This window comes from Setaria italica, chromosome VIII (genome assembly GCF_000263155.2).
Source record: "Setaria italica strain Yugu1 chromosome VIII, Setaria_italica_v2.0, whole genome shotgun sequence".
Taxonomy (NCBI): Eukaryota; Viridiplantae; Streptophyta; class Magnoliopsida; order Poales; family Poaceae; genus Setaria; species Setaria italica.
Genome location: NC_028457.1, coordinates 23,700,994 through 23,754,906, shown reverse-complemented (window position 1 = coordinate 23,754,906; position 53,913 = coordinate 23,700,994). Strand labels below are relative to the sequence as shown.

Sequence of the window (53,913 nt, the reverse complement as noted above, 5' to 3'; positions counted from 1 at the left end):
ATATTCCAATTTCTATCTAGATATGCACAAGGTTTTTCTATGTGTTGCTATCTCTACCACAAAATAGTTTTGGATCCTAAGTTCGAATCCTATAAACTAGACATGGCAATTTTAGGAAAGCTAAACGCAAAAAGTAAAGTGCAATAAGAAATGCAGAAGGTAAGTGAGGTAGAGAAGGTTAACTCCCGGTATGGTGACACGACGATTTTTTATTGAGGTATCAGAAAGAAAAGCTTTCCGCAAGCCCTTGTTGGAGCCTCTCTCAAGGGAATGCCCAGGGCATAAGCTCCCCAGTCAAATAACTCTATAGGATAGCTGACGGGCCTTCCCCACGTGCAAGTGGGTATCCTCCTAGCCTCTTCCGAAAGCTCCTCACCGCTTTTCACTTGGTAGATCTTTGGCAAAATGGCAAGGGCCTCGACTCCCTTTCACATGTACCGGCACCCACTCCACAAACATTTTTGGAGGGTCTCGCCAGACTTACAAATCCCGAATTTATAACTCTTGGTGCGCGCAAGCACTGATAACAAAGAGGTGTGCAAACCTCGCCTAACTCTAGGCTAATCCCTAAAACAATGCGCTAATAGGCCTAAACTAGCACTAATCAATACCGATGCCTCATACTAATTGCCTTAATCTTCTCTTGAGCACTTTGGTGGATAGATCACTTATTTATATATGGAAATTAAGCCTATAGGTTCTCCAAGCTCTAACACACTTGAAATGGCCGGGAATGGGGTATTTATAACACCAACTCCAAAATCCAGCCATTGCGTAGCCGTTGCAACTCTCTGTGTATCACCGAATGATTCAGTGGTGGGTAAGGGGTAGCACCGGATGAATCAGTGCTGCCACCTCAGCTAGCTCTGGGGCAGTTGATGCCCGAGCCCTACATGCATCACCCACTGATTCGGTGGCATGTATGGGCATCAGTGAATTAGTCGGTGACCCCTGAGTTGTTGCCTTCCTCTATCTTCTATCACCATCACCCACTGATTCGGTGGCATGTATGGGCATCACCGAATGAGTCAGTGACCCCTGAGTTGTTGCCTTCCTCTATGTTCTATCACCGACTGATCTAACACACTGGTTTTTGGTCCCACTGTATGAATCGATGAGGCCTCAAATAACTTTGAAAAATTCCAGAGTAGACTTTGAGTTGATCGCGAGCGGAGCTGATCACACTGACTGATTCTGTGGTGGCCCACTATTCACAAAGTATGAGTTGGTGGTCACAATGCACACTGTCTTGGCCCTGCTACTGTTAACGGTCACTGACTAAATTGCTAACTTTGCAAATGGTCACCGTATGAATCGGTGGAATGCATGGGTGCACATTTACAACAGGATTCACTTCAAGTCTTCGCGTACCTTTGTCCTGGCTTTATTACCATCATTTAGATGCCATAGAATTCTTTTAATTTTTTCTTTGTCTTCTCATTTTGATGGCTTATCCTTAGAACCTATAAAACACCTCTAAAGGTATATCTTGCAAAAATATTAGTCCCAATGACTATGCTAGCATTAATCACCAAAATCATTATAGCCTAAGGTCATTTTCTTTACAGCCTTGTTACAATCTAATTTTCAATTAGCAGTTCCAGGTGTGTAATAAACATGGCCCCATTAGACTATAGTTTGTGATTTTAGTAATTGATCGACAACGTAGTCATTGGGACTAATGGTTTGTCAAGCATGTACCTTGTAGGTTTTATAGGTCTTAAGATTGCAAATCAAACAATGGTAAGATCCAAATCACTCTATTCAAGAGTCCAAGCCGTGGTATCTAGAATTATTGTATGGTATCCAAGTCACGGTGTCGATGTTTAGATCCGGCAACCTACCGAGGGGTACCTGATGTAGTGTTTTGTGCGTGGGGCTCGCCGAAGACTAGGAACTCGAAGGTGAACTCGAACACACGATTTAGATAGGTTCGGACCGCTAATGTCGCGTAATACCCTACGTCCTGTGTGTTGGTTGGTTTTTATTGATTGCTGAGATCTTTGGAGGGGATCCCTGCCTCGCCTTATATTGCCGGGGGTAGGGTTAGAGGTCGGTTCTTGTATAAGAGTACTAGTCAGATTCGACCAGAGAGTCCTACTCTAATTGCTTTGAGTAGCTTCCTAATCCTCAACTAGTCCTTGTCCTCCACAAAGACCACGCCGTCCTGTACCGTAGTCTCCACGTTTGACACGTCTTGGTGTATAGCCCCTGTATGTAGGACTTTCCAAGCCTCCCGGTGGGCCCATAGATGTATGGCCGACACACGACATTCAAGTCATGGTATTCGAGTAATGGGATCTAAATGATAGTCAATCTAGAGATAGAATAATTCTAAAGTATCCAAGTGGTAGTATTGAATTTTGGTATTCAAATTAGAAAAATACATAGCGTTGGATCATCCGACAACCCATTGAAGCAAGTGTCAGAGCATTTGGTATAACAACAAAAATCCCAAGTGCACCGGATGATCTCATGGGGTCATGTTTACAAGTGTCGGAGCAATGCACAGTGAAGATAGAGAAATCCTTGTACCATCGGATGATCCAACACCCTAGTGCATGTGACCGTTGGACTAAGCATATTTACTTTAAAATCAACTAGAGAATTTCGGACAAAATACTCTTCAACACCGAATGTTCCGATGCCCATCGGATCAAGGATTGAATGAATTTTGTGTTTTGGATAAAAGAGGAGTGGAACTGGATGATCCGACACACTGTCGGATAAAGCATCAAATGAATTTGCGGGAGGGGGTCCAACGGCTATATGCATGAGCAGGGGGAACCGTATGATCCGATGCCTACCCCATGTGACCATCGGATCATCTGATGCTCATCAATATGTTCAGCTAGCCATTGGAGCAACGGCTCCTTTGATGGTTTGGGCTGTTTATACCCCCTCTACTCGCCCATTTGGGGTTGCTGGAGTGTGCACAAGTCCATTGAAGATGAAGATTCACCAAGAACACATACATGCCACCAAAAGTGCAAAAGTGATCATCTAAGGCTTAGCACAAGCTTAGAAAGAGTAATTAGTGCAACAATAGGCCTAGAGAGAGTGAGTGCAAGGTGTTGCTACCTTATTATCGGTTCCTTATTATTGGTTCAAGGAGTGAACCATCATTGTAAGCTTGGTGCGCAAGCACCATGTGGACTTATAACTCGATGGCAAGTCTTCAACCCTTCGACTTGGCGTGGAGCGGTGACGGCGACCATGTGCGGGGGATAAGGAGACCCCTTTCTTTGTGGAGATCTCCATAGTGGATACATCATCAAAGTGATCGGAAGAGAGGCAATGGTGAGCCTTGTCTTTGCGGCAAGCATCTCATCCAGCTTGGCGAGAGCCTTAGTGGTGAGTCCAAGACCTTGGCTGGAAGAGACTTGGTGACCGGGAGCATATCCTTGGTGGAGCTCAATGTGGAATAGGTGTGGCATTTGCCTACCGATACCATGGGATAAATCATCGTTCTTAGTTTACACCTTTCCTAATCCACTCCGTTATGTTTCCTCATTTCTTATTTGCAACTTGTGTACCTTTACTTTACTTCCATAGAGTAGTTCTTGCTAGGATTAGTTCTTGGTTGCAAAACTCTTTGTGGTGGGTAGTTTCCTGAATCATATTTACATCTAGATAGTATGATATAATCTATGTTTTTATGCAAAATAGTTATAGCCATAGGTTAAAATTTTTAGTTTGCCTAATTCACCCTCCCCTCTTATGCTACAAGCATCAATTTTTTTCAAGGTGCTACATTAAGCTCTGTATTTTCCACAATCCAACCTCTCAGATCACAGTATGCGCAAAAAAATTGTGAGCATGGTGTGAAAATTTTCCTTCATTCCCTTCTTCATCACGCCGTTGAAGGCGAACCCAGTGTGGTGCAACCAATCCTGTTATTCTCCGAATAGTCGCACACGTGCTGCCGCTCCTAGGTCCTCCCACTTCTCATCGCACAGGCCGGCGGGCCATGGGCTAGTACCTCCCAAATGATCGAACCCATTCCTATCATTTGCCGCACATGAACAACCCCCTCATCTCATCAACTTCGTCAGTGAACGCTAGGGGTTCGCAGGTTAGAGAGGCATTGGAACGTGAGACTGCCGGAACCCGTGGCCTTAGAGGCATAGGCATTGAGAAAGAGGAAGATGAGATAGTAGACGTCGCCGGAGGATGGAGGGAAGTTGACGGCAACATAGTCAAGCAGCCTTGATCTACCATCAGCGTAAGTCGATCCGGCGCTTAAGGACCTCAAAACGCAACAACAAAAGGTCAGAGAACAAAAAATCAAAACGAAAAAGAAAAAATCTGAACAAAATTTTGATTAAAAATGGAATGACAAAAATTGGATCCAAAAGTTTTGAAACAAAATTTTGGAAGCAAAATTGAGAAACTCAAATTTGGTAGAATTTTTTTTAATAAACAACATGAAAACATTTTTTTAAAAATCTAAACAGAAATTTTTGAAAAAAATCTGTGCTCAGGCCATGAAAAGCTCACTGTGATGGCCTCCCTACACAACCACTAGATGAAACCAGCTTCCTCTACCCATGATGGAAGCCCGGGCCACCTTCCTTCAAGGAGGCCCTCATGGGCATGGCGCACCGGTCCATGGATAGGCTCGACTACTTCTTTGGCAAGGCTTAGTGGCGAGGTGGGACAGGATGCCTGCTTGAGGAGAGAAACGTAGAGATGGTGCCGCATCTTGGTGGTGAGGCACGCAAGGGTGGAGGCTGGGATGTGGGCCTTGGCCCAACGGCGAGGCACACACGGGGAGGGGATGGGGTCACGTCCGGGGCAGCGAGGTGCACGGGGGAAGGGACGGGGCTGCCTCCCGGTGGCAAGGTGCGCGAGGCTCGAGGACCGTCTCCGAGGGCGTCAGAGGGCTAAGAGAGAAGAGAGGGAGCGTGTGTTTGGTTTGGAGATAAAGTGGGATGGGACAATCACGTCCCAGTTTTGTGGGATGGGATGCCGTTCAACGTTTGGTTGAGATGTGATAGGTCCGACCCAGTTTTCTATTTGGTAGGAGGAATAGGTCGAATAGAATGGATGACGTTCTAACACCATTATCTGCCTATATTGCGGGACCCGTATGTCAGCCTCCTTTTTCCAATCTTCTTCCTCTGCTCTCTCCCATTTTCCCCTTCGTCCTTCAAAACTTGATACCAGTCTTGGATGAAATTCATCATCTATGTTCCGTTGATGTCTTGTGAACCCATTTTACTACTCATTCTCACAAATCAATGAAGGAACGAGCCAAATCAAGATCCGCTTGCCTCCATCGCCGGGGTCCTGCTCTTCCCAACTGCTGTGAGCTCAGCTGAGGCCCCGCTCACCCTCGTCGCCGTGAGCTTGGCCGAGCCTCGCTCGCTCTCACCGCCATGAGCTCTGCCAGGACCCTCACACGGAGGCTCAAGAATGAGCGATGGGAGGCCATGGATGCGCCGGCGCCGGCTCAGAGCTTGCCCTGCCCGGCCATGTCCGCGCCGCTTCAAGATCTTGTCCTCACCGGCCCTCAAGGTGCCGCTGCCACCGGCCTCATCCCGTCCCTCGACTCGTGCTGCATCAGCTTGTGATGGAGTAAAACGATTGTGATGGGGAAGAAGAGGGACGTCCACGTATGCCAATTTTGATGGGATGAAGTCATCCCGCATATAGAGGGAATATTCCTCTTTAGGGATGAACTCATCGTGGCGTGTCCTTGAACCAAATACTTTGATAAATGGGATCGACCCATTCTGCCCATCGTACCAATCATATGCAGAGAAACCCGGGGCAGCCGAGGTGAGACTGGAACAGAGATAGAGATGATAAGGGTGTGTGGGACCCTCGCCACATGAATCATTGACACGGAGTTTTGATGGGGATGGTCGACTGTTGTATTAGCTTTGCGGAATATTCTGTTTGATGCATGTGTGGTGCCTACTTGCCTTCTATTGTACACCTTCCCGTCGTATTTGCTTGGACCTACTTGTCGTACATGGCATTCTGAACCCAGGCCCACATGCATGACAGACACAAGAGACAATCTGTTGGAAGGGCAAAAAGGGGTCAATTACAAATATAACTCGTACCATCTAGCTAGGCATATAGTTTCATGGACGGATGAGGTTGGTCTTGTTTAAGAGCAGCGGCCGCTATCAGGTGGTCAGCACTATGTCCGGCCGGCCTCCCTAGTACCATCTTGGCCGATTGACCCGGGCATCATCACCGGAACCCTGGCAGCGCTGGCTAGCCTCTAGTAGCAACACCCTGAACGACACAATGCTGTAGAAACACGTCAGTACACACTCGACACGCCGCGATGCACCCCATACAACTGAGCTGACAAGGCTGAATCTCAACAGCTCGGCCTTGGTTTCTAAGGCTGATAGACTGAAGATTTCCTTGCTATCTACAAGATGGATCACAATCACAACTCACACCACCAGGACGCACAGTAACCACAGTGACCAGTGGCAGACCTAGGATTAAATTAAAAGGGTCTGAATAATAGATTATGGCTAAAATGTTACTAGTGTTGAGCTAAACAATACAGCTACCAGAAAAAGAAAAACCACAATGAAAGCACCGGTGCCTCTGTTGGCTGCACTTGCTTCTTGGGCTGCTGCTACGTTCACTAGCCTGGGCTGAGACTTCTTTTTCCATGACCTAAGCTGGGCCACTGATCCATAGGGATAATTGGTGTTTCATGGGCTGGACCAGGTAGCAGCTCCCCCATCCCTGGAAAACCCGGAAGCTAGATGGATTATGGTGTTTGAGTTTCGTGCTATCTCTTCCTCCTCTTACTCGCTCTTGCTCGCTCACGCGCCGCCGCTGCTCACAAGCACTGCCATCGCTCGCTAGAGGGGTGGGAAGGGAAGTGGGGGGTGAGGGGAGTGGCCGGCTAGGGTGGTGGAGGCAGCGATGTGGTTAAGGTTATGGTTCGAGGTTGCTGGGATTGGAGCTCCAATGGCCGGTGGGTATAGAAGAGGAGGACGTGGGCGGCGCGCATGCCCGACGGTGGTGGCGGGTTGGCCAGCTGGGGGGTGGGGGTGAAGGGTGGGGCGACGAGCCGCGGGATTAGGAAGGATAGGGTCAAGGGGGCGGCAGCGGTTGTTGGGCGGGCAGCGTGGCGGTGAACCTGCTGCTGGCCGGGGTGCTGGAGGAGGGGAAGAGGTGGTGCCGCACTGGTAAAGAAGGTGAGGTGGAGGATGGGCTCTAATGGACCTCTAAGCCATCCTCCCTATCTCGCACACAGAAGCTAGATAGGTGCCCCCATGGCAGTCACTAATCAGAACGCTCCTAAAACGTTCTGAGCAAAAGGCCACACAACTCTGCATCCTGAACTTTGCATTGGCCAAATTCCATTTGATTGTGATCCTACCAACAACAATTGAAAATAAAAAGTGAAGGTCAAAAATGAAGAAACTGGTTAATGGAACCGGGAAGTGTGATCTGATATGCCAGGTTTGTCATCCTGAAGTAAACAGTTTTTTGGTGCCACCACTACTAAGCGATCCACGACGAAGCGACGGCTCCGAGGTGAAAACGGCCCAGCCCAAAACAGGTTGGGCTCCGACCCTGTGAGCAGTCAAAATCAAAACCCTTGGAGCCTCTCTGGACCAAACGCGTCTCCTCCACTCTGTCCGGTTCATACACACACTCCAGCCGCGCGAGCCGCGAGGCGTCAGCGTCACCGCCTACGTTACAGCCCGAACGCAACCTCCGCCTATTGGCCGTCTAGCGCCACGCGTTCCCGGCGTACCAGAACCTTCCCGCACTCGCCCTCCCCGCCGCGGCCGTCTACTTCTACTCCTTTATACCCACACCACTACCTGGCCTCCTCTCCTCCCTCACACTCCCGTTATTCTCCCTCACCAAACACCTCACCACCTCCTGTAGTCACCTCCGAACTCTCACCATGGGCAGGAGTAAGCACCCATCATCTAGCTCGCGTGTTCTTTCATTTCTTCTTCGTCTCCATAGTTGATGTGTAACGATCAATCGACGACCAACACGCCAATCTTGCAGGGCCGTGGCGTTGCTACCGTCAGATCAAGAACAAGCCGTACCCAAAGTCCCGGTACAACCGTGGCGTCCCGGATCCGAAGATCCGCATCTTCGACGTGGGGCAGAAGCGGCGCGGCGTGGAGGAGTTCCCGCTGTGCGTGCACCTGGTGAGCTGGGAGAAGGAGAACGTCTCCAGCGAGTCGCTGGAGGCGGCCCGGATCGCGTGCAACAAGTACATGGCGAAGCACGCGGGGAAGGACGCGTTCCACCTCCGCGTCCGCGCCCACCCCTACCACGTCCTCCGCATCAACAAGATGCTCTCCTGCGCCGGCGCCGACCGCCTCCAGACCGGCATGCGCGGCGCCTTCGGCAAGCCCACGGGGACGTGCGCGCGCGTCGGCATCGGCCAGGTGCTCCTCTCGGTGAGGTGCCGCGACGCGCACGCGGCCCAGGCGCGCGAGGCGCTGCGCAGGGCCAAGTTCAAGTTCCCCGGACGGCAGAGGATCATCACCAGCGGCAAGTGGTACGTGTTGTCGTTCTTCTCCTTGCTGATGAGAGGAGGAGGAGCTAGGGTGGTTCGATCTCAGCCGTTTATTTTGATGAGGCAGGGGGTTCACCGACTTCTCGCGCGCCGAGTACCTCAAGCTCAAGGGAGAGGGACGCGTCGTCCCCGACGGATCCAACGCCAAGGTTGGAATAATTGATGTTCTCGATCGTTCATGCTTCTCATGTGCATATGCTTCATTCATCGATGTTGCTCGCTCTGTGTGTGCAGTTGCTGACTTGGCACGGGTCGCTTGCGGATCGCAAGCCCAGCAGAGTCGTGTACCCACCCTCCGTTGCAGAGCATGCCTGAACGAAGGCCGCTACACTTGAGTTCCGCTTCGATCTGCTTCATTCAGCCCTCTGAAAGGGCCCACGTACATTTGTGATGTATCAAGAGTTAATAATACACGTCTAGGCGTTGCGTATGTATACGGACCGCTGTCGACGGTCGTATGGTGATTACACGTACAATGGCATGTTGTTTATGCTTATCTGTACTACTAGCTAGTGCTGTGAGATGTAGCAACCTATGCTTTGCCATCAGTAAATAAGGAACGTGTATTCATTTAGGGTGCACGGCTAGATTCCATCCGTACCATTTCTAGCTACCGTTTTGCTTACCAATAGTCGTGGCGTGTCGCAGGCTTTGTAGTTGTTTCAGTGAGGGGATGAGAGAGTTCGATCGTGGGATCCAAATAATGAAATTTCTCGTAACAAGACACCTCAGAAATATGGGTGGAACCCGCAAAACCGGAACCTGTCGCACGCCCACGGTTGCAGAGAAATTCAGCGCACTTAATTTTTTGGTCTGTTGGATCAGTTTCGGTCCATTGATTATTTTTCTTCTTTTCTGCAGCTTTCAGCCCATTTCGACCTACTAGATTTGGACCGATCTTTTTTATTTTGCGGGGCGGGAGAAATTCAACAAAAATAATGGAGGCAAAAGGTTAGACAAAACATTTTACTCGTGAGCGAAAAGCACTACCATTGCACCATCATTACGTATAGCGGATCTATTTAAATAATTTCATCTATAACTATGGTGCACAAATATTTATTTCATGTAATATTAATGTCTATACATCTTTTTTATGTTTTCTTATTTTTATCCTTTCTTTTTTAATATATTAACTTTTGTATTAATGTTTATTTGTCTTTTCTTTTACTTTTTATTTTATTTTCTTAATTTTTCCTTTATTCCTTTATTTCTATTTCTTTCCCTTTACTTTTTTTCTATTTTTTATGTTTTCCTTTTATTCTTTATTTTCTTTATTTTTCTTATATTTATATTTCTTTTAGTTTTATTTTACCTTTTTATATAATTATTTCTAATTTATTTTTATCTTCATTTCTTTTTAATATTTTATTTTTTTATCTTATGTTTCATTTTCACCTCTTTTATATATTTTTTATTTTTTATTCATAATTTTTTGTTTGTATATTGTTCAATGCATAGAAATATTTTATTCAGGAACGTCTTATAATTTTTTTGGGTATACATCTATTTGTTCCGTGAGTTTCTATAATTCTTTCTATGTGTATAATTATTTCGTTAAAGGACTTCATATAATTAGTTTCATGTATATACATGTATTTGTTATATGAGTTTGTATAATTTGTTCGATGCATATCTTTATTTTGTTTGAGAACATCATATAGTTTATTCCAGGTAGATATGTATTTTGTTCTGTGAGTTTATATAATTTGATCAATGTATACAATTATTTTATTCAAGTATACTGTATAATTTGTTTCAGGGATACATATGTTTGCTATGTGAGTTTGTATAATTTACTGTAGGAGTACATGTCTTCGTTCTATGACCTCGAGTAATCTATTCGACATGTACATTCGCTATGTCTTTGTTTCAGGGATACATACCGTTGAATTTTTAGCACGTGTACATGTCTTGTGTAAAATATATCATCTTAATAACAAATGTTAATAAAAAATGGGAAATTTCCTTATTTGCCACCGAGAAAACTTGTAATCCCTTATATGGCATTGTTGTGTCTATGACACGTGGGACCCCCCACAATCACTGACAGTGGCATATAAGGGATTTCGAGTTTAACCAGTGGCACGTGAGAAATTCTTCCTAAAAAATTCATCGAAACATAGTTTAAGTGGATCTTATTTTCAAGGCCTTATTATAATAAAAATTTAATTTTGATGCTTAGTGTAAAATTTATGATTTTTTAAGTTTCAAACTATTTTGCATGTGGGTTGAGATCATCAATTTTGTCTCTCTTGCATGTATGCATTATCTCTTTTAACTTTTCAGTGATAACAACAGAAGAAATAGTCCTATTAGAATGAATTCTTGTTCATCGCGGCCTGGTGGTCTAGTCCGGCAGTCTTGCACATTCCTTCAGGTGACAAGCTAGAGGTGCTCATCTTTCTTCTAGGTCCTTCTTTCTCCATAAAAGTGGTGAAGGTGGTGGTGGGGTGTGTGCTTGCGTGTGTGTTGGGAGGAGGATGGCTCCATTGTTTGTGGGATTGTTGGGGGGCTTGAGCTCCCATACACCCCCTAATCATTTTGTGCTCATAAATTAGAATGTCGTTCTATGCGTTTAGTTAAGAAAATAATTGGTTTATGATTTTAATTTTTGGTTTTTTATGAAACTCACTGGAACGTACGTTTGATGTAATGCTTTATATTTTAGAAAGCCTAAAAGGGTTCATGTTTCTCTAGGAATTTTGAACAGAGGCAAAGATTTGACTTTTTGATCCATCGCTTGTATTAGTGACTGGAGACACGTAATGTGTACAGCTCGTCGAAGATATTCCATTTGACATCTTATGTTTATTCTTTAGAGTTAAGCTCGGGATGTTTCAAAGGACCGAAGGTCTGCAGAACATTTTATGCCAACCTATTGTCTAGTAAAATTTCATAATATATATCAACATTTTACCTATGACTGTTAGCATTACAAGTAGATTTCATAGTCTGAATTTTAGTGAAGATTAGGAATGTTTAGAGTTTGAATCAAAATAAAAAGATTGGTGAAAGTTGTAGGGTATGTTTTGTAGATTTTAAAGATGTATTTGTTTGCTACATTGTCGTTATAGATTAATAGATAAAAAAAGAGAAATACAGCTGTTCTTGTTGAAGCGAATGTAAGTTGTGCTGTTTTAGTCTTTCATGCTTGTTTGATGGTTCCAGGCTGTCGAGGATACATCCCTAGGTACCCCACAAGGAAGGCAGAATCTAGACTCCTACTAGGATTTTTCTGTAATCCTACTAGGACTCCTACATTGTAACCGATTAGTAATCCGGCCCCTGGGAGGGATATATAAAGGAGGGAGGGCTACCTCGATCGGCACCTCAACCCAATGAGAGCAATCTCAATACCCAAGCGTAGGGCGCAATATACTACACCAAACAAGACTTAGGATATTACGCTACACTAGGGGGATGAACCTGTATAAATCTATGTCTTGTGTCCTCGTGTTTACCACCAAATTCCAGATCTAGCGAAAATATTTTTCTAAACGATCACATATTTATTCCTTAGGAAATTTTATTTCCCTTTAACAAAAAACTATCTTTATCCATTTTAGTTCCAAAATTCCAAGAAATTCCCCAAAATGCCACAAAATCATCTAAGCAGATTTTCATATTCATCTTCTTAGTTCCAAACAAAAATAGAGCCTTATTGTAGTATTTTAGATTTTAAATATTGTATATTCCCTTAGATCATTGTGAACTGTAGCGTCTTCCTTTTGAAAAACCTGCTGATTACCTATATTAGTCCCTGGATCAATAGCTGATACAATCCTCACTACAAATTAGTGTCAAAGTAATAAAAGACACATAAAATTATAGAAAATAGGGTTTTACCCTTAAGTGGTGGAGAGCGGTGCGGTTACCCATTCCACAAGCAGAATGAAGTTAGGGCACTAGATAAGTCCTAATCTTGTATAAATGAAAGCAAGTCTGAGTACACTTATGCATGGTAATCAGCAAATCCTAGCGTTGAAATTATATTATATGCAGGGGTGATCAAGGAAAGGTTATGAGGTTTGATTTTATCAATAAATCTATTTTATACAAGGTGATGTGACTTTTGGAAAAGGAGGAGAAGTAAGTATCACTTTTATTAAATTGTTGGCCCTGGAGGGGGAATCCTACCTCCCCTACCAGTTCCCAAGTTTTAAAGAGCACCAGAGACCATCAGAGTCCTTCTGGGTCGGCTTATGCCTCATTATAAATCACTTTCTTAGGCCTTGGCCCCATCTTACCACACTCAAGTTATGATTTTAAATCGATGGGAGCTTTGACTATTTGGACTCATAACCGTGAGCCTTGGCTATCCAGATAGATTTATGACTCTGTGCAGAGGTGTACACTTTACCCATATGGTCGATCAGCCCATACCTCAACTTTAGGTGGTACTGACCTATGAGACCCGTACCCACCAACATGTATTCTTAGACAACATTTCCTAGCTCCATCCACAGATACAACTGGGGTCTAAGCAGGGGCCATACTATGTTCACACAGGGACACTATCCTAGAAAAAAGAGATGCATCATAATGTGGCATACAATGCCACCAGGTCCTCTTGACCTCAACCTATGACCAGTGGCGACTAGACCTGGGACTCTGCGAAGGTCCTGCTCCAGTCTACCTGTTGCCCACCATGGCCCCTTGGGATGGTTTACTAGGTTCCGCTGGTGCGGTGTGAATCAAGTCCTGACATGATTAGGCACTCCCAAAGGCCGTACCTTTTTGGCACATATGGTTGCATGTTTCACTAGAAAGACTTTCCCACGAGCCGGTAGTTATATGACCGAAGTAAGCATTAGGACAGAATCCTCCAACAAGGTTGCCCCATTACTCGCATGTCCTGTCCTTAGGTGTTTCTAACTCTTTAGTTGGTTCATTTTATTAAACTCACACCTTATAGGGTTTTCCATAAAAACATAATGATTGTGATATTCCTAAGGAATTCTGTTTCTAAATGATGCTCGGTGATCGATCTTGTCGTGACCGGGGTCATTAATAGGATTTTGGCTAGAAACAGCTTTAAGTCAAGGCAAGAAAGTAAACAGACGTGGGTTGCTCCTATATGTTTTTAAGAAGATGCAAGTCAACTTATTATCTTGATAAATTTTAATATCTATGTAAATATAGGATAAAAATATGATCAAAAGGGTGGGTGCTAGGATTTGCCTTCATCGACGTTTCCTAGGTTGACCAGGGTCTTGACTTCTTGTATTTTGGATCCTTGGCTTCTTGTCAGAGCCTGGTCAGGCTAATGCGTCTATTCGTCTTGTGGACGGTCGGCCTTTTGGCTTCAACCTTCTGGACCCGCTAATCGGGTCTTGGTCACATCCTTGGATCACGCAAGTATGTAAGCAAACAATCTAACAATCAATATCTAGTTTAAGGAAAATAAAAGGAAATGAAGGATGGATGTTTTAGGGAATTATTCGATATCCAATGAATAATCCTCGAATAAAGAGGAATAATACATTAATTATTTAGAAATTAATTTCAAAATAATTAATGGATTGAATGGTTGGAATCTAAAAGAATTCCTAGGAAATTTCTAATGGATTTCCTAGAGTTCCGAACGAGCGGCATAACAGCTAAGTTTTAATGATATCTAGGGTTTCAATTGGGCAGCATATTGGCTAGATTGGGTCGATATATGTGGTTTGGATTGGGCAGCACAATGGCTGGGTTTTGGAGTAATTTGAGATTTTGGATGGGCGACACTACGACTAGATGGGGTTAGAGATTAGGGTTTTAGTCGGGCAGCATCCCGACTGGGTTTTGGAAGGGACTCTAAGTATGATGTTGGGGCTAGGTTATGTGGATGTACTTCGGGGCTAGAAAACTTGCATAATGAGCTCGGCTATATCCCAGGGCCCTGCCCTATGGTGGGTGGAGCTCTGACAAGTTCCAGCAAATGCATGGCAGCGATAGGGGTTAGCGGGGACAATAGGGTAGCGAGGAATAACTGGTTGGATGCTGTTAACGATGTGGGTAAAGTGGCTAGAGGCCGCACGACGCACTTGACTTTGACCTGGCCCGGCACTTAGGGAATAGGACACGGCGGCGGGTGGAGGTGGTGTGACATCTTTCCTAAAAAGGTTGGGTCTGTAAGATCTTAGTAAAAAGATAGAATAGGGCTCATATAAGATGAAAAATAGAAAAGAAAGGCATGGATAGGCTTAGATTATTATGTAGTATTTTGGGGAATTTTTGGAATAAGGGAAGGGCTTTAAGTAGGATTTGGTGTGCACTTACAGGGTGCACTTAGCACTTTTGAAGTGGCTGATGTAGAGGGGGGGGATGCCTGGCACACTGTGCTGTGCGCCAGCTTGGTGGACCCCATGGATCAGGGGGGGGGGGTGTTGTGTGTTCGGTCCAGTGGGCCTGGTGCATGGGCGTGGGGTGGAGAGGGGATGACGGACAGGGTGACGGCGTCGCGACCAGACCCGCCTGTCGGGGTTATGTGGAGGGAGGGGGTGACAACATAGTGATGGGGGTAACGCCATACCCCTTCGCCACTGGGGAGCTGAGCGGCCCTGCCTTGGTGCCATTGGCACCACCAAGCGGGGCGCTGGCATCTTGCCGGAAGGGCGGATCTGGTTGCCACCGGCGACGGGAACCCTACCAAAGGAAAGTGGAGCTCGCGAGGAGCCCCCTGGTGGTGTCGTGGTGATGAAGAGGCGAGGGGAAGAGTGCGGTGGCTGAGGGAGAGGGCCTGGCTCACCTCTTTGCCGTGATGAGGAGTGGGGAGCTCAGGTGAGGCTTGGTCTGCCTTTTATAGGCTCGGAGAGGGAGCGAGCAGCCACCACGTTGCGCCGGGGATGAGGATGGGCAGACAGTGGGTGGATAAGGCCGGCGAGGGGCTCTACATGCTGACGGGATGAGGCTGGCTGGGAACAGTGGCCAGGGTGGGGAATAGTGGCAGCGGCGGGGAACAGTGGCGGTGTGTAGTGGCAAGAGGGGGTGGATCCGGCACCATGGGGTGTGGCGGTGAAGAGGAAGGGGGAAACAATGGTGGTCGTTAGTGTCAAGGTGGCAGGCGGCAGGGAAGATAAGGGAGGAGGAGCTTCCTTAGGAGCGAAGATTTGAGGGGAGGTGGATCTGGTGGCGTACGGCGCGGCGGAGGTTTGGCCGGAACGGCCGGTGCGCGGGTTACGAAGGTGGCACTGGGGGACGGCAGTGGTGCAGCGGCGGCACTACCGTGCATGTCAGCTGGGCCGCGTGGGCCGGTGCACGTTGGTGGGTCGAAGCGGCTGGTTGGGCTGTGCGTGCTAGGCCAGACGAGTGGTGGGCCGGAGCGGAGAGGTGGAGAGGGGTGGGTGCGAGCCGGGTCGAAAGGGGAATTGGTCCAGAAGGAAGGCTGGCAATCCATGAAACTTTTAAAAGGGGTTTTCATTTGTTTAAATAAAGTTTGAGTCCAAATTTGAATTAGATTTCAAATTTGGAAAGAGCTTATGGTGTTAGGTGTGGTAGGACTTGAAAATGGTCCCCTTTTGGGAGATTTCTTGGTTGAAATTTGTCTAAGTTTTGAGTATGGGCTTTATAGAGATTTGGATACAATTAATATTCAAATTATTTTTGAATATTAATTCTTGGATTCCTAGAGAAGGAGAGATTGGGAGGAAATTATTCCTAGAGTAATCAAATGGGTCACACATGCTTAGATTTAATGCATAGTTTTTGTTTATAAAAAGGTTTGAATGTTTGGGAGAGAGAGGAAGTATGTTTAATTAAAGAAGAATTTTAAAAAATCTGTATTTTTAAATCCTCTAAAAAGCAGGATGTTACATGAACCTTCCTCTCTCTTAGTTCTCTATAGAAATTGTGCAGCTTGTCACACTCTATCTTGTCAATGTGTTGCACCCTCCATCTTCATAATTGTGCTATTGGTTTGGAAACAACATCATCCCAATTAACCCCTGCAACACAACCATCATGATTAAAGAAAACAACAAAATTCTTCACATTGTCCACAACTAAAAACATGTCATTCAGTGATTCAAAATTTATTCCAAAAAACAAGTCATTTTGGCATGTGTGCATGTGCATGTGGGCATGCAACAGTTAATTAGCATCAAATCTGGCTATTAAATAGGGGCAATCGAGGTCATTTACCTTCTTGTTAATCTATCCTAAAATTCCTAGGATGACATATTTTTTGGGACGGATGGAGTACTCTCAAACCATCTGCAACATGTTTTCCCAGAAGCAACCAGTACATCTTCAACTACGGTGTCTTGGTGTAACACAACCACACAATGAAGTCATTAAACGAATGTTGGTGACCAAGTGCCAATCTCACAGCATCAAACCAGTCAAGCTTCTTATCCATATATGTCCTCAAGTGACCAAAATCAACAAAAAATCCACCAAGATTGTAATATTCCAAAAATTTGTAATATTTATTTGAGTGAATTTTTTTTCAAAAATTTAAAACTTTGAACTGTGTGCTCATTTGAAAAGCTGGATAATTCTCTCTCACCCTAAAATTCCATTTCAAAAATATGTGTGGCATGATTTGGTTCTTCTTGAATTTTATTTGGAGTTCTTGTTTGAGTGAAGTTTGAATTTCGAATTCAATTGAAAATTCAAACTAAATTTAAAACCTAAACCTAAATTCAAATAAAAACCAAAACCCAAATCTAACCTAACCAACTTAGCCTACTAACTCGCTCAGCCCGCCCACTCGTCCGGCCCGCGCAACCGCACCCCGTCGGCACAGCTCGCCGCCACAGCCAAGCTTGACCAACAGGCTGCCGCACCGCGCTTGCCCAGCTCGCTCTCCTCCACGCGGCCCAGCAGGCCACAACCGCCCGCACGCCTGCGCCCAGCACTGCACCTACCTGCGCCCTCCTTTCTCTCGCTACCACCTTGGCCCAGCCTGCCAGCACCTCCCTCCACTGTTGTTCTTCTCCACCGTGCCCATACGCGCACGCGCGCTGCACGCGCCACCGCACGTGCCGCCGCACCCGCACGTGCCGCCGCACCCGCACCGTGTCGAGCTGTAGCGCACTTCCACCCTCGCACGCGTGCCCATGACCTGCTGCACCTTTCCTCTTTTGCGTTGGCTGCCCCGGATGCGCTCCACGCCGCCCGCGCTGAGCCACCACCCATCCTAGCCGACCACGTCGCCGGCGCTGCGCTACCAACTACCCTAGGGCGCCACTGCCGCTCCAGAGGCTTCCGTCACCTACCCCAAACCCTAGCTTCAACATGCCGCTATAAATATAGACCCTCGGCACCCTCCTCTCGCCATCTCCTTCGGGCTCCGCCCGACCACCGCTGTCCACCGTGAGAGAAGTCGAGGAGAGGGCCGTGGGGAGTAAAGGAAAGAGGGAGAGGGGAAGAGCAGCCGTGGGAGGAGAAGGAGGAAGTCAAGAGGAGGAGAGGGAAGAGGAGGAGGCCGCCCGAAGCGCCACCGCTGCCTGAAGCCACCCGTCCACCGCCGTCTCCACCGAGCCCTCGCCGTGTGCCGCTTCTCCCATCCCTCTCTCTTTCTGCCACACCCTCGCCGCTGCCAAAGGCGGGCCTTTGGCCGGGCAGTGGCTATAGCCGTGCCACTCGCGCTCGCCGGTCCAGCGCCGCGCTGCACCTTAGCACTGCTGTCGCGCGCGTGCTTGCTCGCGCCGTGCAACCCGCACCTATGCGCCACTCGCCCGCATGTGCGCTCGCCGCCACCACGCGTCTTGCCATGCCATGCTGCGCCGTCTACACCCACGCGCCCGCCACACCACGCCGTGCGCGCACACGTGCGTGCCGTGGTACCCCATGCCGCGCCATGCCACGCCACCCTGCAAGCTGCAGCCCGCGTGGCTGCCACGTAGGCGCCACGTGGTGCTAGTGTGGCCGGCTGGGCCCACCAATGGGGCCCACTGACCCGGTGGGATCCACCGTTGTAGTTGACGGTTGACCAGGTCAACGCTGACGTTAGTGTGATATCAGCAAGACACGTGGCACCTCCTCAGGCTGCCACGTGGACCAATCCTATGCTGACACGTGTCACCCCTTAAGAAATATTTTCTAAAATTAATTAAATAATTAAATAAACCCTTTAATCTTTAAAAATTCACAACTAATTCATTTTAACTCAAAAAAATATAAAACCAATTGCACTAAATTCGTAAAATCGAGCCCGTGCTATTTGTAGCTAGTTTGGTGTTATTTGGATCTTCTAAATTGGCTTTCTTGAAGTTATTGCCTAGATGTAATATGGTTTAATTTACGTTTCATCGTATCTTGTTCTTTTCAGACCCGAGCTACGACCCGAAAGACTTTCAAGACCCCGACTACACCAAGGAGGACCCAATCGACTATGGACAAGGTGTCATGTCACTCTCAATCATATAGATCCTATGCATGCTTAGTTGATAGCGCTTTACTTATATTGCTTGATGATGACGGATTGCATAGCCAATGTTTTAGCCATGCCTTGATAATTGTTTATCTATTTTCCTTGTTTACCTAGCTTTGTGGACTAGTTTCAGACCCCTAGCTAGTCCTATTGGAGGTATGCCCTAGAGGCAATCATAGAGATGATGATATCTGATTGTATCCATGATTTGTATATTGTGTTCATTGAATATCCATTAAAGGCTACTTGAATTGATCTACAATTATGTGAATGGTATATAGAACTCTTTACTTGTATGGTTATTCTAAAAGTTGTCCCTAGTTAGAGTTCATGTGTGGACACACTGGAATATTAGACTAGTACATGTATTAGTTGATGATTATGTTTCACAAGTCATGGACATGGAGATGTCAAACTAATAATGTAGGCACATGTAGAGACATGTGCTAGGACTAACCCAACATGAGAAGTAGTTTTCTCTTTACACAACGTGTACGCTTTGTCCTTAGACCGGAGATTGTTGCATGTACTCAAGATGTGGATCGACCTACTTAGGGGCTATCAAACACTACACCGTAACAGGGTAGTTAAAAAGGTAGCTTTCGGGTTTGTCAAGAAGCATTCTGTGAGGCATGGTCAATCAAGATGGGGTTTGCCCCTCTTTGACTGAGAGTGATATCTCTGGGCCCCTCGAGTGATCGGATCCGAAAATGCATGGCCATGCTACGTACGGTTAAGAGTTAACCTACAAAGGGATTCCGAATCACAGGATCGAGAAAGAGCGGTCGGCTTGGAGCTAGACCAAATATTGCGAGGCAAAGGGAATAGCATGTACGTGATGTCATGACGGTTCGTATGATATGATCTTCATGTGCGTATAGGAGTTGGCACGTCTTGCTAGAGGCCGCTACCGACTATTGGGCCGAGTAGGAGTACTCAGACCATGTCTATACGTATCCGAACCCATAGGGTCACACGCTTAAGGGGCTGGAAGCCCAATTCAGATGTGATCTGAATTGGATCAGGTTTAGGAGTACTAATGGGCCTCGGACGCAGAGGCCCGTCAGGAACCTCTATAAATAGAGGGGTGGGGGTACCCTAGGGTTTACACCTTTTGGCCAAAAACACATCTGCCGTGCCTCCCACACCCTCACCCTGTTGCAACTCGCGGACCTAGTAGTCCGACTTGCGACGCTTCCTCCCTGCATGTGTGGATACCTTGGAGGTGCTGCACCTGCAGCACTTGGGTGAGCCGCCGACGAGCCACGACAAGCCGACGATGAGCCGCGGCACGAGGATGACCTTGCTGCACGTGGACGAGCTGCTCGACATCGACGTGATCGACTACATGTTCGACTACGCTGATCGACTTTGCTGCCCCAACGCGATTCTACATCTTCCGCACCAGTGTGTTGAGTGGTAATCCCGTGATCCATATACGACAGTTTTCCTGGTTTACGTGGTAGAAAATTTTGTTTTGCACTAGCGTAGCCTACCTCGTATCCCTACAAGTCCACCGCTCATTTATCCATATACATGCTTTTGAGTTATGGATGGGCATTTGCCATGGATTTGGTGACGAGAATTCCTTGAACACTCTCGCGTGTATTTTGGTTGAGTGTGACTCCTTGATGTGTTCTTGGCAGGAGCGAGCCATGGTTGGTACTGCGAAGTGCCTTGCCGAGAGAGAGCTTTTTGGACTCTCTCTATACCCCATACTTGTGGTGGGTACCTTGTTTGTTATTGAGGAGCAGGTGACATACTTGTATGTTGCTGTTGCTTCAGCACATACTTATTGGTAGAGTGCTCGCTCTCAACCGCTTAAGGACCGAGTCAGTTTACCACCAGCCACAGCAGCTACTTTTCGTACTTACCGCTCGCTTACGTTATGGGTAGGGTTCGGCCCTAGACTAGTAGTGGATAGTGCTCTGCCTGTAGGTAGATTGGAGGATCGTGTAAGGAGTTCGAGGCGTTTGCCTGCTCTGACCAGACTGCACCCCGACGTGGGTAGGTTTCACAGCTTCGAGGTCCTCACTGGTGACGGCGTGCCCTACAGCTGAGGACGGTTCTAGACTCAAGGGAACATGACTTACTAGGGCTCCGGTTGTTAGGTGGGGTTTGGACAGGTAGCTACTGTTCAAGCTCGATCCGTATAGGTACAGTTGTACAACCTTTGTAGAGTGTATAAATCTATAGCTATTGTCTGTGTCCACTAGTTATGGATACTGCTCTTGACTACCACTACTTCTGACTAGACTTTTCTTGTGCTTCTACCTTCCCTCTTTTGAGATAGGCTAGCATTTGCTGCTGAGATGTGAGGGGAGGGAGCTCTCACATTGCCTAGTGTGTTGGGTGCTGAACTCTTGGGTGAAGGATCTGGTGCTTTGTGCCGACTTCCTTGTTTGAGGTGTTGATCTCGGAGGTGATGTTGCAATGTTGCTTCCTTGATTGTTGCTGTTGCTGTTGCATAAACCCCTATATCCATATATAGATTTTACTCATGCATATAGTATAATTCCCCTGTTTCCTTGGCTTTGCTGCTTTTGGGAGTTGACATGGCATACCTATTTCTCGGGTAGATGGTGGCTTTTCAGAATCGGAACCCGACTACGACTTCAACAACGACAGATTGGAGGACTAGGGATCGTGCTTCGCTTGAGTCGCCTGTGAAGATGGAGTTCGTCATAGCTTTTGTTTCCGCTGCGTAGATGTTTTACCTTACTTGACCCAATCCTGATGGACTTGTACCGGCATGAGCCGCTAAGATATACTCGTACTCATGTTATCTATGATGATGTTTGTATTTTATTACTCTTTCTATTTCTGTGTTGGTATGAATTTGTACTATCTAAGACAGGGATTCGTACGTGATAGCCTTCCTGAGACTGTCACCGAGGTGTGGGGGCAATCTCACCATGATTGTCGACCATTGTTGACGGAAGTTAGCATGCCAATTTGTGAACTGCAAGCGCATGGATCATCGTAACTTTTTCCTTAGAGTATTCCATCTAAAGTTTATCAATCCGTGGATCGGAGCGTGTCGGGGCGTTCGGACCATTGATGCCGCCTGGAACAAGTTTGAGCACCTCTCTTGCTATATATATATGTGCAAATTCGGGCAAGTTTACAGACCGGGGAGGCATGTTACTATTATATTTTAGAGAATCAATTCACGGGAGTCAAGCTAGAATCACTTATCGAAAAAAATTCTGTGCCAAAGTTCCTCTAGACTCAGCATGCAAGTACTGTGAGCTCTACCAACTACGTCCTCATTCATATTTCCCTTGATTCACGACGTCGACCCACCTATGTAACAATACTAGTGAAAATAACTAAATCGTACAAAACAATTTCCAAAAGAAAAACTGAAATTCATAGTATTGGAGGGTGGGGGCACAAAATACAAGAAGGGAAAAAAGGAACGTATTTGGTGGAAACCATCTACCCCGTGCAACCTTAGAAACTATCGATCAAGGCTACAAGATGCTAATCCAATGGTGGGATAATTTTGTGCTAAACCCCCCACCTGCCGGCCACTTTTTCGAATCCCCCCTTAGCCATGGGTCTGTTTCCTCATGCACCTCTAACCCTATCCATTGGATTAGCATCTTGTAGTCTTGATTGATAGTTATTACAAATCATCATAATTTTTTTATTATTATTTTTATAGGGTATGATATTTAATAATAAATTATTTTTTAAATATAAAATTATAAAAAAGTAATGATGAAAAATTCATACTATATTTTTTTATATACATTGTGGTGTTCACTACCACCCTATAGAATTTTAAATTGAAGTTGAATTTGTATGGAGAAAAAAATATGGAGGAAAAAAGATGAATTGTGTTAAGGGATAAATTGAACTAAATAGCATAGTTTAGACGTATATGGAACTAAAGAACACGGTTATCCGGACTTTAGGGATAGTAATTTGGACAAGAAAATACATTGCTAGGAGCTTCATAAACTTAACCAAAGCCCGTGCGACATGCACGTGTTTAAAAAAATTATTGAACACGTGTTTTATATTCATAGAACCAAATTTGAAAAAATGAATATAATGGAGTAATGGTCAGCATAAATTGCTATTTTCCAAGTATTGGAAACAAATCGGTCATACAGAATTATAGTTGGATGCGCACCATTTCAAAAGACAAAAGATTTTAAGAAAAATGGAAAAGATTGAAATCTCTAAATAGGAAAAGACCTCTAACTGTACCCTCCGAAGCATCTGAGCAAAGGCAATTCTCCCTCTTCTGTCGTAGTTGAGCCGAACACATTTGTGCAGTCAACATGCAGGAACCAATGACTTGCAGGAGAGACGCTGCAGCTGACGCAGAGCTAGCCATCGAGAGAGACACTCATGGGCATCAATTGGGAAAGCTTCCTTGCTGATGTTGTTGCTTGCAGGGCATTGCCATCTCCTTACCCTTTCCTCTCACTCTTCTATTACCGCCAGCAAGAGAATTTTCATAAAACTGTACACATATAACTCACAGTTGAAGGGGCCTGACCTGAATCTGCAGGTAGAAAATGAAGATAATGATTACACCTCGAACCCAACTTCAAGAGAAACAGGAAATCCAGAAGTGGATTTTGCTTTTAATCAGGATGGCATGCATCACTAACCTTTACACAGCTTACAATAAATCAATTCTTTTGAATATGCAAAAGGGTGAAAATACAATGGACCTCTTTGCTGCATGGGGAATAGAAATGGATAAGAAACAAAATTTTGAATTGGCAACAACAAATCGAAGAAGAGGTAGGTGCCCTTCATTTTGCAGTACATGAACATCAGAAGATGCTGCAAGAAAAGATCACAAGAAAATGAAGTTACTTACAGGTTCCTCTTTTTTTCTATTAGGTGCATTCAGAATCAGAAATTGTTAATAGCCCAACCAGTAGAGATGGCATACGAGATGCAAATTCAGTATTCAAGAACATAATTTCTGTCAACAAACAAGGGAAACCAGGTCCATAGCTTATTGCAGAACCCATGTTTGTAGTTGCAAAATGTACACAAAATGGGTTCATCTTCTTGTAGGAAAACCTTAATGCTTCAATGGCATCATTAAAAAACTGATCAAAATAGCATCAGAGGAGAAGCTAATTAGGAAAAAAAAAAACGTAATTCAGGCATCGAGTACCTATGGAAAGATAAGAGAATTTTTTCGTAATTTACCTGCTGAGCCATATAGTGGAACACCTTGTGTGCAGTGTGCGTCCTTGTTGATCAGCGGCCGTGGAGTCGGAGGGCCACCAGCACCATCCTTGCCCGGTGGTTCTAGTACGTCTTTAGGCTTCTACACTCGCTGCTCCGTCACCGCGCGCGCTGTGTCTCGTCCCATTGAGTGGGCCGTCGCCGCTGTTGCGGCCCTCCGGGCTGCTTGCGTGCAGGAAGGCCGAAGGCCACGGCCGGCTCGGCCTTGCCACTGGCGGCGCGTGCGGCAGGTCGGGGACGGCGGCCGGCAGTCAGGCTTGGCCTTGCCATCTTCGTCCATCGCCAAGCGAAGAGCATGGCGAAGACCAGCGGCGGCTTCGCTCGGTGAAAAAAATAGAGTCAAAACGGTAGATGGGTCCTCGAGAGAGTTGTTTTGGGTGGAAAATATTTTCAGCTGCTTTGGATCTTATGGTATATATAAGAAGATAGATAGATCGTTATAGTATATATAGATCATAGATAGATCAAGACATAGAGGAAAGTGTCGACAATGTGGTTGACTTCCAGGGATTCTTGACTAATTTCCAGCCAATTATTCACGCAGGAAACAAAGATAAGAACCTCAATTAATTTGAGATCCATAATACAGAACTCACGATAAGCGCACAGCCCAATTAAAATCCCTGGCGCAGCGGCGGGATGCTCTGCTCGTTCCTGAAGTAATCGCCGGGATCCACCCTCCCCTTCACCGCCGCCAGCCGCCGGAAGTTCCCCATGAAGTACTTCTCGCCCCACACCCTTCCGCTCTCGTACGTCGTCACCCCGTCGCCGCCGACCACGTTCGCGCCGATCTCCAGGTCCCGGTAGTTGGCGAACGCCTCCCTGGGGTTGCTGGTCACGAACTGCTCCATGTACCCGTAGATGCCGCCGAGCCAGCCGCTCGCCGCCGCCGCCGCGGTGCCGTCGGCCTCGCCTCCCCAGAACACCACGTACTGGATGTTGTACAGCACGCCCTGGCGGTGCGGGTACGGCGTGGCGAAGTTCGGAACGGCGCCGCCGTGGGGCTCCATGATCATGAGACCCGGGCCGTAACGGGAGAGGTGCTCCCGGAAGATGCCCTCCCACCCCGCCCGGCCGATGGCGCGGCGCACGTAGTCGGACTTGTTCTTGACGTAGGTGCCCAGGTTGTTGGTCCGGTTCAGTAGCGCCTCCGGCGGCGCGTTGGCGTCGCCGTTGAGGCCGATGAACGCCATGGCGCGCAGCCAGGTCATCTCGCGGCAGTCGGCCGGCGTCATGCCGAGCTCCGGGAAGTAGGCGCGCATCGTGCGGAGGAGGCGCGAGCACCGGCCGAGGAAGAGGGTCTGGAAGAAGGCGTGGTTGTCCTGCACGACGACCCGGATGGTGAGGTCGGGGACGTACGGCTGGAGGATGAGCGTCTCCCACTTGGCGACGATGGCGGCGGCGCCCTCGTCGAGGGTCCTCTGTAGGTTGACCACCGTCACCGTCTCTTCCACCATGGACAGCCGCAGCCGCCACGCCACCACGACGCCGAAACTCTCGCCGCCGCCGCCGCGGATGGCCCAGAAGAGGTCCTGGTCCATGGAGGCGACGCTGTCGATGAGTTCGCCGCCGGCGTTGACGATCCGGGCGTCGATGACGTTGTCCGCGCCGATGCCAAACCTGCGCATCATGAGCCCGATGCCGCCGCCGCTGAGGTACCCGCTGACGCCGACTGTCGGGCACGCGCCTCCGGGGAACGCGAGCCGTGGGCTGGCCGTGCCGATGGCGTAGTAGAGCTCGCCGAGCGTCGCGCCGGCGTCGACCCACGCCGTGGCCTCGAACGGGCGGACGTCCACCGCGCGGACCCTGGAGAGGTCGAGCACCGCGAACACCTCCGGCTGGACGGAGCGGTAGGATAGGCCCTCGTAGTCGTGGCCGCCGCTGCGGACGCGGAGGCGCACGCCGTGGGCGCGGCCGCAGCGCACGGCGGCCTGGACGTGGGGGATGCCGGACGCCGTGACGATGCACAGCGGCCGCACCGTGGTGTTGGTCAGGTACTTGGGGTTCTGGACCGAGGACTGCAGCACCGACATGAAGCTGCTCGAGCTCTGCTGGTACACCAGCTCGCTTGGTATCGTCTGCGAGAGGCACTGGAGGAAGTCATCGGAGGTGGCGAAGGATCGGAGGAAGACGTTGCAAGACAAGAAGCACAAGGTGAGTAGTATCCGGGCCATGGTTGTGGACGTGGACATAGGTGGATGCTGATTGCCTTGTAGTGTTTTTGGAGCTAGCAAATGGTGATGCTGCTGTAGTGCCGGCTAGGCTTATATATATAGTATGGTACCGTTCAGTTCTGGACTGTATGCTACAGGCTAGAACTTGAGGTAGAGCGTGGGAGATAAGGTGCGCAGCGCCGCCGTTACCATGCTGATCTGTGGTCTATTTAGGTTCTTTTGTGTTCTTTTTATCCTACATGTTTTATGTATCTTTCGTGAGTTTGGGTGTTACTATATGTAGTTTCCACAAGTTTGTGCACTACCTCCTACCTTGATAACATACTAGCAGAAATGCTCATGCGTTGCTACGGATCCTACCTGTCCTCAAGTCAATCCGCAAGTGAAAAATGTTCCCGACTACGCTATTCTCCCAGGCTAGTAAAATAATACTCAAATCTCATCCCAACCTACGCGTCACTTGCTGTGGCACTACAGCTCACCACGTCCTCCTTCGCTTCCACGCCACACTGTTTCGTCTTTAAATTCGCCGCTATCGCGAGGACTAAACACCTCCATCGCTCACTGCCGCTTCCATCGCCCATCCAAATCGATGCCACAACGCGTGCTGCACTCCCCAGCCGCCTCGCTCCATGCTAGGGCGTCAGCCTGATGGCAGAAGCGGCATCATGATGTTGTCTAAGGGTGCCCTGGCATGCCCCTGAGCCCACTTCCGCAATGGTGCACCTGTACACCACTACTACATCTTCTCCATCAAGCAGCTCAACATGCTAAGCGCGGTCGCCGTGTTGGCCTTCTTCACACGGTCCTGCTCTCCGAGATCACCATCGTGGTACCTTATCACCCTCACCAAGTTGCCTTCCCGCAACGTCTGGGGAAACCCAACCTAGCCGCGCCTGTCTTCCTGAGCCTTGACGGGTGGCTCCGCATCACGGTGTACAGTGTGTAGGCTTCGTCACGCGACGCTCTACATCCTTGATGGGCTTCGAGATGGGACATGGCTGGCGTCACTGCCGTGGCCCCACACATGTTCCTCTTCTCCACACAGGTATTCGACGAGTGGTTGCAGTGGCTATGAGAGGAGCTGCAGGGGCGTGACGAGCTCGAGCGGCCCACTCGTGGCACCGCGACGGGTGGTGGCTGCAGCTGAGAGCCACAGTCCAATCGTGATGATCATCGGCGGCGAGCTCTAGAAGGCCGGGTGCATCTGGATAGTAGCTACATGGGGAGGAAGGGAGGGACGGGTGCCGTGGCACCATCAGGTTAGGAGCCACGATGGAGGAAGATTGAGAGAGGGAGTGAGGGATGGACGGTGAGTCATGCCTGCCGCCGAGCATGGATGGGTGGGAAGGAGGCGTGGATAGGGAGTGCCGAGGATTTTAAGATTGGGATAAAATTATGAAAAGCTGCGGTACTTTTTTGTAAAACATGCTTGACAGTTGGGAAGAAAACACTTGCCCTTTCATATTAGGTAGAGATAAGCTTAATTTGTACTTCGGATATTAAGATGCTAAAAATTGGAGATCAATTTGTAATCTGTAATTTGTCAATACATGTAGATAGGGATGGGTACAAGGAATATATTCCACAGATGGTTCGTTGTTAATGGCTTATAGAATAATTATCTAGCTTTAAAAAAACACAAATTATCTAGCTCATATAACTACTTCCTCCATCTATTTTTATACGGCATGGTATAAATTGGCACGGTCTTCCAAATAACATTCTGACCATTCATTTATCTTATATTATATTGTTTATAGTTATAAACTTATAATCATTGTAGAGTATATTTCATTACAAATCCAACCATATAAAGTTTAAATTATACAAATAAAAAAATTAATAGTTAAATTATTGGTCAAAATTATAAAGTTTAAATCTTGATATACATCTGCGCCTTATTTTAATAAAAAGGAAGGAGTCCATATAACAGGTCAATGCCTCGACAGATAGCCTATAATACTGTAGCGAGGTGTGGAGCAGATGACCAAGTCAGAGCCTAGCCATGTCAACGATCTTGGAAGTCCTTCGAGAATCCGTGCACGAGCTTAAACTTTGTTAAACAACTGAAGCTAGTAAAATCCAACACGCAGAATCCCATGCAAAAGACAAGGTGCAGTACAAAGTCGCCTACCCCAAGAACCTAAATGGCACTTGATCTGCAGTAATGTTTTGACCGGCTGATGAGATCGATTTCCAAATTGCTGCACGTGCACACAAACATCATCGTCAGTCGACAGTGGGCATCCGGTCTTGATATATGGACCTGGATCGATGATTAAGTGCTGCGTTCATGCACGTGATGACTGATGACCTAGTCGTTACAAGAATCTTTACTGAGTACAGTAGAGGTTTAGCCAATGCATGCTCGTCGATCTAGATGGCTGGTGCGTTCGCAAAAGCTTCGTAATGATGGCTGGTGCGTTCCTTCACGTAATCAGTTTTATGCCCTATCACAGTATATGACTATGTATCTAGACATACAGATGAAACTATTAGCAATCATTTATTGCTGTAAACTAAAGCTGCTCCTATGTTGAGCCACGTCATCCTCATTTGTCTACCGTCAGATGTCGTGCCTTTGTTCAAATCTAGTCCGTTCATCATTTACTGTCTTCCTCCCTCATGGAAACCGCCATCATGTTCAATCCTTCGCATCCTTGTGAGTTGTGACCTTGTCCATCCAATCCGAGTCCCAACCTATGGCAACAATGAAAAGACAGGACCCCTCCTCCGTGCCATCTCTGTCGATTACGCTCCTCCAAGAGATGTTTTGCCTTCAGTTCTGCCTCTCCCTCTCCCTAGGATGTTTGGACCATCCTATGCACCTCCACAGCCGGAAGGGGCTCCAGCCCGCCCTCACCTCATCTTGGTCCAGAGGCACCTCCGGCCAGATCTCAAGCGAAGGAGCCCAGTGTGGTAGGATATTGCAGCCACCGGAGCTCAAGGGCGGCCGCACATTCGTGGCAGCACCGAGCTGAAGGGTGGGGAGGGTTTTAATTTGTTAGTGGCAGTTAGCATGCCAGTTTGAACTGCAAGTGCACAGATCAGCTATAGTTTTTTTCTTAGAGTATTTCATCCAATGTTTATCAATTTGTGAATTGTGCTAGGGTTTTCTATGTAACTAAACAGATCTAATCCTATCATGAAGTATAAATTGCATATGAGAGTAAACACGGGTATAAGATGAATATTATGAATAGATCATATTCACATGACATGAGGTAACACGACCAAAGGTAGCATGAGCCTAATATCTTCTACTTGATGTTCTAGCCAAAGTGGTAACCAACCCATCTCGTACCTTGATAAAGAGTCGTCCATTACACAATTGTTTGCCCTTTCCCTTCCCTAATATTGTCACCACACAAGGGTAGTAGCACCAACTTCCAGTCCAAGACTATGACCTATCCGCAAAATTTAGACTAATCACCACGATTACATCTATTCTTACTAAAGGCATATGGTAGCTATATATATGAATAAGCATGAATCATAGTAGATCAAAGTAGAGACAAGAACAAATTGATATCACCATCACATGTACATATGCCTTGATGAATTCAAGGCTTGGCTCTGGAACTCCACTAGGGCTTCGCCACATAGGGACAACCATGATGGCTAGGGTCTAGCCTAAGCCATCTCCTAGGAAACCTCGAGGACTTGCAGTGGCCCTCAGCTCCCTCTGGTCCGTGTCCCTATATTTCGTTGACTTCTAGCGAATGGATGCTCATGCCGATGGAAAAATAGGATATTTATAGCCTGAGAAAGCCATGGTTCAAATGGGAAGTTGAGGGGGTCAGGAATGGCCTAGGTCGATCAGCTTGGGTTAGTCCAAGCCAGTCGGCCTAGCCCTTCCTTTTGGCCTCTCATGCCTCCCTTCGTTCACAAGTCTTCTCTAATGTTCTGAAGTCTTCTTTTTGCTTGCATGTAGGCCTGGCTCAGCGATAACCTCGAATAAGAATGGCTCTTGATAACCTTGTATATATTTCATTTGCTTCACTTTGATTCCGAGATCAACTTGTCATATCTTCAGAAACTTTGCTCCTAAGTCTTCCTAGAGGATTGCTCGCCAAAGATGTGCGTGAACGGAAGCCCTAGGACCATAGGCCAATCGGCTTGGGCTCGATAGGCTAATCGGCCTAGGCCCTTTTGGGCCCTCTAGCCTTCGTCTTTCTCTGGGTTGTCGCTGGTTCTAGGTCTTGTTCAATTATGCTCCATTATAGTCCAAATTCATGTGAAAACAGAATGTTCTCCAAAATACAATGCATATGCAAAAATGTGGTTATTTCATGTGCCAAGTGGCGGGTTAGTATAAGAATTAATTCAAAAATACTTCTGAAATAGCACTAAAAAGGTAGCAATAACGAGCGCCAACAATTTCTCCATGCTTAAACCTTGCTCATCCTCGACTAAGTCAAGGATCTTTGATTATCAAGAAATCACTGTTGCCCTATGATGTAATCCTGCACTTGTTATACATAACAAGACACATTGCTCTCTCAAGTGTTTAATGTTTAAAGTTCAAGTTGTGAATGACTACTTTTCTTTACGAAAGATAGACTAGTAATAAAGAATATGCCACAGTTAAAATAAATACAAAGCTCTTGAACTCAAGTGAACTTCAGATCTTTACTTTGTTCCATCGTGAAGAGTTTTTTTTCGAAAAGATGCAAATCCAACATAAGTGAGATTCTTTTGCAATAGTTCATGGAAACACTCATCTTATCAAGTCACTCAAGGCTATACTAGATAATTTTCAAACGATTCTAGTCATATATGAAAGTGGATGGCTTATGTAAAGCTTGGTAGGTAAAACTAATCCTAGCAAAATATTATATATGAAATGTTGTCAAACCAAAATAGAGATATATTGGATTTACTAAGACTTGTCGAAGGGTCATGGAAAATAAATGTTGGAGAGGGAGAGGGATGAAACACACACATTTAGATAGGTGACATGCGCAAGTAGCAAAGGTTGATCCCGAGACACGGATGAAGTTCTCGTTATCGGATTGCACATGGTTGGAAGAATGAGTATGATATCAATGGGCACTGATAATCAAGTTTCAAGTACCGAGGAGTATCTTATTTTGCGTTCCTTTTCTTTTTCTCATTTTTTACTCCTCTTCCGCTTTTTACCTTCTTAGACCTTGTCACAACATAATCAAATTGCACTTACTTCAGCAGTAGTAAGGGATATGATTGATGCACTAACTCCCCTATGCTTCAACAATGCTCGTCTTCGAGCATGAAAAGTGAAATCTAATAACTGCTGGTGTAAGCATGAAATCCTTCAAGAAATATTCACAAAAGGTCTTAAATCTTCTCACAGATGCTTCTTGCAAAAAATTATAGTGAACAGGGTAGCAGCCCCTTGGGCCAATCGGTCTACCCCTTTGGTCATCCATTTCTTTTAAATTTTCTTCCACAAGCTAATAGTTGCCTTCTCTGATGATTTGTACTGGTTTGGCATAGAGAAATCTATTGGATCTTTGTCAAAAAAATTTCATACTCATATAATGGGTTGTAGTAAAGGAGATGTCAAAAAAGATGATTTTTGTTTAGGGTGGATGCCCAGCAAAGTTTGTGAAATTTTCAGTGTAGAAACTCACAATACATGGAAAGAAAGACTATGAAAAAAAAGATTTACATAAAGGAGGTGGCCTGCTTCTAAGTCTCAAACCACACTCATCAAAATATAAGTTTGCAATCTAAAGGTTTCATCATAAAAGGTCATACATGTATATAGGCTCTGGTAGGATAGAACATTGCAAAAGATTCACAAATGTAGATAGCTTAAAAATTAAGTTTTAATAAAAGCTCAACAAGTTATCAGGTCATCAGTGAACATAAAATAAACGAGCAACATAAAATATATGGGTCTACAGTTTAGTCATTTAACCTCCACAGTTAAAAGAGCTGATATTTAATCAATTTAAGTTCATTAAATAGAGAGCAGTTAGTCAAGCTACATACAATATTGTGCAGTTAAAACAAAGTGGCAACATTCATCATTTTTCCATAAGTAATAGTATATCAAAATTATTAACATCATGGTGAGCACAAGGTGATGGTGATCATGATTTATTGAAAATAAAAACTAGGTTTGTCCTCTTAGTAGCCATGTTATTATCGAGAGAGATATACAAAAGATGCATTGAGTCTATGGTTGAAGGTTTATATATACAGGCATTTAGAAGGTGATGGAAAAGAGAAGTTGCAAAAAAAGATTTACCGCCCTTTTGATGCTTGTAATGAAGTGTAGCGCAGCCTCCCCATGCTTAAGCATTGTGCTTAGCATGGAAGAAGAAAAATGAGCATCTTTTAGTGACCGTAATCCTTGTACGCTATATAGCATTTTTATTTTCGTCCAACAAGTCCTCCCCCATGCTTAGCAGTTTTATTTTCGTACAAGTCCTCCCCCATCCTTGTAAGCTATATAGCATTTTTATCACCCTCCAACAAGTCCTCCCCAGCAACGGCGTCGGAAAAGCTTGTTGGTAGAAGTTAGCGAGCCTGTTTGAACTGCAAGCACACAGATTAGTTGTAGCTTTTCCCTTAGAGTATTCCATCCAAGGTTTATCAATCTGTGGATCAATAATGAACTGGCTAGGGTTTTCTATCTAGCTAAACGGATCTAATCCTATCATGAAGCATAGATTGCATATGAGAGTAAACACAAGTATGGCTCAGGCTAATCGACTTGGGTGGGTCCAGGCCGATCAGCCTTGTCCTTCCTTTTAGCTTCTCACGCCTTCCTTCCTTCCTAGGTCTTCTCTGATGTTCTGGAGTTTTCTTTTTGCTTACATGTGGACCTGGCTCAGCGATAATCTCGGGATAAAAATGGCTCTTGATATCCTTCCATATCTTTCATTTGCTTCACTTTGGTCCCGAGATGAATCGTTGCCATGTGGTAGCATTTTTTTGATGAATTGGTTTACTGGTGAAACATTGTGGTGTCAGGAATAGCACGATACTCAGTGTACAAGTTCAGGATCCGTGTAAGACTTCATTTTGCATCTGTTAAAATGTGTATGTTCATTAGTATATTTTTTTTTGTAACGGTACGGTTGCATGAATTGACTTTTTACACTTGTGCCTACGGAGGTATATGACACAGAGATCCGTGGCATCATGTCTCAATACAGTACATAATCCTAGTAATAATATGGTGTGGTGGATCCGGCACACAGAGCAACGCGATGGGAATGAAGTTGTGCACATGTACCCGGTGGACTGCGTCTTCTCTGATCGCCGCCTGGTGGCCTGCGTCTTCTCTGATCACCGCCCGGTGGCACTGCTGGTGCATTTATCTCTGGTTCGACGGTCGCCATCCGCCGCTTAGTGGCCTCTCGCAATGTAACAGATACGCTTCAAAGATGCGCAGTGGTTGTTGGATTTGCCCTGGGATAATCCCAATCAGCAGTGAAAATAGGAGGTTTGTTGTTGGTGGCCACCCACAACTGAAGTGGTTGCGATATGTTTTCACTTTGAGTTCGCCATGACGGACCTCGTTGATCTGCACCACTTCCTCAGTATCTCCGTCACGCGCTCCTCGGAAGGTCTTTTCCTTTTGTAGTGTACTGTAGACCTTCTCCAGTGCGCTGCTATGTCTGAGTGTCACCTGACATTGACACATGTGGACTCCAAGTCCAAGCTTTTGGCTACAGATGGTAATCCCATTGTAGATCCTTCAGCACGAGCCTCGCGGGTGCTCTTTAGTATCCTATGCTTACTCATCTAGATCTGGCATATGCTATTCAATAGGTCTGGCTCTTCATGCATGATCCACATGAGCCTCACCTTGCACTGATCAAGCGCATCTTGCAGTATGTGAAGGGTACGTTATCTGCTGGACTACATAGTGGAGTTGATTGAACTGACTCTCTCACGGCATACTGGGACGCTGGCTGGGCTAGTTGTCCTGACTTACGACGCTCTACTTCAGGATATTGTGTTTACATTGGTGACAATCTGATATCTTAGTCCTCCAAACACTAAACCACTATATCTCACTCTAGTGCTAAAGCGGAGTACGGTGGCGTCGCACATGCTGTTGCTTAGTGTTGTTGGCTGCAACAACTTCTTCAGGAGTTGCACATTCCTCTGGCTTCTGCAACCGTTGTCTATTGCAACAATATTAGTGCTGTTTATATGACCACTAATCATGTTCACCATCGTCATATGAAGCACATTGAGATCGACATCCACTTTGTTCGTGAGAAGGTCGCACTGGGACAGGTTCGCGTTCTGCATGTACCGTTGGTACACCAATATGCGGGTGCCATGACCAAAGGTTTGCCTGTGCAGTTATTTACTGACTTCAGGATCAGTCTTTGCATCCATCAAGCTCCTGCTGCGACTGCGGGCGGGTATTAGAGTATATATAGCTATGCAAACATGTATATGTATTTGTCCATTTACACCATGTCATATTAGCTATATATATGAAAGGTCACCCTCCTAGAGGGTGTGATGTGTTTTATCAATCTCTCTGTCTCTCTACAAATGTCCCCGGTCAAACCCATGCTACTAGTTGGACAAAGACGGCTTACTTGCCAAACAGGGCCAGTGTTTCAAAAATGATAAGCGGCAGCCCAGTCGGGGGAGCATTCGAACACACTGACCTATGCGTGTAGAGGTTGTAGACGCACCCGGGCCTGTCCTAGAGTGCGTCGAGGCGGGTTGGAGTATTCGAGGGACCGTGCCCAGCAATAGGTGAGTGGAATCGACCGTGACAAGGAGTTTCTTGTATGTGCGATCGGTCTCTGGAACTTTCCCAATTGTCACACGAGTATCGATGGTCTGAACACAAGTGATACAGCACCGATGCATGACCATAAGGCAATCATTGGTGAGAATTGAGATCGATCTACACAATGGATCCAGAGTACTTGCTGGTACATTTCAAACAGACATGTCTGTCTCTCTCACGAGACTGATTGAGGTGACCTAAGATGAGTGTTTTCATGTGGTGGATAGCTCAGCCAGGGACCTGGTCGGTTGTCAGGTCGTCGGCCGCCCGCGGCGGTGTCCGGGTGGGGCAACAAGCTGACGTACTCGAACCAGACCTGGCGGAGCACTTTGACAATGCAGTCACGATGCTTGTCCGCGTTCATGGACAAGGAGCACGCCAGCAGCCACTCCAGATCCGTCGCGCCCCCACGTGTGCTCGCGGTCATCTCTATCAACTCGCGGAATGCGTGCTGCGGATCCCGTGTCCGCTGCACCACCTCTAGGGTCCCTGCTAGCTCAGGTGCCCGTCGCAGCAATCACACATGCAACCGTGGCGGTAGCATCCTCCCTAAGAACAACGACGCGCATGACCTCCACCCGCCGTTCACCCTTACCCTAAGGCCAACCTGCCACTGCCATGATCACCCAAGTGGTCTGACTTCTCTGCCCCTCTTGTGTCACGCTGGGCACCACCGTGTTCTACATCAAGTCTGTGCATGACACCTCCTGTGCTTAGCAGCCGGTACTGTGGAACGTGGCCATGTTCCACATTTTGGGAACTCCATCCCAGAACGAGAAACGGAGACGACCAAGAACATCGTTCCAAAATCTGGTACGTGTTCCATCCCCTGTATGGACATACTGGTACGTTTCTCAAAGTGGCATCCCATGGCCAACATCCTAGTTCCTCGTTCCCAACGTTCCGGGAACATGGTTGCTAAGCTCCTAAGTGTTTTACCTAGCGCTCTAGCCTTGCTCGACTAGGGTGACAGATCAACGGTACTTTGCGGTGTGCCACGTAGACGACAAGGTGATGTAGTGTTCTTATCACAATCAATGAGAGTCAACTCCTTAATATTGCTGAAATCTTCCTAAACTTGTAGGTGTATTCAACAAATATTGTTACATCAGCTATGGTTTAAAATTTCATTGAGAATTTACTGAGCCTCAAGACTCAAACTGGAACATTATGCCCCAACAAGGCAACGTCATCATCTAATAGGGCCAGTAATCCGATTAGGCTTGACCACAATGGTTGATCAAGTTGAGCGGAGACGGATCTCTCTAGAAACCGAAACAAACACGCAGAATATCAGGGGAGGCCCCCACACCCACGAGGCTACGACCCATCTTAAAATGATGGGCGGTTTTGCGAGCGACGATTTTACCATCAAAATAAAAAATGAGCCTTCATCAAGATCCAATCGGCAGTGGGGATGATAGGCACCTGTAGGTCGGTCCTCCTCCATATGGCGCCCCAACTGGTGTATCGTCAATCTTCTCCGCTCTGATACCTCTTCTCTCTTATCCCCTTATGCATCACATGTACGTCATCACGAAATAGCGCCGCCCAACGTCACTACTGGTCCCCCTCGACACTACTACATTGGATTTTTATCGGCACCGTACCAACCTGTGATCCTGACCGAGATAAAAGTGAGTTCATCATCCTTGTGCAATACCGACTAGCTAGCTTCGGCTCTAGGCCATATCCGGAGACCAGAGATCTCCACGGCAAGATGGTCGGGCATCTCCTGTCTCGCCCTCTGTAGGCCGTCGCTCCTGATCAGTAGTGGTCATGCGTGGCTTCCCTTGTGATGCTCATTTGCTGCTGATCTATATATAGAAATGCCTACTATTCTAATGCTGCAGGAACCATGAACCGGAAGGATGCAGATGCACGCGCGGAGGTGGACACGAACGTCGACTTGGCCCGAGAGGAAATGGGCCGCAAGGTGCAGCAAGAGCGTCAGAGCATGGACCACAAGCTTATGCAAGAGCGTGCAGATATGGACCTGAAGTTGAGACTTCAGCGAGCGGACATGGACAACATGGTCCGAGAGGAGCGTGAGAACATGGACCAGATGTTAAAGCAACAATGTGATAACGTGGACCGGAAGATTAAAGAGGAGTGCGACAATCTAGATCAGAAGTTGAAGCATGAGCGTCAAGAAATGGATCGTCTAATTGTGTTGGAACGTGTCCAAATAGATTCTGAGAACATGCAGGCACGTGTAGAGATGGATAAGAAAGTTGCAACATAATCGTGAGTACGTGGATTTGAAGATCATACAGGAGCAAAAGCTACATTAGGCTACTCTATTATTTTTCCCTCTGTTACAAAAACACCAAATGGTCGTCGTATATCCATCGCAGCCTATTACTGACAAGATACAGAAGGAGATTACACCAACCCCTGAGAAGCAAATACAAGAGCAGGTAATTAATTATATGCCACATGATATGCACATACAGGAGCAAAAGGTACATTAGGCTATTCTATTATTTTTTCCCCTCTGTTTCAAAACACCACATGATCTTCTTATATCCATCACAGCCTAATACTGACAAGGTACAGAATGAGATTATACCACATGATATGCAGATAGAAGAGCCGGTAATTAATTATATGCCACATGATATGCACATTTAAAATTATATACATTCATTGTTCATAACTTTTTTAATATTGATTCGTTTGGTTAAATTCCTCATGCCCCATTTATTAAATTTATTTCTTATGTGGGCTTTGCCCACATATAATTATGCCAAAACTGTATTTCATTCATAAATCAAGAAAAAAGGGCCGAAAATGATATGTACAAATTTTGAGCTCAATCCAACAACAAATGGGCCTATCGGAACAAATTTTTGGCTATCCGAACAATATTGGCCTATCCGAACAAACTTGTGCTCGATCCAACAACAAATGGGCCAAATTCATTTTATGACCAAACAATTGTCACTATGGTCATGCCACATCAGATTCTTATCCATCGTGGCAAAACCGTAGGAGCCAATTTATGACGTTTGTCTCGACGTTTTGTATGTGTCATAGATTTTGTGCAAATATAAGGAACGTCACTAATTGGGATTTTTGACGTTCAATTAGTGGCGAACGATCTTCGTCACAAGAGTTTCATAAATCACGGTTTATGACGCAAAAAAATATGTTTATGATGCATTTTGGTTCATCACTAATCAGCAAATCCTTTACGGTGCATGTTGCTCGACTGCCACCGCCCCTACTGACCCAAGTAAGCTTGCCGGCTTGATGCGCCCCAACTCCTGAGGATGGATTGCAGCAAAGCGGTCACCTAGTGAAAGGTGGGGCCATACGCTGTGCGAGCAGTGGGCAGTGCCCAACGCTGGTGTAAGAATGGGGATGCCGGGCAGGAGGACAAGGCCCCTGGAATGCGGGTGGCAGCACCAGCGGCGACAGAAAGAGGGGATCGAGGAAGTACCCGCGACGGCGGCGGCAAGAGAAAGAGCGAGCAGCTCCAGCAGCGTCCACCCATGGCATCCGTTCAAGCAGTTTTAGGCATCAACATCTGCTGGCAGCCCTCCTTTCAGTGAATCCTAGCAGCAGCGCCACCTGTTCTTTGCGTACGGGAGGAGGCGAGCTCACGGATGCGCATCTCGTCACCTCCTCCTAATCCAATCAATGATGCTGGAAAAAGAAAAGAAAAAGGAAATAGAGGGAAGGGGGATAATCCCCCGAATCGAAGAAATTCGTGTGCATGATGTCAATTTTTGAAAAGCATACGAATTCTATGTCACATTCAGTGAAGCGTGCAAATCTGGTGTCAAATATCGAAATCTCTCGGTGTCGTGAGCTTTCTTGTGTCGTGGTCTTTTTTACCATTAGCCTCCTTCAAGAGATTCCTTCCAGAGCCCCACGGCTTTCCTGCATCCATCTCCTTATCGTGCCATATATTTATAGGCCTATGTGAGGACCTAAGGTCCTACTAGATTATAATTTTATGCCTTGTACGGTCGGCACGTAGGAGCTTGTCACTTATGTCCTCTATAGTCTTCTCGTATATGTATGCTTCGTTATCATGGTATGGTGTCTCCTTGATTCAGGAAAGCCTTTTGGAGCCCCGCGTTCTTCCTGCATCTGCCTCCTTCCTATATCCCCTAGTTCTAAAGCCATGTTTTGTTCCCCCAACTAACATGACTCAAAGTATACATGCATGATGTGTGCCAACTTGCATTTCATGTGTGTATGCCTGCATAGCACTACTGGAGAAGGTCCTATCAACATCGGGTTCAAAAATGACATTACTATCGGTTTTGGACGTCGTTGGCAAAGGGTCGGTGATGATGGGCATATCCTTCACCAAAAGAGGGAGAACCAGCAGTGAGAGTGCATTAAAAAACAACAAAAATATAAAACTCATCCCAACAAAAATGAAAACAACAAAAGAGACACGGGGAGAAAGAGGGAGGGAGGGAGGGAGGAAGATAGATGCGCACTGTGGCCCCACATTGCCCACCTCCACGGCCTTGCCTGCTGATGCCCCGCAGCCTTTGTGCCTCAGTCCCACCCCAAGGGCTGCCTCCCCACCTTGCCCTACCGTTGCTCCTCACTGCCGTCGCGAGCGGCTCTCTGAGGGGAGAGTGGAGGGGGAGGGGAGGGGCAGCAGAGGGGGAGCGGATGGGGCAGCAAAGAGATCCGGCCGCCGTCGCCCAGGAGAGGGAGAGAAAGGAGATGAAGAGGGAACAGGAGATGAGGACGAGGCTGTTCAGGTGCTTATGGCTGGGGAGGCAGGGAGACAGAAAAGCATATAAAGTAAGGCTAGGCTAGGGGAGAGAGAAGTTGCGGACAGACACGAAGCCTGCAAATGATATTTGATAAATGTTTCGGGTACATGGATTCATATTCACCGAACCATGGTCAGAATCGGGGGTGATATCTGTTTTCACTGCTGGTTCCAACGTCCATAGAACCTACCAACCGATTAACTGGTGGTAAAATGACATCACTGCCAGTTCAGCTGAAACCTGCGGTGATGCTCCAGCAGGGATGACCATATATGTATTAGTGTAGGGCTATGCATTTTTGGATCTTCATGATGGGTTATGGTGCCCATGGAAGCTGCAACGGCACTAGGGGCCACTCTTAGTCGTGCATCCGATTGGCCGGCCGCAGAGCACATTATTGTGCGCGTTTGAGGTGGTGTTTGCTCCGCGTCATGGAGGCATTGCTACGGATGTCCATGCAGCATGGGATCTTTATCGCATTGTGCCTTTCTGTTCATGCGAACTGTTGAAACTGAGAGCTCAAACAATGGCTGTACGGCAGTGCCCAAGCTGTGGCCTGCCTGTCCCCGGCTATTCAGTCCGTTGCTTCCACCATGCTACGATGGCGGTGACTCATTCCTTAGTCTGGCTGAGAGATCACCATGCTTGCAAGGTATTATTGTGCTTGGATAACAACTGATATGCAGCAAAAACATTGGTTTGGCGGAGGTTGATGGCAAAAGCTTTCGACAGCGGCGCTAGTGGGCATGTTTCCTCCATGGAGGTGCCTTTGTTCAGGTACTACTGCTATAGATTTCAAGGTGAAAACCCAGCCCAATTCTTGGGCCGGCAATGACGCCACTAGTAGCACCGTGTCTTTGATATGGTCATCATCTTGGAAAATCCTCGTTGTGTTGTGATATGTGGTCATGCTATGCTTTCACCGTTGTGCCGGATTATGCTGTTTTCTTATTTATGGTTATACCATAATTTCACTCTTGTGTTGAGGCTTTGTGTTGGTTAAGACCTGGTCTAGCTAAGTATCTTATTGTGGTTTTAGCTCGGTTTCCTGAATTAACCGAGAGCTGTAGGATTTTTTGCATCGTTTCCCTGAAAAACGAGGTCATTGATTCATCGTCTGCCACACCTTATCAATATAATTTAGGTGGGGATGCTCTCCCCGACCATTAAAAAAATGAAAAACATATAGCAATTTATAACCAAATTCAAACAACTTTTAAAAAGGCTGCAAAGTATTTATGTGTGTACTACCTACTATGTTAGAAAATGAACATGCCAGAGCGAGTAAAGATACGCAATTTCCATTCACTATGAATCCCAAAATAATGCACAAAACTCTAACGCTTATTTCTGCTAGTCAGTGCAGAAGCACATGATGTTGATTAATTGTTTTTTTCACCATAACGAAAAGGAAACTCGTGACAATGAGCAAGGTTCCCTTTGGATACATAAACCGTCTCCCAATCGACAAGTCTAGAACTTTGGGAGTGGCGGGATGCTCTGCTCGTTCCTGAAGTAGTCGCTGGGATCCACCATCGCCTTCACTGCCGCCAGCCGCCGGTAGTTCCCCATGAAGTACTTCTCCGCCCACACCCTCCCGCTCCGGTACGACGACACGCCGTCCCGGCCGACAACGTTCTGGCCGAGGTCCAGGTCCCGGTAGTTGGCGAACGCCTCCCTGGGATTGCTGGTCGCGTACTGCCCCAGGAACCCGTAGAGCCCGTCCAGCCACCGGAGCGCCGCCGCCGCTGCGGTTCCGTTGGCCTCGCCCCACCACATGGACCCGTACTGGATGTTGAACAGCACGCCACGCCTGTGCGGGTACGGCGACGTCGTGGCCGTGTTGGCGCCGCCGACGGCCCCGCCGTGCGGCTCCAGGATCATGAGCCCGTTGCCGTTCTTCGAGAGCCATTGCTGGAAGAGGGCGTCCCATCCTGCCTTCCCGACGGCGCGGCGCACGTAGTCGGACTTGCTCTTGAAGTAGGTGCCCAGGCTGTTGGTCCGGTTGAGGAGCGCCTCCGGCGGCGTGGCGGCGTTGCCGAAGTAGATGAACGCCATGGCGCGCAGCCAGGACATCTCGTTGCAGTCGGCGGCCGTCATGCCGAGCTCCGGGAAGACGCCGCGCGCCGTGGCTAGGAGTTCCGAGCAACGGCCGAGGTAGAGCGTCTGGAAGAAGGCGTGCCGCTCTTGCAGGACGACGCGGATGGTGAGGTCGGCCGGGAGGGATGGGGAAAGGATGGTAGTCTCCCACTTGGCGAGGAGGTAGGCGACGCCCTGCTCCATGGTCCTGAGGTTGTTCACCACGGTCACCGTCGGCGGGACCGCGGAGAGCTTCAGCCGCCACGCCACGACGACGCCGAAGCTCTCACCGCCGCCGCCGCGGATGGCCCAGAAGAGGTCCTCCCCCATGGCGGCGCGGTCGAGGACGTCGCCAGCGGCATTGACGATCCTTGCGTCGAGGACGTTGTCGCCGCCGACGCCGTACTTGCGCATCATCAGGCCGATGCCGCCGCCGCTGATGAAGCCGCTGACGCCGACCGTCGCGCACGCGCCGCCGGGGAACAGGAACCCCGGGTTTGCAGTGCCCACGGCGTAGTAGAGCTCGCCCAGCGTCGTGCCGGCGTCTACCCAGGCGCTGCCCTCCCCGGGCACGACGCGCACGCCGCGGAGCCTGGCGAGGTCGAGCACCGCGAACACCTCGGGCTGGACGGAGCGGTAGGACAGGCCCTCGTAGTCGTGCCCGCCGCTGCGAACTCGGAGGCGCACGCCGTGCCAGCGGCCGCAGCGTACGGCGGCCTGGACGTGGGAGACGTCGGAGGCAGTGACGATGCATAGAGGGCGCACCGTGGTGTTGGTCAGGAATTTGGGGTTCTGGATGGAGGACTGCAGCACGGACATGAAGCCGCTCGAGCTCTGCTGGTACACCAGCTCGCTCGGCATCATCGACGTGAGGCATTGGAGGAAGGAATCAGAGGAGGCTGATGAAGGGAGGATGGCGTTGCCGCACAAGAAGCACAAGATGGCCAGAACTAGTGCCATTTTTTTGTGATCTGCCATGTGGACGAGCTTGCTGCTGGATGCTGCTATTGGTTGCATTGGCTCTATATATAGTAGTATGCCAACATGTGTTTTTGTCTTATAAATAATATGAAGATAGGAGTACTTCACAATTTCAGTCCTATCCGCCTTTTCTGACAAGGTGTTATGGATTGAGGAGTTTCAAGCACCAAAACTTGGTGTCTATTGGGTATCTTTCACATGATCCAATTCCTTAAGTGCTTGTTTGGATAATACAGAATTGGAGTGGAACGAAAAGGTTCGAGTCTAAAATGAACTAATTTACTTCACCAATCCCTCCTATTCCACTTCAATCCACTACTCCCAAACAAGCCATTAAATGGGATATTATATCATGATTTGTAATGATCACAAATGCTCAGGCCTAGAAAATGAGTGGTTCCGTTTTTGCTCTTTGGCATTTTAAGATTTATCGCGCATTCATTATTTATGCTCATTATGGTAGAACATCAATAAAGGGTGGTTTATTTCAATACTTCAAAATGTAAAAATGAGTAAAATCCACTAACGGTCCTCAAACTGCAAGATTATGGACTTAGATGGCACCCCGAGGCAATTTGAAGGACACACTTATTTAATCTGCAAGTTTGTGGACCTAGATGGCCACTTGTGACAAGTTTGAGGGCTGCCCATGCATTTTACTCTATAAAAATTAAAAATCAAGTTTGAGGGCTGCCCATGCATTTTACTCTATAAAAATTAAAAATCACATCTTCCAAATCTTCGTGAAATGAGTGAGAGAGGTATCAATAGATTTCTCAAGATAAAGGTGTTTGAAACTTGACGAGCATTACTACACTAAAGAAGTTGCATCCGCAATGACATATGACCACTATGGGCATCATATATGGGAGATCATTTTTCAACTCTGTATACATCTCCGAATACAAGCTTGGCTGAAAATATTGCATCTGTGTTTCCAACAACACAAAAATGTGACATTTTCCACGTTGATGAAAGCATGAGTCGCCAAAAGATTTCATGCCATTGTTCTTCTTTTTGGATACCATCTCCTCTTCCAAATGGCTTGGATCTCTCTAATCAACAAATGGAACATTAAAGATGGTAAAAGGTACTAACAATCATTCCCATTGATTATGTGGTAATCAGTAACATGAATTTATGTACTCATTATTACCTTGCATTGTCCTAGCATCATATATTTTCAGGCCCCGTCTGGATCAAATTTTCACAGGAATTTTGGAGGAATGCCTTCTGGAGGAAAGGAATTGCATTGTCGCGTTTAGAACGAAGGAAAGACGAGTTCCGTTCCAGAGGAAAGGGAACGCTCGATGTAGTGTAAAAAGTAGGAAATAAAACACCCACTCCAACCCAAGGGAACTCATCTTGGTTGGCTCTCGCTCCTCCTGCTGCTCACTTCTGTTGCTGTCTCCTTCGCAGTTCGCAGCATGTCTTGAGCCCCGTACAAAAAATTGGTGGCCTCACCTTTACCATAGGTCTTATCAGATCCTATAACTTTTGATTTGGACAACTGTGCTTCTATCAACTTAATAGATATGGTGGACAGGGTGTAGGGCCGGTTCTGAGATTTGGGAGGTTCGGGCGGAAAATAAAAGTCGGACCCTTTAATATAAACATTATAACAAATATATATGAAATGTTACCAATAAATACTTAAATGTATCTAAAAGTAATATTCATATCAAATTATTTATACATATTATCTTAAAAGTTTCTTCTAACAGTCCTCGATGTAAAGTCACTTATAATAGGGTTGATGTCAATCTCATCCAACAATTTCTTCTTGATGCATAATGTTACCAAACCATTTAACCTCTCTTAAGTCATTGTTGACTTCAAATAGTTCTTCAATAACTTCAACTTTGAAAAGCTTCTTTCAGTCGATGCGATAGTCACAGGCACAATAAATAAGAGTGGTAAGCAATGGAGACATTAGGATAACAATCCACATCTCTAACATGCTCAAAAATCTTCATAGTAGACATTACGCCATCTGGCAAAGTGAATTTCATAATTTTTAATTCAGAAATAAGATCATATATCTCAACATTCCTATTTGATAGTAGCATAAATTCCGCCGTTTCACAATCCTTCGTTCCAAACAGGCCCTGAAACAGAGGGAGTAGCATAAATGCATGGAGTTGTAAGAAGACTCTACTATTTGATAGTAGTCAACACTTGACACCGATCATGCTCCATTTGCTGGCAACCAAACTATGGATCAATATCAAGATATGGGATGCTTGATATATATAAGAGTAAAATGCATCACCGGTCCATAAACTTGTCCGGATGTGTCACTTACGTCCCCATAATATAAAAATGTATATTTCACTAGTAGAGAATTGGCCTTTAGTCCCGATTGGTAGGGTGCATATCTCCTGAAAATCCATCCGGGATAAACCAACCGGGACAAAAGGGGGGGGGTCTTTAGTCTCGGGTCTTTCAACCGGGACTAAAGGTCACCCTTTAGTCCCGGTTGGTGTCACCAACCGAGACTAAAGGGCCTGCCACGCTAGGCGCGGGATAGGCCCTTTACTCCCGGTTGGTAAAAGCAACCGGCAGTAAAGGGTGCCCCTTTAGTCCCGGTTGGGTTTCCCAACCGGGAGTAAAGGGTTACCCTTTAGTCTCGGTTGGCTTTCCCAACCAGGACTAAATGGCACCCTACATGGCGCCTGAAATTTTCATGCATCACGTACGTAGTACCGTGACCCTTTTGTTAACCTTTAGTAGTTGAGATTTTTTTTATAATGAAATCAACTAGTATTTAAATGAATGAAATTTGTAATTATACAATTACTATATATATATACACAATTCAACTAGTACAAATCGATCTTCATTAGCGCGTATTATATATACAAATAAATCAAACTATATGTCTACAATCCCGTCAAGGTGTTGCTGGGAGCGTCTAATTGTCGTCCATTGTAATAAAATTCTCCTTTTGGATTTACCACCTCGTCCATTAGGAATCCAATGAGACCTTCACATATTGCCGCTACTCTTTCTTCCTTCAAGAGTGCTTGTTGAATATTTAACATCTATAATTTGGAAATTTGTGAATGTTACACAAACAATTAAATATAAGGAGCTAGAAAATAATTAACTAGTAATAGTTTTATTTTACATACTTTAATTGTGCGATGTCATCTTTAGTCCCTTGGGTCCCATAAAACTGTGCATGTGCTCACAGATGTAGTAGCCACATAGATTATTTCCGGGTTCCTGTCTTAAGCACTTCAGTGCGGAAAAAAATAAGTTATGAAATATTCGTGTTATACAATGTACTAAATGTGCATACTTCATACGTACTGGGAAGTCTTTGTTCCATGTAAGTTTTTCTTTGAATGGACCTTTGTGTGTCCTTATGAATTGTTTCCATGCGCTGCAGATTAGAATAATGAATGATATAGTGTAACAGGGATAAAATTTAGGAAACAAACTTTTACATAGAGATAAAGGTCCAGAATTATTACAAGCCTAGCATGTCTTGTATGTCTTGGTACTCCACCAGATCTTTCCTCAACGAATCGAAGACAGTGACGTGGCTTCTTTCAGGCTCAATTATAATAAGGATCCAGTGGAAGCTGCGTACATAAAATGTTCATGTATATTAGAGCTAACTAACATTAATCAGGTAAGGAAAAAGACAACGAAAGTAGACAGTATACACACACTTACTTGAAGTTGTATGGAAGTAGTATGAAATCCTTGAATGTTTGTTTGTCTAGGAAATTTTATACTTCCACCAAGGTTTTTTCTGTCGATAATTGTATCTGTTTTTGGTTAACTACGGATGGATCCATGAAGCCAATATGTAGGTACACCTCTCGTCGGCACGTCTGAATTAGCATCCTACATAAAATGGAAGACGAAGTTAGTACAGTGATGCACGCAAAAAAAAATGATATGAGCCAAAATTTACATGTAGAGATAAATGGACACTTACAGAACCCAAGCCCTGATCAGAGAGACGTCCAGGGCATCATTATAGTACACTTCGTATATATCCTTGATGTCTAGCCACAGAACTTTCTCGCCTTCGCCGTAAAAATCTATCGGTTTTACCTTAAGGCCGAACATCTCCCTCGAGTCGGCGGCCGCCATCATGTACCATTGATGGAATTCGTACATCTTTGTTGATAGCTTCCGTACCAACGAAGGTCTTACTAGAGGTTGGCCTAGGGGGCGGTGCAGTTGGCGTCTCAACTTGCCCTAAACATTCATCAAGTCCCAGACCTGTTTCTTCCATGAATTTCAATACTTCTGCTTGCTGATCTAAGGGCATTGCTGCTACCCTTTGAGTGTCTTTTTTTGATAAATGCTTGAGGTCGGGGACAGCACCACTGGAAGATGACTTTCCTTTCCTTTTGTCCTTTTCATCAGCCTTTACTAAAGCCCGTTCATAGTTTGATAAGAGTGGTATCCTTTTCTTGGCTCCTTCTTCCATCCTGATAAAAAGTTTTAAATCTCTTCGATTTACTGGCGGTGGCTCCATCTCCCTTGCTTTTTTTCTTCGGCTTGTTTCTTGAACCACTCACTGGCGTCTCGTTGGATTTCTGCCCTTTGTTCCACATGAGTCATTGCCTCCCAGCGTTCCTTACGAGTCACTTCAGGCTCCTTTGTTTTCTTCTTTCTCTGTCTTTGCTTGGGAGGCGGTGCTCGTGACTTCTTTAGTGGTGCTGCAGGTTCCTTCATCGGAGCTGCTCTTGGTCCTAGTGACGGTGATCGGGGAGGGGTGTTGTTATTGTCATCGTCGCTCCCACCATCAGGATGTGGTGGAGATGGAGACCTTGATATAGCAGGAAGCGACGGTCCTGGAGCAGGTTGTGCAAGAGATGACGGTCTCGAGCTATGAGGAGAAGGTCGCTGCTGGGGATCTACGGGGAGCGGTCTTGAGCTCTGAGTAGATGGCTCCGTGTCAGGAATGATGATGTAGCATTTTCGCCATAGAATGATCCCATGAAGCGATTCTGCCAGTGTCCTTTCCCCGTCGCCTGTCGGGAGGTCGATCTCTAGGCCTTCATATTGGCTATCAACAATTTGCTCTACGCGGATGCTAGCGTAGCCAGGTGGAATCTCCATGCCATGACTACTCTGCCCCACCAGGGTTGCTAATGCACTCCCGTACGCTACTTGTACATATAGCAGAAGTAAACAAGTTATTAAACTCCGATCACGAGGCGTGGATCAATTGACAAGATTGCATAAATATTATGTATAAGTATACCTTAATAGTGAGGTTGCCGACCGGTGCATGCAGCTCACATGTGGTGCGTTGCGTGATGGCATCCACGGGAAACCGTTGCTCCTCCACAGGTAACCTGGGTGTCTGCGCATCGGGGACCCCTGTAGAAGCACAACTGCTCAAGAGGCATTGAGAAGGGCTGGCGTAGTTTGGATTCGGCAATGCTCTAGATTGGGCCAACTCCACAACTGCGTGGGCCACTCAACGATTGATTTCCTCCAACATTCTTTCTTCTTGTGCCTGCACTTTGGATTCTAGCATCTGCCACCAGCTCTCCTCGATCTGTTCCTTTCTTCGCTTGCGGCTTCTGTACGATGCGCTGTCGCCTCGGAAAGCAAACTTCCACGGAATGACCCCGATTCCTTGGCAACGTCCTGGGTGCTCGGGATTACCAAGGGCCAATGTGAGCTCATCATTCTCTCGGTCCACCTGCAACCTCCCAGCCTTAGAATCTTCAATGTTCTTCATAAGACGTTCGGCCTTCTCACGTATTGTGTCATTGAATATCAACGTCCCATCCTCTTGGCTCAGGGAGCCTCCATGAGCATAATACCAATTTTTTGATTATTCGGGCCATTCAATAGTTGCATGTACGATTCCCTGTTCGATCAGATCTTGTTCCATCTTCCTCCATTTAGGAATTGCTGTGCCATAACTACCTCGCCCTAGGTGATGATGATACCCCTTCTGACTAGCATTTGTAGTGTTGGTCAGGATCTTTTTCACACCGTCTTCACTCCTCTTATATTCAACAAATGCCTCTCAGTGGTCCCTCAACTTTGGCCACGCATTGAAGTCTGGAGTTCGGCCCTTCTTAATGTAGTTGGCATTCACATCTTCTTGATGTCTGGAATTGTATAGCCATCTTCTTTAGCGTCCACACTTTCACATCCTTTTCAATATATCCTTTGGGGAATGTGAAATGTCTCTTGACATCTTCCCATAGCATATTCTTTTTTGTCTCCGGGAGCGCGTACGGATTAGTGCTTCTGCCCTTCCATTCTCTGATGCTGATAGGCACATTGTCCCTTACGATTGCCCCGATCTGACTCACGCACTTCTTTGCTACTTTCTCGGGAGCAACCGGCCTGCCCTCTTCTGTCACTTCCGTGATGACAAGCCTCCCTTCCATCACCTCTGTACGACCTCGGGTCTTCTACCCTTGCGTTGATCCAGAGGGCTAACAGTTCAATATTCGTTAATTAGTACGTAGTAGTAACGATGGTGTCAAACAATACAAATTATATATACCTCGCCGAAATCTTCCGCCACAGCAAGGTGTTGCTGGGGCTCATGCTCTTCATTCCCATCGACGGACATGTTGAGGAACATGTCCGCCTGGGTGCCCTCTTCATCGGTGTACGATATTGGAAGGTTGTCGCCACTACCACGACCAGTGATTATCTGCTCCATGAGATACCTCGCGGTCTCGTCGTCTGCCATTTCAACTACTGGTTGAAACATACATGGAATCATACATGACAGTCATAGAAATTGCCTTAGTTATATGTACGTAAGGGTATATACATGAAATCATAAAATAACATGAATCCCACAAAGTCCGGAATGTTTATACAAATTTTCAACAAATTAGTAGTACTTTGTACGAATTTCTACCAAATTTCTACTAATTTATACATATTTATTGGAATTTCTAGCAAATTACTACTAATTCCTACTAATTTGAATGAATTTCTACAAAATTTCTAACTAATTACTACTAATTTCTACTAATTTGCTATTTTCTATTCATTTTTTTAACTAAAAAATAACAAAGGCCCTTGCTGACGCAAGCCGGTGGGCTTACGTCAGCAAGAGCCCTTCGTTCTCGACGCCAGTGCCGGCGAACCTCGCGCGGTCGATGGTGCCTAGGTTGGGCGACGAGATGGCCGGGGCGGCGGGACGGCGGAGGCGGGGACGGAGCGAGGTGGCCGCGACAACGACTAATTTCTAACCTAGGCGAAGCCCTTCGTAATGGCACCCGGAACTAACTAATTACTACTAATTTGATTTTCTAACTAATATACAAATATCTATTGATTTTCTAACTAATATGCTAATTTCTATTTATTTTTCTAGCTAAAAAAATAAAAAAGGCCCTTGCTGACGCAAGCCGGTGAGCTTGCGTCAGCAAGAGCCCTTCGTTCTCGGCGCTAGTGCCGGCGGACCTCGCGTGGTCGACGGTGGCCGAGGCGACGAGGTGGCCGCGGCGGCGGGACGGCGGCGGCCGGGGATGGAGCGAAGCAACGCCGGGCGGAGGCGGCCGGTGACGAGGGATGACGGAGAGGCAGCGCGCGTGACAGAGGTGGCGATGAGGAGGCCCCGCGACGGACGAGGGCGCGGCGGCGACAGAGGAGGTGGCATTGACGAAGGCGGCGACGAGGCCCTGCGATGGAGGTGGCCGGCGGCGACGAGGTCGAGGGGGCGCGATGGAGGAGGATCGAGGAGGGCCAAGGTGATGGAGGAGGAGGCGGTCCGGGCGCGGGCGAGGCGGTCGGGCGGCGGGACGACGATGGCAGGGGCAATGGGGGACGACGACGATGGCGGCCGACGAGGGAGGCGGATGGGCAGCGACGGAGCAGGTGAGAGGGCGCGGGATCTTGGTGAAAATTTGGCTAAGTGTAACTGGCCTGGGGGGTAGAAGAGGCTACAGTGCCTTTTATCCCCCCCTTTTATCCCGGTTCGTAATGGCACCCGGGACTAAAGGCCCTTTTGTCCCGGGCCCATCACCAACTGGGATAAAAGGCCCCCCTTTTATCCCGGTTGGTGATGGGACCCGGGACAAAAGGGTACGTCCCCCGGCGAGAATCGAAACCTACCCTTTTATCCCGGGTGCCAACACCAACCGGGACAAAATGACCCCCCCTTTTATCCCGGTTGCTAATCGTAACCGGGATAAAAGGGTACGTCCCCGGCGGGAATCGAAAACTACCCTTTTATCCCGGTTGCAGTTGTCAACCGGGATAAAAGGGGGGCCTTTTCTCCCGGTTTTAATTGGCACCTGGGATAAAAGGCCCTTTCCCACACTTTCACCTCCTGCGTGTTTTTTGGAAAAGGATTTTATTTATGTTTTCACTGCATTTCAGGATGCAAAAACAAAAAACTTCACATATTTTGTACATGCAAAAATATATTTCATTAGCGAGTATATTGACAATAAGTGTGATTTAGTCATTAATTCTATACCAGTTCGTTTAGCCTCTAATATAATTATTTTACTGCATCGTTGTGATCAAGAAATTATTCAATTAAATAATTTCAACGTGCAAAAAAATCTATGTATGTATGTGGTTAACATTGTTCATGTTTACCTAATAAATCTTCACCTAACAAATTTAAGAACACATGAAATCATACATAGGGTAAATTAAAAATTGTATCAAGTACTACACAAAGGTCATGTAAATTTAGCGCATTACAATACAACGTTGTAAAATTTCTTCTTCACGAAAGTTCCTTGATCATGATCGCGGCGTAAGTACGGAGCCTCTTCTTTGGATAGCAGGATTCTTGGATCAACTTCTACTATGACTGGAGGCATGCCATCAAACTGATCATAATCATCTGATTGGTCTGTTTTATCCTCGACTCCCACGATTTTTCTTTTACGTGGAAGAACTATGTGGCACTTTGGCTCCCATGTTTTTTCTAGTTTTCTCTTGGGTTTGCTACACATGTCCTTCACATAGAACACCTGATGCACATCATTGGCAAGTACGAATGGGTCATCACTGTATCTAGTCTTGCTCAGATCTACTATTGTCATTCCGTACTGATCTTTGGTTACGGCAGTTAGCTTCACCCAATTGTAGAAAAATAGAGGGATGTACAGCGGTCCGTATTCGAGTTCCCATATCTCCTGTATGAAACCATAATATGACTCCTTGCTATTATTTCTATCTATGGCATCTATGCGGACACCACTATTCTGGTTCGTGCTTTTCTGATCCTAGGCTCTCGAGTAAAATGTATAACCATTTATCTCATAGCCTTGGAATTTCACGATTGTGCTAGCAGGTCCCCTGGCTAACCAAGCGAGCTGTGGGTGAATCTCAGAGTTACCCATAAGTTGTTGGCGCAACCAGGAGGGAAAAGTTTCCATGTGATGACGTGTAAGCCAAGCATCGGATTTGGTCGGGTTTTTGGAAACTACCATCTGCCTGTGCTGCTCGATATACAGAGACACAAAGGATGGCTGTTGTACAATAGTGTAGTGTGCCTTGTCGAACAAATCAGTATCATTGCTCAAACTTGATTTCCTTCCAAGGGTGCCCATTCCCCGGAGCCTCCCCTCGTGGTGTGAAGTTGGAACCCCAATCGAGTCAATTGAATCAATGAAATCAACACAAAACTCGATCACCTCCTCTGTTTCATATCCCTTGGCGATGCTTCCTTCTGGACGGGCACAATTAAGAACATAGTTTTTTAGGACTGCCATGAACCTCTCAAAAGGCCACATATTGTGCAGGTATAAGGGTCCGAGAATACCAATCTCTCTTACTAGGTGAACCAGTAAGTGCGTTATAATATTGAAGAACGATGGTGGAAATAACAACTCAAAACTGACAAGACATTGCACTACATCGTTCTGTAGCTTGGAGGGATCGATTGCCCTCTGCGAAATCGCATTGAGAAACGCTCATAGCTTTACGAGCGGCAACCGGACATTTTCTGGTAGAACACCCCTCAGTGAAACCGGAAGCAACTGGGTCATCAACATGTGGCAGTCATGGGCCTTGAGATTTGTAAACTTTTTTTGTTTCATATTTATTATTCCCTTTATATTCAAGGAGTACCCAGATGGGACCTTCATCTATTCAAGCATTCAAACATGGCATCCTTCTCTTCCTTGCTGAGAGTGTAACTGGCAGGACGTAAGTAGTGCTATCCATTATCTCTCTTTTTCGGATGTAGGTCATCTCGTTGCCCCATGGCTTTCAGGTCCTATCGTGCTTCCAATGTATCTTTTGAGGTCCCATAAACACCCATGAAGCCTAGCACGTTCACGCAAAAATTCTTCGTCAGGTGCATCACGTCTATTGTGTTGCGAACCTCTAGGATTTCCCAATAAGGTAGCTCCCAAAATATTGACTTTTTCTTCCACATGGGTGCATGTCCGTTATCGTCATTCGGAACAGGTTGGCTACCATGGCCCTTTCCAAAGGCTACATTTACATCCTTTATCATCTCGAAGGCACGCTTTTCATTACAGTGTGCAGGTTTTTTACGATGGTCTGGCGCCCCTTTGAAATGCATCTTGCTCTTTCTCAGCTGGTGGTGAGCAGGGAGAAATCGACGATGACCCATATAGACGACCTTATTACAGTGCTTCAAATACATGCTGTCTGTGTCATCTAAACAGTGGGTGCAGGCCCGATATCCCTTATTTGTCTGTCCCGAAAGGTTACTCAGTGCAGGCCAATCATTGATGGTTACGAGCAACAATGCTCGTAGATTAAAGATCTCTTGTCTATCCTCATCCCACACACGTACACCTTCTTCATTCCAGAGCTGTAAAAGGTCATCAACCAACGATCTTAGGTACACGTCAATGTCGTTGCCGGGTTATTTTGGGCCTTGGATAAGCGCCGGCATCATACTGAACTTCCGCTTCATGCACAGCCAAGGAGGAAGGTTGAACATACATAGGGTCACAGGCCAAGTACTATGGCCACTACTCAACTCACCGAATGGATTGAATCCATCAGTACTTAAACCAAACCTTATGTTCCTTGCTTCACTTTCAAAGTCCAGGAATGCTCTATCAATTGATCTCCACTGGGCCCCATCTGCAGGG

At 46.6% G+C, this 53,913-nt stretch overlaps 3 protein-coding genes across 3 annotated transcripts; 1 reads left to right on the top strand and 2 right to left on the bottom strand.

Annotated features, from left to right (window-relative positions):
• Positions 1-7,789: 7,789 nt before the first annotated feature.
• On the top strand, positions 7,790-9,129 carry LOC101755232 (60S ribosomal protein L10). Its single transcript, XM_004979248.2, has 4 exons — positions 7,790-7,913; positions 8,014-8,515; positions 8,601-8,682; positions 8,768-9,129. Exons 1-4 carry the CDS (start codon positions 7,904-7,906, stop codon positions 8,846-8,848), a joined length of 675 nt encoding a protein of 224 aa, XP_004979305.1. The 5' UTR covers positions 7,790-7,903; the 3' UTR covers positions 8,849-9,129.
• A 15,390-nt stretch (positions 9,130-24,519) lies between these two features.
• Positions 24,520-26,340, bottom strand: LOC101776578 (berberine bridge enzyme-like 13). Its single transcript, XM_004980446.2, has one exon. The coding sequence runs from the start codon at positions 26,312-26,314 to the stop codon at positions 24,737-24,739; it is 1,578 nt and encodes a 525-aa protein (XP_004980503.1). The 5' UTR covers positions 26,315-26,340; the 3' UTR covers positions 24,520-24,736.
• Positions 26,341-41,163: 14,823 nt separating this feature from the next.
• Positions 41,164-42,869, bottom strand: LOC101776174 (inactive tetrahydrocannabinolic acid synthase). The gene has a single exon (XM_004980445.3). The coding sequence runs from the start codon at positions 42,860-42,862 to the stop codon at positions 41,279-41,281; it is 1,584 nt and encodes a 527-aa protein (XP_004980502.2). The 5' UTR covers positions 42,863-42,869; the 3' UTR covers positions 41,164-41,278.
• Positions 42,870-53,913: the final 11,044 nt, after the last annotated feature.

What these genes read in the sequence shown, in the direction of transcription:
- LOC101776174 (XM_004980445.3), bottom strand. Translation starts at nt 42,862, where the DNA reads ATGGCAGATCACAAAAAAATGGCACTAGTTCTGGCCATCTTGTGCTTC.
- LOC101755232 (XM_004979248.2), top strand. An exon ending in ATCATCACCAGCGGCAAGTG is followed by an intron (nt 8,516 to 8,600) that starts GTACGTGTTGTC and finishes TTGATGAGGCAG; the next exon opens with GGGGTTCACCGACTTCTCGC. An exon ending in CCGACGGATCCAACGCCAAG is followed by an intron (nt 8,683 to 8,767) that starts GTTGGAATAATT and finishes CTGTGTGTGCAG; the next exon opens with TTGCTGACTTGGCACGGGTC.
- LOC101776578 (XM_004980446.2), bottom strand. Translation starts at nt 26,314, where the DNA reads ATGTCCACGTCCACAACCATGGCCCGGATACTACTCACCTTGTGCTTC.